Here is a 71538-nt window from a genome sequence, read left to right as displayed (position 1 = left end):
TGTCAAAACCGGCGGATCTCGGGTAGGGGGTCCCGAACTGTGCATCTAGGCCGGATGGTAACAGGAGGCAGCGGACACGATGTTTTACCCAGGTTCGGGCCCTCTTGATGGAGGTAAAACCCTACGTCCTGCTTGATTAATATTGATGATATGGGTAGTACAAGAGTAGATCTACCACGAGATCAGAGAGGCTAAACCCTAAAAGCTAGCCTATGGTATGATTGTATGTTATGGTTGTTGTCCTACGGACTAAAACCCTTCGGTTTATATAGACAATGGAGAGGGTTAGGGTTACACAAGGTCAGTTACAAAGGAGGAGATATCCATATCCGTATTGCCTAGCTTGCCTTCCACGCCAAGTAGAGTCCCATCCGGACACGAGACGAAGTCTTCAATCTTGTATCTTCATAGTCTAACAGTCCGTCCAATGGAGATAGTCTGGCTGTCCGGAGACCCCCTAATCCAGGACTCCCTTAGTAGCCCCTGAACCAGGCTTCCATGATGATGAGTACGGCGCACAATATTGTCTTCGGCATTGCAAGGCGGGTTCCTTCTCCGAATACATCACAGAAGAATTTGAATACGAGGATAGTGTCCGACCCTGCAAAATAAGTTCCACATTCCACCGTAGAGAGAATAATATTTTCGCAGATCTAATTTGCTGGCTTGTTTTGGCAGCATGACGTTATGTCATGGCCCGATGATTATTCGAACCGTTTCTTTTAACCAGCCCCGCACATAACGCGAGGCAGTTTTTCGAGACGTCTTGTCAAAGCAGAGATCGTGCCCCCTTATTACGGGATTCTCATCAATACGGGCGTAGGTAACCCAACCGCGCCATCAATTGCGGTGCTTAGGGGATAAGCGAGTTTTACCAGGCCAGTGGGGACGCTTAGCTTCGTCCGCCCATATAAAGGGATAAGGATTCACCTTTCTATCCATGCCTTCTTCCTCCTTTGCTCATCCGTCTTTGCACACTCGAGCTCTAGCGCCCAAGTCCGCACTTCCCACCTCGACCTTCTCCAATCATGTCCGGAGCGGGAGGCAAGTGGATGGTCTCCTCCATCACGGAGGGAGACATCAAAAAACTGAGGAGAGCCGGATACCTGCCCGACGACATCGCGCACCGGCTCCCAGATGAGGGGCAGCTCATCCCCACCCCCAGGCCCCATGAGAGGGTAGTATTCCTCACCCATTTCCTCCGTGGACTGGGATTCCCTCTCCATCCCTTCGTCCGGGGGATCATGTTTTATTACGGCCTGGATTTCCACGATCTGGCCCCGAACTTCATCCTCAACATCTCGGCGTTTATCATCGTGTGCGAGGCCTTCCTCTGTATCAAGCCCCACTTCGGCTTATGGCTGAAGACCTTCAATGTCAAGCCAAAGGTAGTAGGCCGCCGCCAGGCGGAGTGCGGAGGCGCCATGGTGGGCAAGATACCCAACGTAACATGGCTCGAGGGCTCCTTTGTGGAAACCATAAGGGGTGGCAATCGGGGTGGTTCTATATCACCGAGCCGCGCGACCCTGCATGGGCAGCGGCCCCCGAGTTCTGATCTGGCATCCCCATGCGGCTCACCTCCTGGAAAGAGAAGGGCCTGTCCTAGGGTAATTCGAAAGAGCTGACCGGACTCCAAACGTGTATTCAAAACATGCTGGACAAGAAGCTCAAGCTTGTCAACATAGTCCGAGTTATGCTCATCCGCCGGATCCTCCCGTGTCAACAATGGGAGTTCAACTTGTGGGAGTTCAATCCGGCGCAGCACCGAACTCTGAACAGGCTCTTCAACACGACTCATGAAGATGCCTAGAGGGTGCTGTTCAAAAGCGCCGAGGTCCCCCCCTATCACTGAGGATCGCGGATTCAGCGCGAAGCGCCAAGCCAGTGCGGTAAGCTGCTTTACCTTTCACAGGATACTTATTTTATATAGATTGACTCTGTGCGGGATTTAAACTCCCGTACCTTTGACAGGACTGGCAGAAAATGGCCGGACAGATCGACTGTCCGGCTCCTTTGCCCGAAGGCCCCGCAGACGATCTTCTGACGAAGATGTTGACTCCGGCCCCTTATACGGTGCCGGAGAAGACCAAGAAGGCCAAAGGGAGTCGAAAGAGTTCCCGACGCCAGGCGTTGTCGGACTCACCGTCCGATGACTCTGCGGCGCACTCTTCCCCCGAAGACGAGGAAGAGGAAGAAGAAGATGCTCCCCCACCGACTGGGGGAGACAAGAAAAGGAAGGCCACCCCAACCGGGGAGGCCAGAGGGTCCAAGAAGGGAAGGACTCTCCTTCCGGACGGTTCCACCGCCGCCGACGAAGGCGAAGACGAGTGGCTCCCTAGGGTCAAGCCCCCGGGGAGATCGTAAGTATCTGGATACCAGAGTAACTCGTAGGATTCCTTTGCCGCACTGCTCTCTCTAACGTCGAACGCAATTATGCAGGCCGCCACGAGCCAGCATCGATGTATCATCGGACGGCTCCATGGGCTTGTCGGACATGGATAGCGATCCAGTCCCGACCGCCACCTCCCCTCATCCTGCCGACGACGCCGAGGTGTTGTCTCAAGAGGCACCGGATCGAGGGGAGACAGCCCCGGAGGCGCCTCAAGGCGACCTTCCGGACTCCGGGAGCCGAGGGGACGGGGCCCCTGAGAGCTCCGAGTTCGGCCCTCAATCGAACACCGCGTCGGACCCTCCAGTGATTCCGGGCTCGAGAAGGCGGCCTCCTTCTAAGAGGGGCAAGACGCCTGTGCCGGTGACCTCTGTCCATCCAGAGGCGTCGGACAATCTGATGCTTTGTTCGGTGTTCACAAAGAAAAGCCGAACAGAGGATCAAATAATATCGCAGGAGTCTAATATAAGTATGTCAATATGCATATGCAGGCTTCGCTGCTGGCGTCTGCCGCACTGACTGCGGAGGTCGCCGTACTGAAGCAGGCCGTCGAGGGGTCCCGGAAGGAGCTCGGCCTTGCCAAGAGGCAGCTGGAGGAGAACAAGGGTAAGTAATACCCTGTCTATAGATGTATATATATAAAGGACGCGATTGCAAAATGATAGGGTCATTGTATGTTTGCCAGGGGCCACGACCGAGGTGGTGACCCTGAAGCAAGCGCTAGCCCAGGCCGAAGAGAAAGCGGCCCAGGAGCGCGCCGAGCGAGAGAAGCACGAGGCTCGGGTGGGCGAGGTGCAGCAAGAGCTCCAGGCTCTCGTGACGAAGCACGAGGTGTTGGAGCTGGACTCGAAGACACGAGAGTCTGAGCTTGCCGCGGCCCTTGAGAGCGCAAAGAGTGCCAAGGCCGAGGCCCAGAAGGCCCTCCAAGAGATCGACACAATGAATAAGATAGCGGCGGGTAAGGCTTTCTATATGCAAAGCAAGCATGTAAAAGTAAATTACCGATTACTTACCCGGATCCGGAGCTCTTTAGAAGCATTCGCAGATTTACCCCGTAGTGTGTCCGATGCCGCACAATTTTACCAGGCCGAGGACGGAAGCTCGACGGAGAAGCTGTTCTGGTCTCAGTATGCTGAGGCCGAACATCCAGTGCCAATGAGCGACTAGCTGAAGCAGATGGTCGAGCTACATAAGGCGGCCGATCAGGCCATGAAGAGCTTTATAGTTCGACTGTGGCCTGGCGACGCCCTTCTGAACAGCTTCTTTGGCCTGGTGAGGCAGCTTGTGGATGCCTGCCCGCGGCTGGAGGTCGTCAAGCGATCTGCCTGCATTGAAGGTGCACGCCGGGTTTTCGCCCGTGTGAAATTGCAATGGGTCAAGCTAGACGCCGTGAAGCTGATCAAGGATGGGCCGCCAGAGGGCAAGGAGCACCGCCACCCCGAGATGTACTATGAGGGTGTTCTGCCGGGTGCCCGTCTCATCGCGGACGAGTGTTCGAAAGATGTAATATTTGAGTAAACTTGCTCGTTTCATCCTGTATTTATGAAAACTTGTTTCATATGCGCTATGCAACGCTTGTTTGAATTTAAAATATTACCTTCTGTTTGGCTGTTTATCCAATCTAAGAGATGGCTAGTCCTCGGCTTCTGCCCCCATGCACGAGTGCTGGGGTGTTCGGGATAAACCTGAGCACTCTTGTTCCCATATTTGGGTCCTTCGAGGGAGGTGCGCAGCGCAACGAACAAGGCAACTGGACTAATAATGCTTTATCACTCTCACTTAGCCATAGAATTCTATAATTTTAAATTTTGGCGAAGCCCCTGGTATTCAGAAGGCCGAATACGGGGTGCGATACACGCCTGCAAGCCGGATAGGGCCAGCCCTTCGCCCTAAGCGGCATAAGTCTTTAGGGACTCGAAAAACCTCGCCGAACAGCGACCAATCTCTTGCCTTATCATGACAGTCAGTTTTAGCTTTCTCTACTGAGGTGCTTAGCCCGGCAGAACCGGGGCATAATCGCAGTAGTTCTCCTAGCGCTACCTTAGCCGATAGAGCGGAACGTAAGGTGCCAAAAGATAGGAGCCGGGCAAACCCAACATTTGACCAAAGACATGATTCGGAGCTGATGCATATAATGCTATAAGTTCGGGGTGCCGCACTTGTGAAAGTGTTCGGACTTTTCACACCGCATTGTGGGGTACGTAAGCCCTTGGTGTATTGGCCGTACCAGAGTGTACGGTTGCAAGGCGTCATTAATGAACACACACACACACACACACACACACACATATATATATAACAAGAATGCAATAATAGTCGTAATGCTATGCATTATTTATTTAAAAAATTGCGTTAAAGCAGAGTGATACAGATAGTGCGATAAGCAAAGAGTAGGACTATGTCCCTTCCAAGGGCAAGCTGAGGAATGATATTAAATTGAATATTTCACTCATTACTGTGATCAACCTGGGAATTCCGTGATATAACGTAGCTGTCTGCCTCCTTGGTTGCTGCATCATGTGTTCGGCAATAGTGCTGCCGGACAGTGTTTCCAGAGATTAAGGTCCTGAAAGAAAAAGAAAAATAACCTAACGGGTAGCCCCTAGTGCGGTTTAGGCCGCCTCTTGGGGCGTGCTGTAGTTGTGCCCCCCTCCCCACCTGTACCCATGGTACTTTTAATGCGTAATTATGTACGCGCGGCACGAATATCGCCGTTGGGCTGGGATTGGGGTGGCCGCCGGATTGCTACGCGAGCTCAGATCGCGCCAGGCGGTCTATTTGCCGATTGCCCCGAGCGCGCTTGAAGGTGTCCGGGTTTTGAAGCACCGAACTGGTTGACTGCCTTGAGAGGCTTCTTTGCGCTTCTGCTGCGAGGGCCGCGGTGTGCTCCTCTGTTTGGAGAGAGCGCTCTGTGTTTCCATTGACTGTAATAACTCCGCGAGGTCCTGGCATCTTGAGCTTGAGGTATGCATAATGCGGTACCGCATTGAATCTAGCAAATGCGGTTCGCCCGAGCAGCGCGTGATAACCACTGCGGAACAGGACTATATCGAAGATTAATTCTTCGCTTCGGAAGTTATCCAGGGATCCGAAGACCACTTCCAGTGTAATTGAGCCTGTGCAATGGGCCTCTACACCTGGAATGACGCCCTTGAAGGTCGTTTTTGTGGGTTTGATCCTTGAGGGGTCTATACCCATTTTGCGCATCGTGTCCTGATAAAGCAGGTTCAGGCTGCTGCCGCCGTCCATGAGGACTCGAGTGAGGTGAAATCTGTCGATGATTGGGTCTAGGACCAGTGCGGCGAATCCGCCATGACGGATACTAGTGGGGTGGTCCCTGCGATCGAAGGTGATCGGACAGGAGAACCAAGGGTTGAACTTTGGGGCGACTGGCTCCAACGCATATACGTCCCTGAGCGCACGCTTCCGCTCCCTCTTGGGGATGTGGGTTGCGTATATCATGTTCACCATCCGCACTTGCGGGGGAAACCTCTTCTGTCCTCCAGTGTGCGGCTGCCGGGGCTCCTCCTCGTCATCGCTATGCGGCCCCTTGTCCTTGTTTTCGGCAATTAACTTGCCGGCCTGCTTGAACACCCAACAATCCCTGTTGGTGTGATTGGCGGGCTTGTCTGGGGTGCCGTGTATTTGACACAAGCGATTGAGTATACGGTCCAAGCTGGATGGACCCGGCGTACTTTGTTTGAATGGCTTTTTCTGCTGACCGGGTTTAGAGCCTTTGAATCCGGCATTGACTACCATATCCTCAGTATTTTCGCTGTTAATGCGGCGCTTATGCTTGTTGCGACGTGACCTGCTATTGCCGTCCTTGGTATCTGAGGTACCATGGTTCTTTGATATGTTATTACTGCGAGCCAGCCAGCTGTCTTCTCCCGCACAAAAGCGGGTCATGAGCGTCGTGAGGGCTGCCATAGATTTCGGCTTTTCCTGACCAAGGTGCCGGGCTAACCACTCGTCTCGGATGTTGTGCTTGAAAGCCGCTAAGGCCTCCGCATCCGGACAGTCGACGATTTGATTTTTCTTTGTAAGGAACCGAGTCCAGAACTGCCTGGCCGACTCTTCTGGCTGCTGAATTATGTGGCTTAAATCATCGGCGTCTGGTGGTCGCACATAAGTGCCCTGAAAGTTGTCGAGGAATGCGGCTTCCAGATCTTCCCAACAGCTAATGGAGTCTGCTGGCAAGCTGTTAAGCCAATGCTGCGCTAGTCCTTTGAGCTTTAGTGGGAGGTATTTGATGGCGTGTAAGTCATCACCGCGGGCCATGTGGATGTGGAGGAGGAAGTCCTCAATCCATACTGCGGGATCTGTTGTGCTGTCATATGATTCAATATTTATAGGTTTGAAACCTTCTGGGAATTGATGTTCCATTACTTCGTCTGTGAAGCATAAGGGGTGTGCGGCGCCTCTGTATTGGGCTATATCTCGACGCAGCTCGAATGGGTCTTGCCCGCTGTGTTCGGCCCGGCCGGATTTGCTTTTACTGTATCCGGCGTGATGTTTGTCGTCTCGCAGAGTGGTGCGCCCTCGTGATCCGTAGATCGATCTTGAATGCTTTGCCTTGTCTTCCAATATGTCTCACAGGTCTGGCGTATCTCCCCATGCCTTTTTATTTGAATGGCGTTGGGGTGGAGGCTGAGCTTTTGGCTGGAATGCCTCTCTATCGCGGCCACGAGGTGGCCGATCAGCTGTATCATACGCTTCTTCCTCCAGTCGGGGTAGTAACATGCGCCTTGGGTAACTCTTGGAGGGGCGCTCGAGTTTATATTCCTCGGCCGCGAGGACTTTAGTCCATTTGTCAGCTAGCAGATCTTGATCAGCTTGAAGCTGCTGCTGCTTTTTCTTCAGGCTATTTGCCGTGGCCATGAGCCGGCGCTTGAAGCGCTCTTGTTCGACGGGATCCTCTGGGACGGAGAATTCATCGTCGCCGAGGCTTGGCTCGTCTTCGAAGGGGGGGATGTAATTGTCATCCTCCTCCTCTCCGTCTGCCGCTCTCTCAGGAGAGCTGGCTCCTTCATCCTACTGCTCTAAATCTTACTGGAGGGGTTTGTTGTTTTCTTCGGCACTATCCGGAGTGTTATTATCTCATGTGCTGGTATCACCACTTTTGCTTTGGCGGAACTTAGAACGGCGCCGCTGATGTCGGCATTTGGGTTGCTTCTTGGAGGGGTCATCCTCCGCTATCCCGTCGCCATTACCTTCTTTGGGTGTATCCACCATGTATATGTCGTATGACGAGGTGGCTTTCCAGTGCCCTATAGGTGCTGGTTCATGTTTGTCTCCAACATCGTCGTCCATACCGTCGATGTCTTCGGAGTCGAAGTCGAGCATGTCGGTTAAATCATCGACAGTGGCTACGAAGTGGGTGGTGGGTGGGCGTCGAATTTGTTCGTCGTCCGCATCCCAATCCTGTTGGCCATAATCCGGCCAGGGCTCTCCTGACAAAGAGAGAGACCTTAGTGAATTCAGAATGTCGGTGAAGGGCGAGTGCTGAAAGATATCCGCGGCGGTGAATTCCATGATCGGCGCCCAATCGGATTCGATTGTCAGGGGCTTGGACGGTTCGGAGTACGGAAAAGAGTCCGGCACCTTGGAGTCATGGGCTGTGCAGAGGTTTAGGCTGGTGTTCGGCTCGATCGCCATTGAGACTGCAGCCCCTGAGGCGGTGTCTAACCACCCGTCCTCAACTGACGCAGTTGGCTCCGAGCTGAGGGTCGAAGCTGATGCGGGCGCAGCCTCTGGGGTACTGTTCGGCGGCAGAGCTAGGTCATACCCATCGCGACAGTGCGGCGCGCCCGGCTGCGGCTCGAATTCGTCGAAGATCAAGTCTCTGCGGATGTCGGCCGTGTGATTCAAACTTCCAAATCTGACCTGATGGCCAGGGGCGTAGCTTTCGATCTGCTCCAGATAGCCAAGCGAATTAGCCCGCAGTGCAAAGCCGCCGAATACAAAGATCTGTCCGGGGAGAAAAGTCTCACCCTGGACCGCATCGCTATCGATGATAGTAGGAGCCATCAAGCCTAACGATGACGACACAGAGGAACTCTCAATGAAAGCACCAATGTCGGTGTCAAAACCGGCGGATCTCGGGTAGGGGGTCCCGAACTGTGCGTCTAGGCCAGATGGTAACAGGAGGCAGGGGACACGATGTTTTACCCAGGTTCGGGCCCTCTTGATGGAGGTAAAACCCTACGTCCTGCTTGATTAATATTGATGATAAGGGTAGTACAAGAGTAGATCTACCACGAGATCAGAGAGGCTAAACCCTAAAAGCTAGCCTATGGTATGATTGTATGTTATGGTTGTTGTCCTATGGACTAAAACCCTTCGGTTTATATAGACACCGGAGAGGGTTAGGGTTACACAAGGTCGGTTACAAAGGAGGAGATATCCATATCCTTATTGCCTAACTTGCCTTCCACGCCAAGTAGAGTCCCATCCGGACACGAGACGAAGTCTTCAATCTTGTATCTTCATAGTCTAACAGTCTGGCCAATGGAGATAGTTTTGCTGTCCGGAGACCCCCTAATCCAGGACTCCCTCAGTCGTCATCACGGAGGGCTTCTACATCATCCTAGCCCCTTCGATGAAGTGTGAGTAGTTTACCTCAGACCTTCGGGTCCATAGCTAGTAGCTAGATGGCTTCTTCTCTCTCTTTGAATCTCAATACAAAGTTCTCCCCCTCTCTTGTGGAGATCTATTCGATGTAATCTTCTTTTTGCGGTGTGTTTGTTGAGACCGATGAATTGTGGGTTTATGATCAAGTCTATCTATGAATAATATTTGAATCTTCTCTGAATTCTTTTATGTATGATTGGTTATCTTTGCAAGTCTCTTCGAATTATCCGTTTGGTTTGGCCAACTAGATTGGTAGTTCTTGCCATGGGAGAAGTGCTTAGCTTTGGGTTCGATCTTGCGGTGTCCTTACCCAGTGACAGAAGGGGCAGCAAGGCACGTATTGTATCGTTGCCATCGAGGATAACAAGATGGGGTTTATTTCATATTGCATGAATTTATCTCTCTACATCATGTCATCTTGCTTAAGGCGTTACTCTGTTTTTAACTTAATACTCTAGATGCATGCTGGATAGCGGTCGATGAGTGGAGTAATAGTAGTAGATGAAGAATCGTTTCGGTCTACTTGTCACGGACGTGATGCCTATATACATGATCATGCCTAGATATTCTCATAACTATGCTCAATTCTGTTAATTGCTCAACAGTAATTTGTTCACCCACCGTAGAATACTTATGCTCTTGAGAGAAGCCACTAGTGAAACCTATGGCCTCGGGTCTATTCTCATCATATTAATCTCCATCACTTTAATCTTGCTTTGCTTTTTATTTTGCTTTTACTTTTTACTTTGCATCTTTATACCAAAAATACCAAAAATATTATATCTATCAGATCTCACTCTCGTAAGTGACCGTGAAGGGATTGACAACCCCTAATCGCGTTGGTTGCGAGTAGCTATCGCTTTGTGCAGGTACGAGGGACTTGAGCGTGCGCTCCTACTGGATTGATACCTTGGTTCTCAAAAACTGAGGGAAATACTTACGCTACTCTGCTGCATCATCCCTTCCTCTTCGGGGAAAACCAATGCAAGCTCAAGACGTAGCAAGAAGTATTTCTGGCGCCGTTGCCGTGGAGTCTACGCAAAAAGTCAACATACCAAGTACCCATCACAATCCCTATCTCTCGCATTACATTATTTGCCATTTGCCTCTCGTTTTCCTCTCCCCCCAATTCACCCTTGTCGTTTTATTCGCCCTCTCTCTCCCTATCCCCCTCTCTATTTGCCTCTTTTTGCCCGTTTGCTTTTGTTTGCTCGTGTGCTAGATTGCTTGCTTGTCGCGATGGCTCAAGATACTACTAAATTGTGTGACTTCACCAATACCAATAATAATGATTTCCTTAGCACTCCGATTTCTCCTCTTACCGATGCTGAATCTTGTGAAATTAATACTGCTTTGTTGAATCTTGTTATGAAAGATCAATTCACCGGCCTTCCTAGTGAAGATGTCGCTACTCATCTGAATAGCTTCGTTGATTTATGTGATATGCAAAAGAAAAAAGATGTCAATAATGATGTCGTTAAATTGAAGCTATTTCCTTTTTCGCTTAGAGATCATGCTAAAGCTTGGTTTTCGTCTTTGCCTAAGAATAGTATTGATTCATGGAACAAGTGCAAAGATGCTTTTATCTCTAAGTATTTTCCTCCTGCTAAGATCATCTCTCTTAGAAACGATATTATGAACTTTAAACAACTTGATCACGAACATGTTGCACAAGCTTGGGAGAGAATGAAATTAACGATACGTAATTGCCCTACTCATGGTTTGAATTTGTGGATGATTATACAAAAATTTTATGCCGGATTGAATTTTGCTTCTAGAAATCTTTTAGATTCGGCCGCGGGAGGCACTTTTATGGAAATCACTTTAGGAGATGCTACTAAACTCCTAGATAATATTATGGTTAATTATTCTCAATGGCATACTGAAAGATCTTCTAATAAAAAAGTGCATGCGATAGAAGAAATTAATGTGTTGAGTGGAAAGATGGATGAACTTATGAAATTATTTGCTACTAAGAGTGTTTCTTCTGATCCTAATGATATGCCTTTGTCTACTTTGATTGAGAACAACAATGAATCTATGGATGTGAATTTTGTTGGTAGGAATAATTTTGGTAACAACGCTTATAGAGGGAATTTTAATCCTAGGCCATATCCTAGTAATCCTTCTAATAATTATGGTAATTCCTACAACAACTCTTATGGAAATTATAATAAGATGCCCTCTGAATTTGAGAATAGTGTTAAAGAGTTTATGAATTCACAAAAGAATTTTAATGCTTTGCTTGAGGAGAAATTGCTTAAAGTTGATGATTTGGCTAGAAACATTGATAGAATTTCTCTTGAGGTTGATTCTTTAAAGCTTAGATCTATTCCTCCTAAACATGATATCAATGAGTCTCTCAAAGCCATGAGAATTTCCATTGATGAGTGCAAGGAAAGAACCGCTAGGATGCGTGCTTCCAAAGATGCCTTTATTAAAGCGTGTTCTTCCAATACCTATGAAAATCAAGATGAAGATCTAAAAGTTATTGATGTGTCTCCTATTAAATCTTTATTTTGCAATATGAATCTTGATGAAACTGAATATGATCTTCCTTTACCTAGAAGGCGTTCTAAAAATTCGGAGTATTTAGATCTTAATTATGAAATTGACAAAAGTGGGATTGAAAGAAATAAAAATTTAGATGTTGCTAAACCCACTATATTGGATTTCAAGGAATTTAATTATGAAAGTTGCTCTTTAATTGATTGTATTTCCTTGTTGCAATCTGTGCTAAATTCTCCACATGCTTATAGTCAAAATAAAGCCTTCACCGAACATATTGTTGATGCCTTGATGCAATCTTATGAAGAAAAACTTGAGTTGAAAATTTCTATCCCTAGAAAACTCTATGATGAGTGGGAACCAACTATTAAAATTAAAATTAAAGATCATGCATTTTATGCTTTGTGTGATTTGGGTGCTAGTCTCTCTACTATTCCCAAGACTTTGTGTGATTTGCTAGATTTCCGTAATTTTGATGATTGCTCTCTAAACTTGCATCTTGCGGATTCCACTATTAAGAAACCTATGGGAAGGATTAATGATGTTCTTATTGTTGCAAATAGGAATTATGTGCCCGTATATTTCATTGTTCTTGATATAGATTGCAATCCTTCTTGCCCTATTATTCTTGGTAGACCTTTCCTTAGAACGGTTGGTGCGATTATTGATATGAAGGAAGGTAATATTAGATTTCAATTTCCATTAAAAAAAGGGCATGGGACACTTTCCTAGAAATAAAATAAAATTACCACATGAAACTATCATGAGAGCCACTTATGGATTGCCTACCAAAGATGGCAATACCTAGATCTATCCTCGCTTTTATGCCTAGCTAGGGGCGTTAAACGATAGCGCTTGTTGGGAGGCAACCCAATTTTATTTTTATTCCTTGCCTTTTTCTCCTTTTTAGTAATAAATAAATTATTTAGCCTCTGTTTTGGTTGTGTTTTTTGTGTTTAATTAGTGTTTGTGCCAAGTAGAACCGTTGGGAAGACTTGGGGAAAGTCTTGTTGAACTCGCTGTAAAAAACAGAAACTTTAGCGCTCACGAGAACTGCTGTAATTTTTATTTGAAGAGTGCTATTTAGTTAATTATTTTTGAAGATGATTAATAGATATATTCCTCACGTCCAGCAATTTATTTTATAATTTTTGAGGTTCCAGATCTTGCGCTAGCTACAGATTACTACAGACTGTTCTGTTTTTGACAGATTCTGTTTTTCGTGTGTTGTTTGCTTATTTTGATGAATCTATGGCTAGTAAAATAGTTTATAATCCATAGAGAAGTTGGAATAAAGTAGGTTTAACACCAATATAAATAAATAATGAGTTCATGTAACGCCCCGAGATCGATGTGCCAGGTGTCGTCCAGTTATTCGCTGTTGTTGCCTTGTCATTTGCTTGCGTGTTGCAATTCATCATGTCATCATGTGCATTGCATCATCATGTTTTTCAAAACTTGCATCTGTCCCGGCCTCCCCATTCCTTCCGTTGCCCGTTCTGAGCCCAGACACACTTGCACGCGCCCGCGGCATGTCCGAAATAGTATTTTATAAGTGGCCGGAAAATGTTCTCGGAATGGGATGAGAGTTGACGTGTGGTCTTATTATAGTGTAGATAGACCGCCTGTCAAGTTTCATCGCATTCGGAGATCGTTTGATGCCCCAACGGATAACTATAGCGGCAGTATAGCCGGTCTAACGTCGGACGTTTTCGGTCTCCGGAAACCGTGCCGGGCTGCATATCTCCCCTCTTCTCTCAGACCAACCCGCTCTTCACAATCCTCCAGACCCAACCTAACCTCTCTCGTCAGCCCGCGGCCCTCCTCGCGCACGTCCGAAAGTTGTCCCGAACCCGACCCGGACAGTCATCACCGTTGCGTTCAGATCATCCCCAAACATCTATAATACATCTCCGTTTTCGTAATTGGACTCCCCTAAGCCATTTATTCACAACCGCCCGATTTCGATCGGAGGATTCAGATTAGCCCCTAAGCCTAGTCCACCTGCTATATAAACAACCTATCCTAACCCTAGTCTACCCAGTCCCATCCGCGCCGCCGCCGCTCTCTTTCTCGGGATCCATCCCCACCTACCACAGCCTCCGACCAGATCCCTGGTTTTTTGTGCAGCCGCCCGAGCATCTCGATCCCGAGTGGATCGAGCGCTTCGCCTCCAAGCCCAGCCTTCCCTGCTCATGCCCCGAGCCTCGCGTCGCCAGGGAGCACGAGCTCCTTTGCCTCACTGCCACGCCAACCGGAGTAGCAGTCCAGCCGGTCATCCCCGTCGCTGCCGAACCTCGCCACAGCTGCTCCGCCCGCCGCCCGAACCGGCCAAGACGAGCACCAGCAGGGCCGCCTTCTCCTTCCCTGTCTCTCCTTTCTTCTTCCCTTCTCCCTCCCGTCTCATCTCCCTGCCTCTTCTCCACAGGAACCGGAGCGCCGCCTGACTCCCTCGATCTGCGATGGGAGACTCCTCAAGCCGCCACCACCTTCTTCCAGGAGCCCGCGGCCTTCTCTGCTTCCCCTCCTCGTGCCTCGCCGGCAGCAAGCTCGCTGTCGCCAAGTCCCTGACGGCCTCCTCTGCGTCTGCTGCGCGCAGCCGCGTTGACCGCCTGCCGCGGAACTGCTTCCAGCCGCGCCAGCACCCGTTCGTTCCTCCTCTGCTTCGAACCCCGCGGCGAGCTCCTCAAGCCCTGCGCCGCCCGCCAAGCCCGTTCCCGGCCAGATCCGCCGCCCTTCACCAGCGTGCCCTCGCCAGACCTCCTTCCTCCGCCAAGTTCTTCTGCCGCGGCCTCTGCTCCCCCTGCTTCGAGCAGCAGTTCGGGATCGAGCGCGCCCGCTCGCCCGATCATTGACCTCCGCGGCCTACTGCTACCTCTCCACGAGCTGGGCTTGGCCCATGGGTGAGGACGCGCCTAGCCCCTCTCCTGTGCACTGCTCGGCCAGCCAGAATCGGCCCACGCATATTTTTTCCGTGCCCTGTGAATTTGTCTATTTATCCAGGGAATTGCAGTTTTACAGAAAAACCCTCTTACTTCATGCATTTAATAACTCCTCAACCGTGCATCGGTTTAGAATAATTTATATATGAAACTTGCTTAAAATTATGTGTAGATTAATAATATGTCACTTTCATCCATGTTTAAAATGTCTAAAATGATGTTTGATTATTTTGCTCCTATGCCATGTTAAAATGATTTATTTCATAACTAAATAACCGTAACTCCGAATTTAATAAACTTTATATGTAATTGGGGTGGAATTTTGTCTAGTTTAACATGGTGGCTTTACTTTTCATGTTAAACAACTCTAAAATATGTTTTAGGACAGAACAGGACCTAACCTAATATATGCACATGAGGAGTTTCCGGATTTGTTGTTCGTTGCTTCCGGCCTCATTTAAACTTGACTAGATGGTATAGTTTTGTTATGCTTCACCTCTTGCCATGCTTAACAACATTTAATATTGTTGAGTACCTAACCGGGAGAGAACTAAATAATTGACGTGGTGTTCCGTCAATATGCATCCCGTTGCATATTGAGCTCCACTTAATTTGTAGGATTGTTTGTGCACTTTGCCATGCCATGTATCATTAAACCGGACATGCATCATACTTGATTGTGCATCATGCCATGTTGATGTGTTGGTTGTTTACTATGTTGTTTGCTTCTTTCCGGTGTTGCTTCTTCGGGTTGGTTCCGATAACGTCGTGATTGTGAGGAACCGTTCATCTACGTCCGTTTGTCATCTTCATGGACTCGTTCTTCTTCCTTGCGGGATTTCAGGAAAGATGACCATACCCTCGAAATTCTATCTTTGCTTGCTTAGTTGCTCGCTCTTTTGCTATGCCTATGCTGCGATACCTACCACTTGCTTATCATGCCTCCTACTTTGTTCAACCAAGCCCCTAACCCACCTTGTCCTAGGAAACCATTGTTTGGCTATGTTACCGCTTTGCTTAGCCCCTCTTATAGCGTTGTTAGTTGCAGGTGAAGATTGAAGTTTTGTTCCTTGTTGGAACATGGAGATGTTGTTCCTTGTTGGAACATGTTTACTTGTTGGGATATCACTATATATCTTATTTAATTAATGCATCTATATACTTGGTAAAGGGTGGAAGGCTCGGCCTTATGCCTGGTGTTTTGTTCCACTCTTGCCGCCCTAGTTTCCGTCATATCGGTGTTATGTTCCCGGATTTTGCGTTCCTTACGCGGTTGGTCTATAATGGGAACCCCTTGACATTTCGCCTTAAGTAAAGCTCTTCCAGCAATGCCCAACATTGGTTTTACCATTCGCCACCTAGCCTCTTTTTCCCTTGGGTTTCGCGGACTCAAGGGTCATCATTATTTTACCCCCCCCCCCCCCGGGCCAGTGCTCCTCTGAGTGTTGGTCCAACTGTCAGCTACCGGTGACCACCAGGGGCAACTCTGGGCTGGCCTACCCGTACCTAGGACAATCTGAGTGTGCCCTGAGAAAGAGATATGTGCAACTCCTATCGGGATTTGTCGGCACATTCGGGCGGTGTTGCTGGTTTAGTTTTACCCTGTCGAAATGTCTTGTTGTACCGGGATACCGAGTCTGATCGGAACGTCTCGGGAGGAGGTCTATTCCTTTGTTGACCGTGAGAGCTTGTGATGGGCTAAGTTGGGACACCCCTGCAGGGATTTGAACTTTCGAAAGTCGTGCCCGCGGTTATGGGCAGATGGGAATTTGTTAACGTCCAGTTGTAGAAAACCTAAAGTTGACCTTAATTAAAAAGCATCAACCGCGTGTGTAACCGTGATGGTCTCTTTCCGGCGGAGTCCGGGAAGCGAACACGGTGTTGGAGTTATGCTTGGCATAGGTTGCTATAGGATCACTTCTTGATCATAGATTTCTCGATCGTGCTTTGTCTTCTCTTCTCGCTCTCTTTTGCGTATGTTTAGCCACCATATATGCTAGTCGCTTGCTGCAGCTCCATCTCATACCTTTACCTTACCCATAAGCTTAAATAGTCTTGACCGCGAGGGTGCGAGATTGCTGAGTCCCCGTGGCTCATAGATACTTCCAAAACCAACTTGCAGGTGCCGATGAGACCGTGCAGATGACGCAACCAATCTCAGGAGGAGCTCGATGAAGATCTTGTCCTTTGTGTGGTTTCGTTCTAGTTGATCAGTAGTGGAGCCCAGTTGGGGTCGATCGGGGACCGTGTCGCATTTGGGGTTCTTCTTTTACTTTGGTTCCGTAGTCGGACCTTGTTTGTATCTGGATGATGTAATGCTTTATTCATGTAATTGTGTGAAGTGGCGATTGTAAGCCAACTATGTATTTTTTCCCCTTATATATTACATGGGTTGGTGAAGATTACCTCACTTGCGACATTGCTTTCAATGCGGTTATGCCTCTAAGTCGTGCTTCGACACGTGGGAGATATAGCCGCATCAAGGGCGTTACAAGTTGGTAATCAGAGCCTTCCCCGACCTTAGGAGCCCCATTGCTTGATCGTTTATTAGCGGCCGAGTTGTGTCTAGAAAAATGTTTTGAGTCATTTAGGAATTATATATCGGAGAGTTTAGGAATTCTTTTTACTTCCCAGTCTCCTCATCACTCTGGTAAGGCATCCTGACGTAGAGTTTTGACTCTTCTCTTCTCAAATTTCACTAAAAAAATTTTTACGATCACGCGGGTATCTTGGAATCGCTCCGATGGTTTTATGATGAGAACATTGTCTTGGTGCCTCCTCTCAGGGGTTTTGTGGAAGTGTCCCGGGGAGTTGAGCTCCGAGGTGTTGTCGTCATAATTTTATCGTTGCAGTTCTGGAATACCTGAGTTTAGTACGCCGACATCGAAAATCTCTTTTATGCAGTTCGTTGGTGAGATAACCTTGACGCCACCCAGTACTGGGGCGGGAGTTCGGGAGTATCGCCATAACTTGTATAACGGATGCTTTTCGAATGTTGAGGTAGATGATTTCCGAAGGTTTCTTGGTTATGTGTTGAAGGATGGATACAGCTGGATGTAGGATTTGCTAGTTTGGGTGAGATATTATGCTTCCCCTGTATCCCCAAACACCTGATTGCATAACCGGAAAGGTTCGGGAGTTTCATAGGTGGGAATTCAAGTAGCTCTTAGGATATCTTTCCGACAGATGTATGATATGAAATTGGGGTTCGACGTCTTGTGGTCCGCCTATTCACGGTCGATTTTACAGTGGTCTCGTTGTGTCTTAAAGAGTCCTTGGCTATGCCGACTCGGGGACGCTTCGTATGTCATGTGCACTGCCTTGTACATGATGGTGTTGTACGATCGAGCCCGTGTAGGCCCCACCACGAAAACTTCGGACGAAATCTCTATCATATGTTTGTTCCGGCTTATTCTGCAAGCCAACCCTTTGTTTTTGTTTTGAGTTGTGGTATTCGAGTTGCTTCGAAGTCAAGTGTTGATTCCATACCTTCCCCAAATGGTGTTCTCATACTCCGATGTGAATACTAATCCTTCTGGATAATCGGGATTGTCATGCCAATTTCTTTTAAACCGGCTTGTTTCTCTTCAAGTGGATCCGATCATTTCAACTCCCGCAAGATCAATTATCACTTCTTCTCAACGGTGTTTGTTTCATTCGTCCCAAGCTGCCTTTGTTTTTCCCTCCCTCCCACCCTTGTTTCTTCGAGGAACCATATTTCTTATTCAAGTATCCTTTATTCTTGTGAAGTCTTTCCATTCTTTTCTATCAATATTCTTATCCGGGGATTCTCATGAAGATTCTAACGAAGCTTCAAGTTCGTCTCTCATCACTCGTTTTCTTCTCGGGTGGAACCAATTCAAGCTTTTGGTGTTGGTCATATCCTTTCCTCGTTTCTATGCTCTCTCATGCCGGTGCAATTCATAATAATTCACTTCTCGCTATTCATTTGTTTCGGAGTGCCGAAGATATCTCAGAAGATTCTTGTTTCCACTCTGCTTTCGTTCAAGATATTTCGAGGATGTCACCTCATTCAAGCCATTTAATTCAACCGGTGCAACCTCTCTTTTAAATCATTTCAATGGTGTTTCTTTTGAGTGGGCCCTAACCCACAGGTCTTTTCCCAGGATCTAACCTGACTCTTCTCATTTTCCCGGCGTTAGTCTCAAATTCTTTTTCCAAGTTTGACGTAAGAATGAATTTTTCATCAGTCAAATGCTTTTCTCCAAGATCTTTCTAATTCTTTTCATCGTTGGCTCAACCTCTTCGTTTTGATTCTTCCGGTGTGCCTCAATAATTCTTGGTGGTGTTTCTCGTTGTCATTCTCATCATTTGAAGACCGAAGAAGAGTTTCTCTTTAATCTTGCTCCATTCTCTTCAAGATTCGTGATTCTAGCTTGTTGCCATCCTCTCGTAATTTGTTTTGATCATGAGAATTCTTTTCACCTATCCGGAGCAATTCAAGAGGTCTTCTCAGTTTGTTATCCGGAGTCCATCAATTCAGATTTATTCATTCTCAGCTTTCAGCTATGGTTCTCCAAATCTTACCGGTGCTTCGTTCAAGTGATCTCTAATCAGTTCGTGATCCCTTCGTTCTCATGTATCTAGATTCTCTCGAGCATCTTCATTCATTTGCAAATTCTTCCCGGTGTTTCTTTATCTTCTCTTCGTTCATTTTCAATTCTTATGGTGGTTTGACCAAGATTCTTCTTCCTTCAATATCATATCAATTCTTTTGTTCTTTCAAACTCTAACGGTGGTTCGTTGAAGACCTTCTCAAGTTTATGTTATATCTCTCTTAATCTTTCTACGAGAATAAGTAATATGTCAAATCCATTGTTTGTCATCAATTTAATTGATGAATGATAAGCATAATGTAATTCTTATTCTTGCCTCTTCCAAGTGATTTAATTCTTTATTCTGGAGGCTCATCAAATTCTTGATCTCTATTGTTCATCTTATCTTTTCTTCCCGGAGTTCCAAGCTCTAATTATCACGGAGATCCATCTAAATCATTACAAGGTTTCACCTTGTGTTTTCAACTTCTCTTTCTTTTCGTTATCTTTTGTACCGGAGTTCTTCATGAAGGTTCTACATGATGGTTCATCCAGGATTTTTTTCCCCTTCGCGAAGCGTTCATCAAGATTCTTTTCACAGAAGCTCAAGCATTCTTCATCTTGTAATCCGGAGTGCAATTCTTTCACGCATATCTTTTGAGTGTTATGCCATTCTTGATAATTTGAATTCATGTTTCATGATTCACATGTTGTTAAGTATGAGGTATTTTAAATCCATCAACCTCTTCGTTGGAGTTATCTTGGGTTATATTTCACCTAAAGCCTTCCCTAAGGTTTGTTGCTATCTATGGTTCTTATAAATGACCCAAGTTCTTCATTTATCCTCCCGGTGAAATAGTTTCTCGTCTTCTTGCTCATATCAATCCAATCTATTGTTTTCCGTTATTGGCAGAATTTCAGCTCATAATTTTGAGATGTATTCCATAAGCCCACATCAAGCTTATCCTTTCGTTGTTGATAATCCAACAACTCCATTCAAGAATATGTTGTAAGCGTGCTCTCTCAAGATTTTGTTTCCTCGTTCATTCCATTCCATTCTTACTTTTGTTCCGGAGGTATTGCAATGTTGCCCTCTTCAACCCATCTACTTGTTTTGTCAAGATCATTTTCCTTTCCTTTGCTTATCCATTTAACCGGAGTGCTGTCAAAAATTGTTCTTACCCCTTGTGCCATTATTTCAATAGTTCCAGAGGTAGTGTGTTGTGATTTCATCAAGTATCTTCTAATCTTATCAAGATCTTATTCAATTCTTTTTCTTTTCAATCGGAGTGCTGCCCGAAGTTGTTCTCCCTTGTTCCTCTTTTCTAACGGAGTGTTTTCAACTTCATTTATCTCCGTTGTATTCTTTTCTCGATATGGCTTAACCTTTGCAAGGTTCTTTGGTCTCACTCGTTTGTCAAAGAAGCAACTTAGTTTTACCTATTCTCTTTCTCTTCTGTTTTCCCTCCGGTGCCATTCTAGATCTTGGGACGAGATCCTCTCGTAGTGGTGGAGTGTTGTAACGCCCCGAGACCGATGTGCCAGGTGTCGTCCAGTTATTCGCTATTGTTGCCTTGTCATTTGCTTGCGTGTTGCAATTCATCATGTCATCATGTGCATTGCATCATCATGTTTTTCAAAACTTGCATCCGTCCCGGCCTCCCCGTTCCTTCCGTTGCCCGTTCTGAGCCCAGACACACTTGCACGCGCCCGCGGCATGTCCGAAATAGTATTTTATAAGTGGCCGGAAAATGTTCTCGGAATGGGATGAGAGTTGACGTGTGGTCTTATTATAGTGTAGATAGACCGCCTGTCAAGTTTCATCGCATTCGGAGATCGTTTGATGCCCCAACGGATAACTATAGAGGCAGTATAGCCGGTCTAACGTCGGACGTTTTCGGTCTCTGGAAACCGTGCCGGGCTGCATCTCTCCCCTCTTCTCTCAGACCAACCCGCTCTTCACAATCCTCCAGACCCAACCTAACCTCTCTCGTCAGCCCACGGCCCTCCTCGCGCATGTCCGAAAGTTGTCCCGAACCCGACCCGGACAGTCGTCACCGTTGCGTTCAGATCATCCCCAAACATCTATAATACATCTCCGTTTTCGTAATTGGACTCCCCTAAGCCATTTATTCACAACCGCCCGATTTCGAACGGAGGATTCAGATTAGCCACTAAGCCTAGTCCACCTACTATATAAACAACCTATCCTAACCCTAGTCTACCCAGTCCCATCCGCGCCGCCGCCGCTCTCTTTCTCGGGATCCATCCCCACCTACCACAGCCTCCGACCAGATCCCTGGTTTTTTGTGCAGCCGCCCGAGCATCTCGATCCCGAGTGGATCGAGCGCTTCGCCTCCAAGCCCAGCCTTCCCTGCTCATGCCCCGAGCCTCGCGTCGCCAGGGAGCAGAGCTCCTTTGCCTCGCTGCCACGCCAACCGGAGTAGCAGTCCAGCCGGTCATCCCCGTCGCTGCCGAACCTCGCCACAGCTGCTCCGCCCGCCGCCCGAACCGGCCAAGACGAGCACCAGCAGGGCCGCCTTCTCCTTGCCTGTCTCTCCTTTCTTCTTCCCTTCTCCCTCCCGTCTCATCTCCCTGCCTCTTCTCCACAGGAACCGGAGCGCCGCCTGACTCCCACGATCTGCGATGAGAGACTCCTCAAGCCGCCACCACCTTCTTCCAGGAGCCCGCGGCCTTCTCTGCTTCCCCTCCTCGTGCCTCGCCGGCAGCAAGCTCGCCGTCACCAAGTCCCTGACGGCCTCCTCTGCGTCTGCTGCGCGCAGCCGCGTTGACCGCCTGCCGCGGAACTGCTTCCAGCCGCGCCAGCACCCGTTCGTTCCTCCTCTGCTTCGAACCCCGCGGCGAGCTCCTCAAGCCCTGCGCCGCCCGCCAAGCCCGTTCCCGGCCAGATCCGCCGCCCTTCACCAGCGTGCCCTCGCCGGACCTCCTTCCTCCGCCAAGTTCTTCTGCCGTGGCCTCTGCTCCCCCTGCTTCGAGCAGCAGTTCGGGATCGAGCGCGCCCGCTCGCCCGATCGTTAACCTCCGCGGCCTACTGCTACCTCTCCACGAGCTGGGCTTGGCCCATGGGTGAGGACGCGCCCAGCCCCTCTCCTGTGCACTGCTCAGCCAGCCAGAATCAGCCTGCGCATATTTTTTCCGTGCCCTATGAATTTGTCTATTTATCCAGGGAATTGCAGTTTTACAGAAAAACCCTCTTACTTCATGCATTTAATAACTCCTCAACCGTGCATCGGTTTAGAATAATTTATATATGAAACTTGCTTAAAATTATGTGTAGATTAATAATATGTCACTTTCATCCATGTTTAAAATGTCTAAAATGATGTTTGATTATTTTGCGCCTATGCCATGTTAAAATGATTTATTTCATAACTAAATAACCGTAACTCCGAATTTAATAAACTTTATATGTAATTGGGGTGGAATTTTGTCTAGTTTAACATGGTGGCTTTACTTTGCATGTTAAACAACTCTAAAATATGTTTTAGGACAGAACAGGACCTAACCTAATATATGCACATGAGGAGTTTCCGGATTTGTTGTTCGTTGCTTCCGGCCTCATTTAAACTTGACTAGATGGTATAGTTTTGTTATGCTTCACCTCTTGCCATGCTTAACAACATTTAATATTGTTGAGTACCTAACCGGGAGAGAACTAAATAATTGACGTGGTGTTCCGTCAATATGCATCCCGTTGCATATTGAGCTCCACTTAATTTGTAGGATTGTTTGTGCACTTTGCCATGCCATGTATCATTAAACCGGACATGCATCATACTTGATTGTGCATCATGCCATGTTGATGTGTTGGTTGTTTACTATGTTGTTTGCTTCTTTCCGGTGTTGCTTCTTCGGGTTGGTTCCGATAACGTCGTGATTGTGAGGAACCGTTCATCTACGTCTGTTTGTCATCTTCATGGACTCGTTCTTCTTCCTTGCGGGATTTCAGGCAAGATGACCATACCCTCGAAATCACTTCTATCTTTGCTTGCTTAGTTGCTCGCTCTTTTGCTATGCCTATGCTGCGATACCTACCACTTGCTTATCATGCCTCCTACTTTGTTCAACCAAGCCCCTAACCCACCTTGTCCTAGCAAACCATTGTTTGGCTATGTTACCGCTTTGCTCAGCCCCTCTTATAGCGTTGTTAGTTGCAGGTGAAGATTGAAGTTTTGTTCCTTGTTGGAACATGGAGATGTTGTTCCTTGTTGGAACATGTTTACTTGTTGGGATATCACTATATATCTTATTTAATTAATGCATCTATATACTTGGTAAAGGGTGGAAGGCTCGGCCTTATGCCTGGTGTTTTGTTCCACTCTTGCCGCCCTAGTTTCCCTCATATCGGTGTTATGTTCCCGGATTTTGCGTTCCTTACGCGGTTGGGTTATAATGGGAACCCCTTGATAGTTCGCCTTGATTAAAGCTTTTCCAGCAATGCCCAACATTGGTTTTACCATTTGCCACCTAGCCTTTGCTTTCCCTTGGGTTCTGCAGACTCAAGGGTCATCATTATTTTAACCCCCCCGGGCCAGTGCTCCTCTGAGTGTTGGTCCACTTGTCAGCTACCGGTGGCCACCAGGGACAACTCTGGGCTGGCCTACCCGTACCTAGGACAATCTGAGTGTGCCCTGAGAAAGAGATATGTGCAGCTCCTATCGGGATTTGTCGGCACATTCGGGCGGTGTTTCTGGTCTTGTTTTAACCTGTCGAAGTGTCTTGAATTACCGAGATACCGAGTCTGATCGGAACGTCTTGGGAGGAGGTCTATTCCTTCATTGACCGTGAGAGCTTGTCATGGGCTAAGTTGGGACTCCCCTGCAGGGATTTGAACTTTCGAAAGCCGTGCCCGCAGTTATGGGCAGATGGGAATTTGTTAATGTCCGGTTGTAGATAACTTGAACCTTAACTTAATTAAAATGAATCAACTGAGTGTGTTACCATGATGGCCTCTTCTCAGCGAAGTCCGGGAAGTGGACACGGTGTTGGAGTAATGTTTGCGCAGGTTGCTTTCTAGTTTCTCGCTCGTGCTTTGCCTCCTCTTCTCGCTCTCTTTTGCGAATAAGTTAGCCTCTATACTTGCTAGTCGCTTGCTGCAGCTCCACACATATTTACCTTGCCTTACCTATAAGCTTAAATAGTCTTGATCGCGAGGGTGCGAGATTGCTGAGTCCCTGTGGCTCGGAGATTACTATTACACCAGATGCAGGGCCTGATGATTCCGCTCCAGGAGACGCGTATGAGCTCAAGTGGGAGTTCGACGAAGACTCTCAACGATACTATGTTTCCTTTCCCGATGATCAGTAGTGGTGCCCAGTTGGGGGTGATTGGGACCGTGTCGCATGTTGGGTTCTCTTTTATTTTGGCGTCGTAGTCGGGCCATGAGTGTTTGGATGATGTAATGTTATTTATGTACTTGATTGACGTGGCGAGTGTAAGCCAACTATGTTATCTCCCCTTTATTATTCATATTACATGGGATGTTGTGAAGATTGCCTAACTTGCGACATATGCCTTCAATGCAATTATGCCTCTAAGTCGTGCCTCGACACGTGGGAGATATAGTCGCATCGAGGGTGTTACAACGTCGATGCAAGTTTTGACACTGATCTAGATGACTCTAAGTCTCAATCTGGATACATATTGAAAGTGAGAGCAATTACCTAGAGTAGCTCCGTGCAGAGCATTGTTGACATAGAAATTAGCAAAATACATACGGATCTGAATGTGGCAGACCCGTTGACTTAACTTCTCTCACAAACAAAACATGATCACACCTTAGTACTCTTTGGGTGTTAATCACATAGCGATGTGAACTAGATTATTGACTCTAGTAAACCCTTTGGGTGTTGGTCACATGTCGATGTGAACTATGGGTGTTAATCACATGGTGATGTGAACTATTGGTATTAAATCACATGGCGATGTGAACTAGATTATTGACTCTAGTGCAAGTGGGAGACTGAAGGAAATATGCCCTAGAGGCAATAATAAAGTTATTATTTATTTCCTTATATCATGATAAATGTTTATTATTCATGCTAGAATTGTATTAACCGGAAACATAATACATGTGTGAATACATAGACAAACAGAGTGTCACTAGTATGCCTCTACTTGACTAGCTCGTTGATCAAAGATGGTTATGTTTCCTAATCATAGACATGAGTTGTCATTTGATTAACGAGATCACATCATTAGGAGAATGATGTGATTGACTTGACCCATTCCGTTAGCTTAGCACTTGATCGTTTAGTTTGTTGCTATTGCTTTCTTCATGACTTATACATGTTCCTATGACTATGAGATTATGCAACTCCCGTTTACCGGAGGAACACTTTGTGTGCTACCAAATGTCACAACGTAACTGGGTGATTATAAAGGTGCTCTGCAGGTGTCTCTGAAGGTACTTGTTGGGTTGGCGTATTTCGAGATTAGGATTTGTCACTCCGATTGTCGGAGAGGTATCTCTGGGCCCTCTCGGTAATGCACATCACCTAAACCTTGCAAGCATTGCAACTAATGAGTTAGTTGCAGGATGATGTATTACGGAATGAGTAAAGAGACTTGCCGGTAACGAGATTGAACTAGGTATTGAGATACCGACGATCGAATCTCGGGCAAGTAACATACCGATGACAAAGGGAACAATGTATGTTGTTATGCGGTCTGACCGATAAAGATCTTCGTAGAATATGTAGGAGCCGATATGGGCATCCAGGTCCCGCTATTGGTTATTGACCAGAGAGGTGTCTCGGTCATGTCTACATAATTCTCGAACCTGTAGGGTCCGCACGCTTAACGTTCGTTGACTATATAGTACTATATGGGTTATGTATGTTGATGACCGAATGTTGTTCGGAGTCCGGGATGAGATCACGGACATGACGAGGAACTCCGGAATGGTCCGGAGAAAAGTTTGATATATGGGATAATAGTGTTTGGTCACCGGAAGGGTTCCGGAAATCACTGGAAGGGGTTCCGGATGTTTCCCGAAATGTTTGGGTATGAGAACAGTTTATTTGGGACAAAGGGGAAAGCCCACAAGGTTTTTGGAAAGCGCAAAAGGAAGTTTTGCGGAGTCCAGGGGCCAGACGCCAGGGTCCCTGGCGTCTGGGTCCAGACGCCGGGAACCCTGGCATCTGGCCCTGGAGTTCGAGAAGGACTCTTGCCTTTCGGGTGAAACCGACTTTGTGGAGGCTTTTACTCCAAATTTCGACCCCAAGGCTCAACATATAAATAGAGGGGTAGGGCTAGCACCCAAGACACATCAAGAAACACCAAGCCGTGTGTCGGCAACCCCGTCCCCTCTAGTTTATCCTCCATCCTAGTTTTCGTAGTGCTTAGGCGAAGCCCTGCGGAGATTGTTCTTCACCAACACCGTCACCACGCCGTCGTGCTGCCGGAACTCATCTACTACTTCGTCCCTCTTGCTAGATCGAGAAGGCGAGGACGTCACTGAGCCGAACGTGTGCAGAACTCGGAGGTGCCGTGCTTTCGGTACTTGGATCGGTCGGATCGTGAAGACGTACGACTACATCAACCGCGTTGATATAACGCTTCCGCGAACGGTCTACGAGGGTGCGTAGACAGCACTCTCCCCTCTCGTTGCTATGCATCACCATGATCTTGCATGTGCGTAGGAAATTTTTGAAATTACTACGTTCCCCAACATGCAGCTCCTATCGGGATTTGTCGGCACATTCGGGTGGCTTTGCTGATCTTGTTTTACCATTGTCGAGATGTCTTGTAATCGGGATTCCGAGTCTGATCGGGTCTTCCTGGGAGAAGGAATATCCTTTGTTGACCGTGAGAGCTTGTGATGGGCTAAGTTGGGACACCCCTGCAGGGTTTTGAACTTTCGAAAGTCGTGCCTGCGGTTATGGGCAGATGGGAATTTGTTAATGTCCGGTTGTAGAGAACTTGACAGTTAACTTAATTGAAATGCATCAACCGCATGTGTAGCCGTGATGGTCTCTTTCCGGCGGAGTCCGGGAAGTGAACACGGTTCTTGTGTTATGCTTGAACGTAAGTAGTTTCAGGATCACTTCTTGATCACCTCTAGTTCACGACCGTGCTTTGCCTCTCTTCTCGCTCTCTTTTGCGTAAGTTAGCCACGATATATGCTAGTGCTTGCTGCAGCTCCACCTCACTACCTTTTCTTACCCATAAGCTTAAATAGTCTTGATCTCGCGGGTGTGAGACTGCTGAGTCCTTGTGGCTCACAGATACTTCCAAAACCAGTTGCAGGTGTCGTTGATACCAGTGCAGATGACGCAACTGAGCTCAAGTGGGAGCTCGATGAAGATCGTGTTCGTTGTGTTGTTCCGTTTCAGTTGATCAGTAGTGGAGCCCAGTTGGGGCGATCGGGGATCTATTGCATTAGGGGTTGTCTTTCTTTATTTGGTTCCGTAATCGGACCTTGATTGTATCTGGATGATGTAATGCTATATTTATGTATTGTCTGAAGTGGCGATTGTAAGCCAACTCTTTATCTCTATCTTATTCAGTACATGGGATGTGTAAAGATTACCCCTCTTATGACATGCCTACTATGCGGTTATGCCTCTAAGTCGTGATCCGACACGTGGGAGATATAGCCGCATCGTGGGTGTTACACTGCGTTAGTTTTTTAAAACATATAAGAAAGGCCTACCCCTCCAATTTCCATTAGAGAAACCATGCGGTTCACCTAGTTACAAACCACTACCAGCATAAAAAAAGCAAACACTACAACTAAACAAGTACAATAGGCGATCAGCCCACAACATCCAGGTAATACTCCAGGCGACAGCAAGCCCAGGAGCAGCAAAATAGTCAAGAGAGCCATCAGACACCACATCTCGAGGTTTACTCCACATTACAGATACCAAAAGCACAAGACAAAGACAAAGACAAAGCAACAAATGTGCGTTAATTGAACCTCTTGGTGTTGACACCTGTCGTGTTCTTCAGAGATGGGCTTCAGATGTGCTGGGAACAGGGTCTTGACATTACACGAGGTACAAATGCTTCGGTGGATCATCTATTGGCCAAACTTGGCGGCCAAAGTTGGACATCACGGATCGTCTTGATGCGTCTCACAAGTTGTCTTCACGCCCTCATGCCCAAAAGACCGCTTTCTTGCAGGGTATTTTCGTGTTCTCTTTCTTCCTCAAATTATCACACATCACGGATCGCCTTGATGCATCTCACAATTCGTCTCTGTGCCCTCATGCCCAAAAGACCGCTTTCTCGAAGTTTTTTTTGCATTCCCTTTCTTCCTCAATTATCACACATCACGGGTCACCTTGAGGCGTCTCACAATTCGTCTCCATGCCCTCATGCCCAAAAGACCTCTTCCTTGAATGGTTTTTTTGCGCTTCCTTTCTTCCTCAATTATCACACATCATGGATCACCTTCATGCGTCTTGCAGTTCATTTAAATTTCCTCATGCCCAAAAGATGCTTCCTAGAAGGGTTTTTTGTGTGCTCCCTTTCTTCCTCAATTATCACAAGTTGGCTCCAGTCGACTGAGATTTGGTTGATTCTCAATTGACTCCCCCCTCCAAACCTTGAACTTTAGTGTAGCGAATGATACAGAGTAAATCCACTGAAGGATAGGTATATGGGTTTGGCACTGGCGTGGCCCATGGTTCGTGTTATCTTCATTATTAATTTCGTCTGTTTTTCCTATTGTTGTTTTTTCAAATTTTCTTGTCATTTCCTTTTTTATTTTTTCACCTTTTTCTTTCTTATTTATTTTTTTCTAGAAAAAAGATGAATCTCTTTCAGAAGTATATGAATATTTTGAAGTATGTGAACATTCGTTGTTGAAGTCGTGAACATTTATTTTTATACAAATGAACCTTTTGTCTTTGAATACATAAGCATTTCTTTCGACATACATAAATACTTTTTAAGTATGTAAACATTTGATGTACCTGGAAAGTAAAAGAAATTACATCCTTCATGCAGCTGCTGTTGGGGAACGTTGCAGAAAACAAAAATTTTCCTACTCGTTTCACCAAGATCATCTAGGAGTTCATCTAGCAACGAGTCATTGGATGCATCTACATACCTTTCTAGATCGCGCACGGAAGCGTTCAAAAGAACGGTGATGATGTAGTCGAACACGACGTGATCCAAATCACCGATGACCAAGCGCCGAATGGACGGCACCTCCGCGTTCAACACACGTACGGGACGGGAGACGTCTCCTCCTTCTTGATCCAGCAAGGGGAAGGAGAGGTTGACGAAGATCCAGCAGCACGACGGCGTGGTGGTGGATGCAGGGCGTCACAGTAGCAGGGCTTCGCCTATACTACGAGGGGGAGACGTAACGGGGAGAGAGGGAGGCGCCAAAGCTGAGGTATGAAGTCCTCCCCTCTCCTCAACTATATATAGGGGTGCCAAGGGGGGGGGCGCCGACCCTAGTAGATGGATCTACTAGGGGGGGCGGCCAAGGGTGGGGGGCTTGCCCCCCAAGCAAGGGGGCGCCCCCTCTAGGGTTTCCCCCCCAACCCTAGGCACATGGGCCCTTGGGGGGTGGCGCCCCAGCCCACTATGGGCTGGGTTCCCTCCCACTTCAGCCCATGGGGCCCTCCGGGATAGGTGGCCCCACCCGGTGGACCCCCGGGACCCTTCCGGTGGTCCCGGTACAATACCGGTGACCCCGAAACTTGTCCCGATGGCCGAAACAGCACTTCCTATATATAATTCTTTACCTCCGGACCATTCCGGAACTCCTCTGACGTCCGAGATCTCATCCGGGACCCCGAACAGTATTCGGGTTACTGCATATACATATCTTCACAACCCTAGCGTCACCGAACCTTAAGTGTGTAGACCCTACGGGTTCGGGAGACAAGCAGACATGACCGAGACGACTCTCCGGCCAATAACCAACAGCGGGATCTGGATACTCATGTTGGCTCCCACATGCTCCACGATGATCTCATCGGATGAACCACGATGTCGAGGATTCAATCGACCCCGTATGCAATTCCCTTTGTCAATCGATATGTTACTTGCCCGAGATTCGATCGTCGGTATCCCAATACCTCGTTCAATCTCGTTACCGGCAAGTCACTTTACTCGTACCATAATGCATGATCCCGTGACCAGACACTTGGTCACTTTGAGCTCATTATGATGATGCATTACCGAGTGGGCCCAGTGATACCTCTCCGTTATACGGAGTGACAAATCCCAGTCTTGATCCATGTCAACCCAACAGATACTTTCGGAGATACCCGTAGTCTACCTTTATAGTCACCTAGTTACGTTGTGACGTTTGGTATACCCAAAGCACTCCTACGGTATCCGGGAGTTACACGATCTCATGGTCTAAGGAAAAGATACTTGACATTGGAAAACTCTAGCAAACGAACTATACGATCTTGTGCTATGTTTAGGATTGGGTCTTGTCCATCACATCATTCTCCTAATGATGTGATCTCGTTATCAATGACATCCAATGTCCATAGTCAGGAAACCATGACTATCTATTGATCAACGAGCTAGTCAACTAGAGGCTTACTAGGGACATGTTGGTGTCTGTTATTCACACATGCATTACGATTTCCGGATAACACAATTATAGCATGAATAAAGACAATTATCATGAACAAAGAAATATAATAATAAAGCTTTTATTATTGCCTCTAGGGAATATTTCCAACAGTCTCCCACTTGCACTAGAGTCAAAAAATCTAGTTACATCGTGATGAATCGAACACCCATGGAATTCTGGTGTTGATCATGTTTTGCCCTAGGGAGAGGTTTAGTCAACGGATCTGCTACATTCAGGTCCATGTGCACTTTACAAATCTCTATGTCTCCATCTTGAACATTTTCACGAATGGAGTTGAAGCGACGCTTGATGTGCCTTGTCTTCTTGTGAAACCTGGGCTCCTTGGCAAGAGCAATAGCTCTAGTGTTGTCACAGAAGAGCTTGATCGGCCCCGACGCATTGGGTATGACGCCTAGGTCGGTGATGAACTCCTTCACCCATATTGCTTCATGTGCTGCCTCCGAGGCTGCCATGTACTCCGCTTCACATGTAGATCCCGCCACGACGCTTTGCTTGCAACTGCACCAGCTTACTGCCCCACCATTCAAAATATACACGTATCCGGTTTGTGACTTAGAGTCATCCAGATCTGTGTCGAAGCTAGCGTCGACGTAACCCTTTACGACGAGCTCTTCGTCACCTCCATAAACAAGAAACATTTCCTTAGTCCTTTTCGGGTACTTCAGGATATTCTTGACCGCTGTCCAGTGTTCCTTGCCGGGATTACTTTGGTACCTTCCTACCAAACTTACGGCAAGGTTTACATCAGGTCTGGTACACAGCATGGCATACATAATAGAACCTATGGCTGAGGCATAGGGGATGACACTCATCTCTTCTATTTCTTCTGCCGTGGTCGGACATTGAGCTGAGCTCAATTTCACACCTTGTAATACAGGTAAGAACCCCTTCTTAGAATGATCCATATTGAACTTCTTCAATATCTTATCAAGGTATATGCTTTGTGAAAGACCTATGAGGCGTCTCGATCTATATCTATAGATTTTGATGCCTAATATATAAGTAGCTTCTCCAAGGTCCTTCATTGAAAAACTCTTATTCAAGTAGGCCTTGATGCTGTCCAAGAGTTCTATATCATTTCCCATCAAAAGTATGTCATCTACATATAATATGAGAAATGCTACAGAGCTCCCACTCACTTTCTTGTAAACGCAGGCTTCTCCATAAGTCTGTGTAAACCCAAACGCTTTGATCATCTCATCAAAGCGAATGTTCCAACTCCGAGATGCTTGCACCAGCCCATAAATCGAGCGTTGGAGCTTGCACACTTTGTCAGCATTCTTAGGATCGAAAAAACCTTCCGGCTGCATCATATACAATTCTTCCTTAAGGAAACCATTAAGGAATGCCGTTTTGACGTCCATTTGCCATATCTCATAATCGTAGAATGTGGCAATTGCTAACATGATTCGGACGGACTTTAGCTTCGCTACCGGTGAGAAAGTCTCATCGTAGTCAACCCCTTGAACTTGTCGATAACCCTTAGCGACAAGCCGAGCTTTATAGATGGTCACATTACCATCTGCGTCTGTCTTCTTCTTAAAGATCCATTTATTCTCTATGGCTCGCCGTTCAATGGGCAAGTCAGTCAAAGTCCATACTTCGTTTTCATACATGGATCCTATCTCGGATTTCATGGCTTCTAGCCATTTGTCGGAATCCGGGCCCGCCATCGCTTCTTCATAGTTCGAAGGTTCACCGTTGTCTAACAACATGATTTCCAAGACAGGGTTGCCGTACCACTCTGGTGCGGAACGTGTCCTTGTGGACCTTCGAATTTCAGTAGGAGCTTGATCAGAAGTATCTTGATCATTATCATTAACTTCCTCTCTAGTCGGTGCAGGCACCTCAGGAACATTTTCTTGAGTTGCGCCATTTACCGGTTCAAGAGGTAATACTTCATCAAGCTCGACTTTCCTCCCACTTACTTCTTTCGAGAGAAACTCTTTCTCTAGAAAGGACCCATTCTTGGCAACAAAGATCTTGCCTTCGGATCTGAGGTAGAAGGTGTACCCAACAGTTTCTTTTGGGTATCCTATGAAGACGCATTTTTCCGACTTGGGTTCGAGTTTTTCAGGTTGAAGTTTCCTGACATAAGCATCGCATCCCCAAACTTTCAGAAACGACAACTTAGGTTTCTTACCAAACCATAATTCAAACGGTGTCGTCTCAACGGATTTCGACGGAGCCCTATTTAAAGTGAATGCGGCAGTCTCTAAAGCATAGCCCCAAAAAGATAGCGGTAAATCAGTAAGAGACATCATAGACCGCACCATATCCAATAGAGTGCGATTACGACGTTCGGACACACCGTTACGCTGAGGTGTTCCAGGCGGCGTGAGTTGTGAAACTATTCCACATTTTCTTAAGTGTGTGCCAAATTCGTGACTCAAGTATTCTCCTCCACGATCTGATCGTAGAAACTTGATTTTCTTGTCACGTTGATTCTCAACCTCACTCTGAAATTCCTTGAACTTTTCAAAGGTTTCAGACTTGTGTTTCATTAAGTAGACATACCCATATCTACTCAAGTCATCAGTGAGGGTGAGAACATAACGATAGCCACCGCGAGCCTCAACACTCATTGGACCGCACACATCAGTATGTATGATTTCCAATAAGTTGGTTGCTCGCTCCATTGTTCCTGAGAACGGAGTCTTGGTCATTTTACCCATAAGGCATGGTTCGCATGTGTCAAATGATTCATAATCAAGAGACTCCAAAAGTCCATCTGTATGGAGCTTCTTCATGCGTTTGACACCTATGTGAGCAAGGCGGCAGTGCCACAAGTATGTGGTACTATCATTATCAACTTTACATCTTTTGGTACTCACACTATGAATATGTGTAGCAATACGCTCGAGATTCATTAAGAATAAACCATTCACCATAGGAGCATGACCATAAAACATATCTCTCATATAAATGGAACAACCATTATTCACAGATTTAAATGAGTAGCCATCTCGAATTAAACGAGATCCCGATACAATGTTCATGCTCAAAGCTGGCACTAAATAACAGTTATTGAGGTTTAAAACTAATCCCGTAGGTAAATGTAGAGGCAGCGTGCCGACGGCGATCACATCAACCTTGGAACCATTCCCGACGCGCATCGTCACCTCGTCCTTCGCCAGTCTCCGTTTATTCCGCAGCTCCTGCTGTGAGTTACAAATATGAGCAACGGCACCGGTATCAAATACCCAGGAGTCACTATGAGTACTGGTAAGGTACACATCAATTACATGTATATCAAATATACCTTTGGTGTTGCCGGCCTTCTTGTCCGCTAAGTATTTGGGGCAGTTCCGTTTCCAGTGACCCTTCCCTTTGCAATAAAAGCACTCCGTCTCAGGCTTGGGTCCATTCTTTGGCTTCTTCCCGGCAGCTTGCTTGCCGGGCGCAGCAACCTCCTTGCCGTCCTTCTTGAAGTTCTTTTTACCCTTGCCTTTCTTGAACTTAGTGGTTTTATTGACCATCAACACTTGATGTTCCTTCTTGACTTCTACCTCCGCTGATTTCAGCATTGAGAACAACTCAGGAATGGTCTTTTGCATCCCCTGCATGTTGAAGTTCATCACAAAGCTCTTGTAGCTTGGTGGAAGCGACTGGAGGATTCTGTCAATGACCGCATCATCCGGAAGATTAACTCCCAGCTGAGACAAGCGGTTATGCAACCCAGACATAGTGAGTATGTGCTCACTGACAGAACTATTTTCCTCCATCTTACGGCTGAAGAACTTATCGGAGACTTCATATCTCTCGATCCGGGCATGAGCTTGAAAAACCATTTTCAGCTCTTCGAACATCTCATATGCTCCATGTCTCTCAAAACGCTTTTGGAGCCCCGGCTCTAAGCTGTAAAGCATGCCGCACTGAACGAGGGAGTAGTCGTCAACACGTGTCTGCCAAGCGTTCATAACGTCTTGGTTCTGTGGGACGGGTGGATCACCTAGCGGTGCTTGTAGGACATAATCTTTCTTGGCAGCTATGAGGATAATCCTCAGGTTCCGGACCCAGTCCGTATAGTTGCTGCCATCATCTTTCAGCTTGGTTTTCTCTAGGAACGCGTTGAAGTTGAGGACTACGTTGGCCATTTGATCTACAAGACATATTGCAAAGATTTTAGACTAAGTTCATGATAATTAAGTTCATCTAATCAAATTATTAATGAACTCCCACTTAGATTAGACATCCCTCTAGTCATCTAAGTATTACATGATCCGAGTTAACTAGACCGTGTCCGATCATCACGTGAGACGGACTAGTCAACGTCGGTGAACATCTTCATGTTGATCGTATCTTCTATACGACTCATGCTCGACCTTTCGGTCTTCTGTGTTCCGAGGCCATGTCTATACACATGCTAGGCTCGTCAAGTTAACCCTAAGTGTTTTGCATGTGTAAAACTGTCTTACACCCGTTGCATGTGAACGTAAGGATCCATCACACCCGATCATCACGGCGTGCTTAGAAACGACGAACTGTAGCAACGGTGCACAGTTAGGGGAGAACACTTCTTGAAATTGTTATGAGGGATCATCTTATTTACTACCGTCGTTCTAAGTAAACAAGATGCAAAACATGATAAACATCACATGCAATCAAATAATAAACGTGACATGATATGGCCAATATCACATAGCTCCTTTGATCTCCATCTTGGGGCTCCATGATCATCTTGTCACCGGCTTGACACCATGATCTCCATCATCATGATCTCCATCATTGTGTCTCCATGAAGTTGCTCGCCAACTGTTATTTCTACTACTATGGCTAACGCGTTTAGCAATAAAGTAAATTAATTTACATGGCATTACTCAATGACACGCAGGTCATATAAAAGAATAAAGACAACTCCTATGGCTCCTGCCGGTTGTCATACTCATCGACATGCAAGTCGTGAATCCTATTACAATAGCATGAACATCTCATACATCACATATAGATCATTCATCATTCATCACAACTCTGGCCATATCATATCACAAACCACTTGCTGCAAAAACAAGTTAGACGTCCTCTAATTGTTGTTGCAAGTTTTACGTGGCTGAATTAGGGTTCTAGCAAGAACGTCTTCTTACCTACGTTAAAGCCACAACGTGATTTGTCAACTTCTATTTACCCTTCATAAGGACCCTGTTCATCGAATCCGCTCCAACTAAAGTGGGAGAGACAGACACCCGCCAGCCACCTTATGCAACTAGTGCATGTTAGTCGGTGGAACCGGTCTCACGTAAGCGTACGTGTAAGGTTGGTCCGGGCCGCTTCATCCCACAATACCGCTGAAGCAAGAAAATACTAGTAACGGCAAGAAGGTTGACAAATCTACGCCCATAACTAATTGTGTTCTACTCGCGCAAGAAGAACTACGCATAGACCTAGCTCATGATGCCACTGTTGGGGAACATTGCAGAAAACAAAAAATTTCCTACTCGTTTCACCAAGATCATCTAGGAGTTCATCTAGCAACGAGTCATTGGATGCATCTACATACCTTTGTAGATCGCGCACGGAAGCGTTCAAAAGAACGTTGATGATGTAGTCGAACACGACGTGATCCAAATCACCGATGACCAAGCGCCGAACGGATGGCACCTCCGCGTTCAACACACGTACGGGACGGGAGACGTCTCCTCCTTCTTGATCCAGCAAGGGGAAGGAGAGGTTGACGAAGATCCAGCAGCACGACGGCGTGGTGGTGGATGCAGGGCGTCACAGTAGCAGGGCTTCGCCTATACTACGAGGGGGAGACGTAACGGGGAGAGAGGGAGGCGCCAAAGCTGAGGTATGAAGTCCTCCCCTCTCCTCAACTATATATAGGGGTGCCAAGGGGGGGCGCCGGCCCTAGTAGATGGATCTACTAGGGGGGGCGGCGGCCAAGGGTGGGGGGCTTGCCCCCCAAGCAAGGGGGCGCCCCCTCTAGGGTTTCCCCCCCAACCCTAGGCGCATGGGCCCTTGGGGGGTGGCGCCCCAGCCCACTATGGGCTGGGTTCCCTCCCACTTCAGCCCATGGGGCCCTCCGGGATAGGTGGCCCCACCCGGTGGACCCCCGGGACCCTTCCGGTGGTCCCGGTACAATACTGGTGACCCCGAAACTTGTCCCGATGGCCGAAACAGCACTTCCTATATATAATTCTTTACCTCCGGACCATTCCGGAACTCCTTGTGACGTCCGAGATCTCATCCGGGACCCCGAACAATATTCGGGTTACTGCATATACATATCTTCACAACCCTAGCGTCACTGAACCTTAAGTGTGTAGACCCTACGGGTTCGGGAGACAAGCAGACATGACCGAGACGACTCTCCGGCCAATAACCAACAGCGGGATCTGGATACCCATGTTGGATCCCACATGCTCCACGATGATCTCATCGGATGAACCACGATGTCGAGGATTCAATCGACCCCGTATGCAATTCCCTTTGTCAATCGATATGTTACTTGCCCGAGATTCGATCGTCGGTATCCCAATACCTCGTTCAATCTCGTTACCGGCAAGTCACTTTACTCGTACCGTAATGCATGATCCCGTGACCAGACACTTGGTCACTTTGAGCTCATTATGATGATGCATTACCGAGTGGGCTCAGTGATACCTCTCCGTTATACGGAGTGACAAATCCCAGTCTTGATCCATGTCAACCCAACAGATACTTTCGGAGATACCCGTAGTCTACCTTTATAGTCACCCAGTTACGTTGTGACGTTTGGTATACCCAAAGCACTCCTACGGTATCCGGGAGTTACACGATCTCATGGTCTAAGGAAAAGATACTTGACATTGGAAAACTCTAGCAAACGAACTATACGATCTTGTGCTATGTTTAGGATTGGGTCTTGTCCATCACATCATTCTCCTAATGATGTGATCTCGTTATCAATGACATCCAATGTCCATAGTCAGGAAACCATGACTATCTGTTGATCAACGAGCTAGTCAACTAGAGGCTTACTAGGGACATGTTGGTGTCTGTTATTCACACATGCATTACGATTTCCGGATAACACAATTATAGCATGAATAAAGACAATTATCATGAACAAAGAAATATAATAATAAAGCTTTTATGATTGCCTCTAGGGCATATTTCCAACAGCTGCCTCCTCCCCTAAGAAAAGCCCAGGGTTCTTCTGCCTCCCATTGGCGACACTGTTGGTCCGCCTCGTCTCTGGTGGCCTTAGGGCCATGGCGGTGCGGTGGATCCCGGCCCTTGCTGGCAAGAGAGGACTCTATTTTTATATGTTACTTCGAGTTTTAGCAGGGTTTGTGTCCTGCTCAGGAAGACGAGATGCCGGCGGCTCCTGAAGATGGAATAAAGTTCTCCCCGTCTAGCCCCCGTCCCAGAGGGTTTTAGATGCTTCTTCGAGTTTTAGCAGGATTTGTGTCCTTCTCAAGAAGACGAGACGGCGGTGGCTCCCTGAAGATGGAATAAGGTTCTCTCTGCCTAGCCGAGTGAATTGCATAAAACCACCACATTACAACGTAAGTTTGCCGAAAAGACTCTTCTATGAAATTGCTGCAGAAAACACTGATTCTCGGCCTAATGTTTTGCAGAAAGCACTGATCCGTCTGTTTGGGCATTTTAACCTTGTTTATGACAAGTGGGGCCCAGCTTTGGTGAGGTGGCGTAACTGTTGGTCCCAGGCGGCGTTAGACATGGTGTGATGTGAATTTACAAAATAGTCCCTGGTATTTTTATAGAGGCACCCTTCTATCAGAAAATAGAAATGCAATCAGGCCCTTGCCATGCCAAACTCGACTGTACTTTGCCGCCGGCCATCTCGCCCTCGTGCGCTGCCGCCCACGCCGGTGCCCCGGCAGCGGCGGAGCTCACCGATGAGGGTCGTTGCTTGGTTGCGCACGTTCTGCGCGCCGCCGGGCCGCCGCTGCTGCTTGCGCGCGGCCGCTGTTTACTCCCGAGTTGGGCGCCGCCGCACCGTTGCAGCTGCTTGCGCGCTGACACTACTTGCTCCGGGGTTGCGCGACGCGCCGTTGCTGCTGCTTGCGTGCTGATGCTGCTGCTTTGTGCTCGTGTTGTGCGCCGCCGCCGAGGCTCGTGCCCGTGCTGCTCAAGGCCGCGTCGCTGCTTGCTCCAGGGCCGAGGTTGAGGAGGCCGCCGGGAGGTGCGCCGCCTACTCAGGAAACAGAGGAGGGAGGATGGTGAAGGGGAGGCACGGCCGCTGCTGCTTGCGCCAGGGCCGAGGTCGGGGAGGCCGTCGGGCTCGTCGTCGCTGCTGTCGCGCGAGTCCCCGACGCCCAGGCCCATCAGCCCTTCCCCGCATCCGCAGCCTGCGGCCGTCGACTGTAGAGCCGCCCCTCAGCTACCCCCTAGCCGTCGACGGCGGCGCCCATTGCCGCTGCGCCACCACTGCCCCCGGCGGAGACAGAGCAATCAGGCCGCGCGCATCGCGGCTCCGACGGACGAGCGCTCCCCGCGATCTGGATTTATCTTTGGGAGGGAGGGTTTTTTCAGAAAAAGACCAGCCTAACATCGTCTACCACAAAACATTACGCCACGTCATCAAATACGGGACCCATATGTCATACTCGTGATTAAAATGGTCTAAGCGATCGATCAGTGTATTTTGCAAAAGATTAGGCCGAGAATCAGTGTTTTCTGCAATAATTTCATAGAAGAGTCTTTTCTGCAAATCTAAGTTGTAATGTGGTGGTTTTTTTGCAATTCACTCCTGCCTAGCCCCTATCCCAGTGGTGTGTCTAGCATCGTTGGCGGGCGTGTGGAGGTGTGTTTCCGGCGGATCTGCCCTTGGTGGATTTCTTGGATTTGTTGTTTTTCAGCTGGACTAGTCCTATGGGGTCTTTTACGATGATTTCCCTTTTGTGTACTACAAGTTTGCCCGGCTCCGGCGAAGAAGGGGCGATGACGGTAGCATGCCTCCGGCTCGCTTCAGTGCTTGTAGTCTCGCCAGGTGGTCTACGGATGTAGATGTAACTTTTATTATTTCTGGTGATTGTTGTACTGTCGTGATTGAAAATGAATAGATCGTAAGTGTTCTTGCAAAAAAATATTAACATTTATTTCCAAAACCATGAACGTTTATTTTTAAGTATAAAAAATAGTGATCAATTTCTTTATAATAATATTTAGAACTTGTGCAAAACCTACATATTATTTATTATTATAGAAAGTAAAAAATATATAGTTTATTTATTTTTATTTCTATTTTTTAAGGTATATTTTTATTTCTATTTTTGAGGGTCTTATGGGTTAAGGCCGAGAATAGGAGCGCTCGTGTGTGTGTACTGTGAGGGTTTTTTTTTTAGAAAAGTGTGTACTGTGAGGTTAGGCCACAAGAATAGTCTCCGCCATAAAAAGGCCAGAACAATAGCGGACTGTACTCGGCCCATCGGAGACTTGGATCCCAAGTTGCCGACCACGACACGAACCGACGATCAACACCAACACGACGAACCCGTGGCCGCCAAGGAAGGGGAGGCCAACCCGCCCCGCCCGTGCCGTATAAATCTGCCACCGGCGGCTCCGGCCCCGGCACACAGAACCGCAGAGGCAGACCAAGGAGACGAGCCAAGATGCGGCGCGAGGGGAGGCAGCGAGGGTGAGTGCGCGTGTACGACCGCGACCTGGTCGACCCGGACGGCAAGCGCCGCGCCGCGCACGTCGTGGACGCCGACGGGGAGGCCGTGGTGGTGGCCAACGGCGGGTACGTCAGGGCGTCGCGGAGGCCGACCAACCACTCCAAGCCCGGCGGCGGCCGCGCGCTCGACGCGCGCTGCAGGAAGGCCCTCCGCGCGCTCGAGGAGGAGGAGGAGGAGGCGCCCCCGCCGCAGCCGGCCGCGCGGTACGGGTACTCGCCGGGATGGTGGCCGCCGTCGTCGCCGTCCGGGTACGGGGCCGTCGCGCAGGCTCAGCCGGCGCCGGCGCGTTCGGGGGGAAAGGCGTCGTCCAAGGCGGGCCGCAACTTCAAGCACGGCAAGATCAGCAAGACGTACTACCTCGACGAGGACGAGATCGATTACCTCTACAACTACGATTCGTGAGCGGACGGAAGCGGGGAGCTGCATTGTGGCTTTTTGTTTCTGTTTCTTTTTTTTGTGTTTGTTGATCTCGAATTAAAGGGGTTTATTTTGAGCAGTGGCATCTCGAGGCTTTATTTTAATTCTCTCTCTCTGCAAGAAATAAGCTTTATTTTCAGCGGGAAAGTTTATTTCTTGATGCAAGGTAGATTGTTCGCATGAATTAATATCGTGTAGCTAGTAGTACTCCTTCCGTTTTTATTTAGTTCGCATATTAGTTTTGGTCAAAGTCAAACTTTATAAACTTTGACTAAGTTTATAAACAAAAATATTAATATATACAATAACAAATCAATATTATTAGATTCATTGTTGAATGCACTAACACATCATATAGATTTGTTATGGTCAATGCTTATAATTTTTTCTATAAAGTTGGTCAAATTTTATGAAGTTTGACTTCAGTCAAACCTAATATGCAGACTAAATAAAAACGGAGGGAGTACTAGATAATCAACACGCCCACACTCACTTGTCGTTCGATCCATTTGCACGAATTTTAAAGTGGTTGTCATCGCCACATAAGCACCCAACATTGTGTGGGCGTTATCATTTAGTGTCACACGTATGGGCATTCAGAGCAACTCCAAAGGACCGATCCATTTTGTCCGCCTGCATTCGTTTGGATCGGCGCCGACAAAAGTGACGGCCCAACGCACCGACACAAACCCAAATCACGTCTGCGTCGCGTCCACGCCGACGCATTTGCGGCCCAAATTTGCGCCCCAAATGCGTCGGCGCGGATGCCGAATGGACGCTTCGCGCGCCTTCTCGCTATCCGCCCCGTCACCACATGACAGCCGTCCAACTACCCGCTACCCACGCGGTCAGCTTAATTTATAATGACGTGCTCACGCGTCAGCGACGCCGCTCGTCCTTTTTTAAGCCGACCCTGCGGCAGGGCCCTCATCCATACTCGTCGTCCACATCTGCTCACCTTTGCTCCCTCGTCGCCGCCAAACCCTAGCCATCACAACCACAGCGAGATGGGCCTCTTCTCCGGCGCCAGCGGCAGCAAGGCCAAGGGAAAGTCCCCCGCCACCCCTTTCCCCTCCGAGTTCCTCTCACCTCCGCCGGCGCCTCGCCGGCAGAGGCAGCGGGTCAACGTGCCAGTGCACCAGGCGGAGTGGCACTGGCAGAACCGCTAGCCTCTGCCGTATCTGGACGTGACGCTGCCGCACGACTGGCATCTGGATCCAGATAGGATCTCAGTGCCGGCGGCGCCGCGGACGACTCGTGCTCACGCGGAGGAGGTGCGGCGCCGGCGGGCGCTGCTGACGCCGGAGCAGCGCGTTGACAAGGCCTACGCAATCGACTCGCCCAACTGGGCGAGGTGGTTCGCCTTCGAGCACGAGGAGGCGAGGCGACGGGGCGTGCGCGAGGTCGACCGGAGACCAACGTCGCTCGTCGTCCGCGAGGAGGACCAGGCGGCGGAGGACGCCTACCAGGCGGCCCTTGCGGCCGTCTACAGGGAGAGCGAGGAGGACGAGCGGCGCAGAGCGGAGGCGGCGGAGGCGGAAGAGGAGGCCCGCTACGAGGCGGCAATGACGCAGGCCCTTGCCTTCTCCGCGACGGGCGACAGCATGGTGCCGCCGGTGGCCCCGCCGTCCCCCATCAAGCCGGAGCCGCAGCCGCAGCCCGAGCCCGAGCCTATCGCGCGCTTCTCCTGGAATGGAGTGGTGCGCGAGTGGGTGTCCACACCACCAGTTTGGCTGGGGGCGACGTCGGCGCAGGAGCAGGCGTACCTCGAGATGTGGCGCCAGCGCCGGCTGGCAGAGGAGCACCGTCGCGGCGAGTATGAGGAGATGCTCGAGCTCGACTTCGAGGAGGAGCAGCGCGAGGCCGAGGAGGAGGCGCGTCAGGCTGCGGCTGCACAGGCGGACGCACCCCCGCCCCGGCACTGCCTGCGCCGGCACAAACCGACATGGCGGCGCTCTGGAACATGGCGTTCGCCTGGGCTTGGCCGGCGCCGACGTTCATCGACCTCACGGACCCCGAGGACGACGACAACGATGCCTAGGGCAGTGCGCCGCCTCGTAGTTTAGACTGTTTTTTTAAATGCAAATGTTTGGACGCGTGAACTCTCGCCGGCCTTCGTGGCCGGCTTTAATGTTTAATTAATGATGTTTCTCCTTTTTTAATATGCATGCATTCATTTTTTGACGTCGTCAAAATGGGTATTGGCCAGCGTTGGGCGCAGGGGCCGACCCAAATGCCAAAGTGGACATCCGTGTCCGTCTGGCCGACCCAAACGGACAAAAAGCGGACGAAATCGCTGTCCGTTTGGATCGGCCCGTTAGAGTTACTCTTACCGCCTGAACGACACATAGGACGCGCGTCCAGCGTGTGGGCGAAACTGCTCTTCGCTCACACGACGCTCACATGGTAATACACTGCAACTACTGATGCACACAGGATACTAGTTAATCACACGACAACTATGTTTGGCCATACATGACAATTATGGCTTGACTACACGTGGCAACTAGTTAATCGCACACGACAACTACGATTTGATCACTCGTGGCTACTAGCGTTAATTAGACATGGCAACTATAGTTAATCTAAACAAGACCCAAAAACTATAGTTAACCTCAATGAAACCCCAAAAAACGAAACAGAGAAGTTGTCATGCTTTATTACAACTAAAGTTGCTATTCTAAGGTAACTAAAGTTGCATTGAAAAAATGCAGGGCAGATTTGCTTCGTGACATACATACGGGATAGGGATGAGTAGTTGTTATTGGTTCGATGTGTGCACGAAGTTGTTGCGGCCGGACGTGTGGGCGGTTTTAATTTTCGCCCACACAAGGATCACGTGGGCTGCCTGTTGGGCATGCCACACAAGATCGTGTGGTCGAATGTTTATTGTGCCACATGATGTCCGGGTTCATATTTTTTTACCATGTAAAAATTAGCTGTTTTTCAAAACCCATCCAAACCAATTGAAATAGGCGTCAATTTTCTTAGTGTACACACCCTCCATTTTAAAAGTCCGCCACTTTCTTCGATCCATATTAGGAGTAGTAATAAGGAGTAGTTATAAAAAGAAAAACAAAGATCCGCAACTCTCTTCTCCCTCGGGCCCGTACTCGTTTAGGTGCTACTTGGACGATGATCGAGTTATCCAACGATGCCACTTCCGTATGTTGTGCAGCGTGTTGCTTTTTGACTTGTCGTCAGTTTCATTTTGATCTAAGGGCATCTACAACGCTAGGCGCTAGCTTAGGCGCCAGAATCGAATTCCCGGTCGATGGGGCAGTTGGGCCTTCCAATCCTGGCGCTACCTAAGGCATCGATGCTAGAAAAGAAACCGAGCGCTTGAGCTATTTTCTCGTACGAGATAGAAGGCTGCGTGTAGCGATGGATTTCCTTAGCGCCCCCGTAATTAGCGCTCAGCGTTGTAACAAACAGCGCTTAGATGGGCTTTTAATTTTTCAAGATTTTTTTATTTCCCTAAGCGCCCATATAGGCATCTTGCATTGAAGATGCCCCAAGTGTTTCGGGTTTTTTTCTGGACGAAATTCTTTCATCTTAGCATAGACCGACGGCTTCCAAAAAACACGTACCCGTGATACCAATTTTCTTTAAAGATGAAAAACAGTTTATTACTCAAATGATGGGATCTCGTCAAGATTTAAAGGTTGGCCCTCTTTCCAAAAGATTTAAAGGTTGGGGCCTGCATCCTTTTTCATTCCCTCTCCTTCCCAAGATCAAGCCTCTTTCTCGCACTCTTGCCTGCAGGAGTATTAGTTTTCAAAAATATATAACAATACGCATGAACTAGATGATACTAAACAATGTCCAATTATATTCATGGATGAGTAGCCTGTAAGTGAACTTTTTAGAGAAACATTCACATCTATTCTTTTTTTTTCAATTACGACACAAACAAGAGGGGCACAATTTTCTCTATTTTTCTTTTATTTAAGATATACTTCTGCAGCCCGTATTTAAAAATGATCAAATGAAGGAGACTATATAATAAGATAAACAAAATCAAAGACAAAATCATGAGTTCACAAAACAAGATCATGCACATGGGTAAAGGTAGGGGATTTTGGGTCGAGTCTAGCGGTTGCGTTAGCCTATGGTAAATTGGCCAAGGTTCTTTTTTCCTTTGGCGAACGACACATAGGACCTACATGTTAGAAGGAATTAGTATATGAGTATGCGAGTACGCGGGTTTGGGTATTTCCTTCTTGTACCGTACCCGACTTACCTGATGGGTATATTTTTCCCATTCATAAACCCATGGGTATTTATTTTTCCCAAACCCTTACCTCAATAGGGTTTTTATCCGTCGGGTTTACGGGTACCCATTGCCATGTTATACCCATCTGGTAGTTTGTGGATTTGAGCCCGTATCGCAATTCAACCCAGTTTAATTGAATTGGGCAACACGAGGCCATCATATGGTTCTATGATCACCGCAAACCCTCAGAAGTGCCATGGCCTTGCCTTCATCACCCTAAGCCAATCTCCCAGGCAAGAACACTGGATCATGAAAAGGTTCTCCTCCATCGTCCTGAACTTAACTTGCTCAGTCGTACCCCACGACGTTCACATATATTCGAGTAAAAGGTTGGAGGATCAAATTCGTTCGTGGTATGAACCCTAGTCAGAGCCATGCTACGTCCTACATTTCCTCAAAGACCACATCATCGTACTATCCCTCTTCAATCCCCATCATCCACATCATCTCACCAAGATCATCCTCTGATCCGCTCAGCCCGCCATTGACCTTGCTTCCTTCGCTTGTTGTTATGTCCGCCACCATGGATGCTACACCCCTAGCAAAAACCGACTTGACTCCAAGAAAGGTGAACTGTGCCATGGTCGGGAAGACAGTCCAGGTGTCCCCTTGATCAACCCAAACAGGAGAAAACAAAGTGGAGGAGAGATTGATGGTTGTTCTGAGGGGGTAGACCGACGACGGCGTGAAACCGGCGGAGGAACGGAAACGCTAGTCGCCAGGCTTACGCGGAAAAAGTGTCGTCCTGCTGTGTCCTCCACCTCCGAATCGGCTGCTCTTCTTTAGGCCATGTTTGGTTGTAGGGGATACAATCCTCTCGTAAACAAATACATCCAGGGATTGGGTTAATCCCTCTACTTGACACCCATCACCTCAACTTTGGAGCAGGATTCGTTCCACTGCTCAGAGCGGATTCTTTTCTCCCCCATGGAACATCGCCGCATGGGGCGGGCCAGGCCGGGATTTTCCCCGTCCCGGCCTCAACCAAACACATACCCCATTCCAATCCGGGAATTATTCCCCATCGGAGTGTTCCACGTGGATTGAGCTGTGATCCCGGCCGGAATCACCCTAACCAAACAAGTCCTTGCGCAATTTGTTTCCCCAATCGGACAATCTATTTTCTAGAGGTAGTCAGAGGGGGGCAGCCAAGATCAAAATCTTCTGTAGCGACTCGATCGGATCTCCAGCCGACGCCGGCGACCATGGCTCGCCGTCACCACCTCGTCGTCCTCCTCCCTCTCCTCGCGCTTGCCGTCTCCTTCGTGGCCGCCGCCCCTGAGGTACCCAGCTCTCCCTCTCTCAGCAATCCCTTATCTCTGTCGCGCCCCCTTACGATGGCTCCATCCGTATGCGGCCACAGGGACATGGAGATGCCGCCGCCGCCTTCATCGACGGCGCGCCGCACCGCTACCTGCGGGATCAGCAGGACGACCAGGTTCGGCCACCGATTATCCCCTCTCTCTCTCTCTACGGACCAACCCGTTGCTGCTTCTCACGCGCTCGAACGACTCTTCCAGCAAATCCATGCCGGATTCCGGTTTTTAGCTCGTAGGTTATGAACGAATACCAGACAAGGATTCAATTCAAAACACAAATACCATCTGACAGCACCAAATACTCCTAGATCGTCAACTGGCCAGCCATATATGTTGTCATATACTCGTTCTCAAAAAGAAAGTTAAGCACCTATACTCTCCATGGGTACTTATTCAGATAGTTGTATTATCTTTTAGCTACAGGTAGTTACATGCATAGCAACGTGTTAATCAGAGTTACCTATAAATTAGCATCTTAGCCGACCTGCATGACAAGAAACAGTTCTTTTGTTTTGTTTGCTAAGCACCTCTTCATGCACCTGCGTTTATACATGCCCGAATAGCACTTTGCCCTTGCCTTGACTAATTGCCTCCCCTTACTGCTTCAAGTGTGAAGATGATACTGGTTACCATGACAGATCAACCTTAGCTTTCGTTTTTATTTCATTCGTACCCCATGCATGGGCTAGTATGATCTCATGATATATGCCTTGTCATGCTACAACAGGCCACGTCGATGTCACTTGATGAAGTTTCTGCAGCTGTTTCCGTCTTGCTTGGTTTTGCACCACCTGCCATGCTTCCCGCGCCTTCTTCTGCAAAGGTTATTTAGCTTTCAGGATTCAGCTAGTCTTTGCACGCATCGTGCTACTCTATCTAAGCCATTCAACCTTTGTCTATCTTGATTTTCAGTTAAACAAGCTGCTACTCCCAAAGCCATTTGACAGGCCTCGTGCTGTTTTCTTGATGCAAATTGATGGATCCCATGGTATGTTAATTTGTTGGGGATGATTTTATCTGAATCATTCATGCATTTTGATGTAGCGACTAATGTTGTCTCTCTTGATCATATATCAGACTCTGTCGATAGCTTCGTATCTGATGCCGGTAGTATTTACAAAACCAAGATTGAGGGTGCACAAAATGCTGCTACAGGGCTTACAGGTCTGACTAATTACTGAGCATCTCCCTTTTTTTGGAACTTGGATGCCCCTACTTCTGTATCTGCCCTGTCAACACATAAGTATCATTGATCATGTACCTTGCAGATAAGGATGAATTGATTGTCATTCGTTCAGATGAATCTTCTGGATCAGATGTTCTTGATAATGAACTCACCGACTTGGTAAGTATACTATTTCTTTAGGAGAAAACTAGTACTCCCTCCTAGTGAACTAAAACCACGACACTTATTTTGGATCTGAGGGGATACAAGTTAGAAACTATAAGTAGAATTTTGTGTGTGCAGGCAACCTGGTTGGAGGGATCCTACCAGAAGGCTGATGGCAAATTAAACATCCCCTTGAAGAGTGGAAACAGTTTTACTTTGCTCCTCAATAAGGTTAGCATCGCTTCGTCATCCATTTGCATACTAACCTGAACTTGGCTTCAAAAGAACATAACTCGTCTCTGAGGATTCATTGCTTTTTCTGTTAAAATTGGATGAGGTCACTTCCTACTTTGTACAAAATTGGCCACTAAATTGTAGAAATTATTTAACTTCATTTGCATGTCTACACAGGAAGTAGACGTTGAATTTGCATCCAGCTTGATCTCCCTTCTCAAAACCATCAAAAGGGGTATTCAGGTTCATGAAGATTTCTCAGGAGGCATCGTGAGCCCTGCAGAGTTATTAGTATGCCGCTTCACGGGCATTAAGGTAATTATAAACATAAATCTTCAGCTGTAATTTGAATATTCTTATAAATTGTGCACAGCAAAATATTCGCAAGACCCTGTAACTATTCATTCCCCAGACCACACAGCAACAGTATCTTTATGCAATTTGAATATTCTTATGAAGCACATGACCCCCCCTCCCCCACTATGTTAGTGTTATAAAGTTACTTATTTGATGGGTTTATTATTTAGGCTCTGGAAGATGAATATGGTTCTGCAGAAATTGTTAAGCAGGGAGCTGAAGTAGTTCAGACAGCTCTCACCAAAGCATTTGATCAATTGCAGGGAGCATATAACGGTAAGTTGATTATTGACTTGAAGCATAACCTTTTCAATCGGTAAACTTGTTATATTTGCAGAACACTACTGACAGTTTTTTTTTCTGTTTCAACATTTATCATATATTAATATAGGGAAAATTGTTGGGCTGGTAATATCCACTAAGGAGGCTTCAACATCCTTGGCATCCATCATCGATGGACCATCTTCATTGCATATCTCAAGACGGCTTGCAGAAGCATCGAAAACTAATGCTACAGCTTCTATAGCTGCTATATATCTTGTTAGATTGAGTCTTGCATGGATTACAGGGATCATCCTCCTTGTCTCAACTCTCATTGGGGTGAGCATGCTTTCTCCTGGTCTTGTCTATTATTGATTAACTTCGTTGAAACGCATCTCTGACGACACTATGTGCTGATTGTGCAGATCTGCCTGCTCATGAACATGCCGCTTACCAGGGACACGCTCCTATATTCAAATGTCAAGATGGATTAGTTTTACATATGAATTTTCGCACGATGGCATGGAAGTTTTCAATAGTCATGCTTGGTTTTTTCCTTTGGACCTTGGGTTTACAGTAGGGACGCTGAGTGTGGGCTTGCTGTTCACCCACCACCCAGTGTAGCATAAAAATACTGTTGCTATGTGAACCGTTCATCTAGAATTGTACTGCCATTGCCTGCATGGGCTTCTCTCATTTTCCCGTAAATAAATAAAAAACAATCGAGAGGAGTGTATTTTGTTAATATCAGCGAAGATTGTACTATATTGTTGTAAAAACCCAGTATCTGAATAAATTCGCCACTTGGATATTCATTGGGATAGCTGTTGTCTTCATATATCATGTTGGATGTTTGATTTGTTGAGTTGATTTTTCACATACATTTATTGATCATATGTGCTGCCAGAATAGGGAACATACTGCCATGCGTCGGCAAAAATCCAAAACATAATATTGCCATGATTGATGCGATACATGCAATATTTTGAATAGCGCGCTACAAAATATAGCGAGGCCCTTCTCTAAATGCTACACAAGTTATAGCGCGCTAATAGCGTGCTATATTTCAAAATAGCGTTTGAAAAAAAATCAAATATATCTAGAAATAAAGTATTTAAGCAACTAAATTTTTCATAGGAGCAAGCAATATATGCATAAGGGCCAAATCCAGTACATAAAAATAGTAAGTCTCAAACATCAACACTCAACAGCCATAGTTTAAGAGTCTCTAACATGAACAGCCACCAGGGCAGCAACAATACAACACAAAATAACACACGAGTTTTAAGATAGTCCACATCAATAGCCACCGAAGGGGACAACATTACAACATAGCACGATCAAATTATTCAGAATCACTCACTGGTAAATGCATTTCATCATCTTCCGATTCAGAAGAAGACTCAGCTGATTGCAACTCATCATCACGATAAATAGGAAGCAACTTCTTCTTCTTCCTAGGACGAGATTGAGACACTATCTTTCTTTTTGATGGAGCAACTTCTCCTCCTGATGTTGATTGTGCAACTTGTACATCTTCAGGTTCAACTCCTGTTTGCACTCCTTCAACAGACACAACACCAGTAATCCACTCATTACCTTCATCTTCTACAACATCTACAAATGTGTGGTCCTCAATTGGGTCCCTGTTTTTCATTCCTCTCTTTTCCTTTAGTTTGGAGTTGAACTTGATGAACACAAGGTCTCTCATTTTGTCATGAAGTAGCCTACTGCGTCTTTTTGTGTGAATCTGTAGGTGATGGGATTAGAGCATTGATTTCTTAGTATGAAAAAACAAGTAAACAAATGCAAGAAAAGTATGGCAAAGATACTGGGTTGTCCTTCTAATGTGACAATAAACAAGTTGACATATGGCATGCATCTTTCTGACCTGCTGAAAAACACTGAAATTCCTCTCACAAGCCGAGGAGCTGCATGTCAAACTCAAAATCCGCATCGCCAATACCCTGAGATTTGGTGCACTTGACCCATGATTGGACCACCAATCAGCTTCATTAAGAGTAAAAATCGGAGTTAAGAAACCATTGCAAGTTCTGATATGAGAATGGAGAAAAAGTTAAAATGTAAATATGCACCTGGATCAAAGTTTTTGTTTTTCCGCTGCCTTTTAGCAATGTCTCTTCCAAATGACCCCTCTTCACCTTGATATGCCTTAAGTTCATCTGTGATTTTGTCTTGAAGGCGAACATCTTCCACCATTTTTCCCATGCAACTGACAACCCCATCTTTAAATGTTGGATCCAACAAAATTTGTAGCTTGTTTTCGTAAAAGTAGTATGGATTTAAGAAGTATCCAGCCCTATGTAGTGGCCTCTTCAATTTGTTGTCCCATCTTTTATCCACTATATCCAACACTTCTTGAAAACAAGATTCTTGTTGTTCATTTTCAAACTTGGCTGAGATCTCTTTCTTTGCATCCAAAAAGACGCCGTACATGAATCCCATAGTAATGTATTTTACTGTATATGAATCCAAAAAGTAATGTGTTTTACTGTATTTCCGATACATGCCATTGAACTAACAAAATTAGACCTGTTCTGCTAGTTCAAATCAGGCTATAGAGGAAGTTCACCCACTGCCTCCTTTGCCATTACCCTTGTCCATCGGACTACTAAAATTAGGCATGTTCTATCAGGAGGGCACAGAGAAACTTCACCCACTGCCGCGGGGGGGGGGGGGGGGGGGGGGGGGCATGGCGGCGAGGGCATAAACGCCCCATTTTTGCTCTGTAACTCGCCCTCTGCGACGCTTGGGTATCCTTTGGCTATATCCTCCTTAGCCTGGTTATCCCTCATTTGTCTGTGGCCACAGCTCAAATCCACACAATATCATGCAACATAGATCAAACGACGTACTTCATAGTTCATATAACACATAGCACATAGTTCATACATGACATAGCATATGGTACCTTATCATGCATGCCATCGGACTGCTAGTTCAAGTCGGTGGATGGCATCGCGGAGAGCCTCCTCGTCCTCGCTGGCCGGGGGAGTGGCTCCAGAGCGAATCGGCTTCCCCGCAAAGAAGATGTTGATGTAACTACGTACTCCCTCCGTCTCAAAATAAGTGTCACTTATTTTAGATGGAGGGAGCACTTAAGAAAGTTTTACAATGTCACTTGCTCACTTTAACAAACAACGAAGGAACACAATGAAAATGATGACCATCAGCCATGAGGTACACCACGCTGATTGCCCATGTCTAGAAACATTTCAAGAAAACAGTTTTCTTGAAATAAACTTTTGGATAGGTAGAATACCACTAACTGATGTAACAAGAACTTCCGTCCGGTTATTGCTGTGCCCTTGGCTTTTCAGTGTCACCCTATTACCATGTTCACCCATCTTGTTGCTCATGCTAACTGTGAGCAGCTGCAGCTTCTACCAGCCTGCTTGAATTTTGCCCTGAAAGAGGTAGAAAAGTAACATATGGAAAGAGATATTGTGAGAAGGATAGATAGAAGAAAAAAATACAGTAAAATACATTACTTTTAAGTGGCAAATCTTTGGAAGAGGGAACCAGTGTCTTACAAATATTCATTTCATCCATATCAACGTGGGACGGTTGGGATGGTCGTAGATGCATCTCTCCATGGCAGCCTCCAGCGTGGGACGAATGGATTCGTCGTAAGTAGAGCGGACCGTTGTGCTTGTGAGGCAGGAGAGATGCTTGATGCCAAAATCAAAACCACCATCAGTCACAGAACTAGTTTCCTCCACGTCGAACTCGAGCTCAAGATGTTGTAGCTTTGGCATGGAACCAGCTTCAAAAACCAACCCAAGCGCACACTCTTCTCCGCCGATCTGGAAATTGATCAATGAAGGGAACCCATGGCTTTGGGTGACCCTAAGCCGCCCTTCTTTTGACCCAGCTGCCAGTGCAGTGAGGCTAAGATGGCGCAGATCAGGTAGGCTTCCCAGGATCACCAGGTCCTCCTCCCCAACTTCCCACATAGGTACCACCAATTTCTGGAGGTTGACAAGTGAGCCAATCCATCTTGGAACACTCGAGACAATGCCCACCTCGACGACAAGTTCCCGGAGACTAAGTGGAGCAGGGCTCCATGACTCCTCGAAGATCTCATCTGCTCCCTCGTTGATAGTAATGTGTAGAACATGAAGGTTTGCTCCGCCTAGCCGACATATCGAATTGACCATCTCTTCCTGGTTCTCCTTCCAGTTATCACCAGCATAATAGTTGATAAAACTTATGCTTAGCTCCATCAGGTTTGATAGTAGACAGAGTTGCCGAACAAAGTTGGTGGACTGGGTGTTGACATTGATACCTCTCAACACTTGCAATGCTTTGAGGCCACCAATTTCATCCGGTAATACAGTTTCATCGTTAACAACTAGACGTACCAATTGTGTGAGTTGATTGATGGCTGATGGAATTTCGGTTGTCGCATTGCTTTCGCATATCTCAAGTGACTCCAAGTACTGTAACTCTGCTATTTGTTGGGGAAGCTTCCCAATTTTTGACTTGAGCCTCAGGTACTTAAGATGGACCAGACCACCTATTTCTGCAAGATGTTGATCTTCTACTTCCCCAGAACCTTCCATGTCGAAAATATGCAAGTGTCTGAACTTCGAGAGGGATGGCATTTTAACACAACCACCAAAAACAGAAAGTGACCGGGCATTACACAAAATAAGATATGCTGGAATTTCACTGTCACCCTGTAGGGACAATCGACGGGCTTTGTTTTGTGGCTCAGGATTTGCACCAGGTACACCAATGAAAGTAACAAAATTGTCTTGGTTTGCCATGGATACGAGGAAATCAAGAATTATGCCATGGACTCGACAGGTTTCCACCTCACCAAACTTATTTATCTCCCCTGATTGGATCAGGTTCCGGTTGATGAGCTCGTTAAAACACCTCTCTCCTGACTCATATAGGGTGTGCCCATGCTCTTCAGGAATGAACCCCTCGGCAATCCATCTCAATACCAGACGTTCCTTCTTGATAGCATAACCTTCCGGGAATACACTGAGATAAAGCAGGCAAGATTTTAGGCAAGGGGTAAGATCAAAGTAGCCAAGCAACAAAATCCTCATGGTTCTTTCAACAGCAGGGTTGCTTCCGAGTCCATGCCTGATAGAGCTGTACACTTGCTCCCATTGATCTTCATGCGTGTTGGCAACCAGCAAGCCGGATATAGCAATAATTGCCAGGGGCAGACCACCACATTTCTGCAAGATTTTGTCAGAAACTCTTTTGAGGTGGGACGGGCAGTGCTCACCGGAATTAAACACCATCTTGAAAAACAACCTTTCCGAGTCCACGGTACTGAGAAGGCTTAACGTATAAACTCGACCACCACATGAAGCACTGCATGATTTGGCTACTTCATGTATACGCGTTGTTGTGATTATTCTGCTGCCAGAATTGCTGTTTGGAAAGGCACCCTTAATAATATCCCATGTTTGAACATCCCATACATCATCTACTATGATCAAGTACCTGGCACATGATTTTGCAATGTCAAGAGCAAGCTACAATCGTTGACAACAAAAATAAAGAAACACACTCCTAAGCACTATCATAAGTTCTACTATTATCTGAAAATGTAAGCAATAATATTAATTGTAGGCAAAATGTGATCATGTAGGTAAAATTCCCCAAAACAAGGGGAAAAATCTGGTAGTCTGTAGAACATTTCACGGATTCAGCAGCATAGGCCAGTTTGTCTCCTTAATGCTAGCTTCAAAATTTATATCGTGTTCTCGAAAAGGAAGCAGTTTTTTTTACACAATACTTGCTGAAACAGGAGCCAATTTAATGTGCAGTTCAGTGAAAAGTGTGTCACAAAGTCATCAAAATTAACATTGGTATGAATGTGCACTATTCAAAAACATGGTAGTGCAGAATGAGTTACACTTGGATACAAACTGAAAGAACTTAGACTGGCCCACCTTTCTCCACCTATATCTCTAGCTAGTAAATGTATATTCTGTCACATGGATCTCGTGTCGCTGGAACATATATCACGAAGATAAAAATAGCCACATGCTATAGCTGATAAATATAAGAAATTCATGCCTAATGAGTAATGAACACACGGAAGGTGAAATGCTGTGGGGAAGAACACAACTTGTAAAAGTGTAAATTTCCTATTGTCTGAATTCTGAACTGAAGTACAGTACCTTTTATCCTTAAGGAAATTAGAGACGCTGTCGACGAGCGATTGCGCATCCCCAGTTAAGGTTTGATCATACTCACACCCCAGTTGGCTGAGAATATCCCTCAAAATTGCCACCACATGAGGTTTCCGGGAGACGGAGACGAAAGCCCGGCACTCAAACTGCTCACCCAGTGTGTCGTAGACACGACGAGCAAGAGTGGTCTTGCCCAGCCCGCCACACCCGACGATGGAAACCACCTCCAACTGCTTCCCTCCCCCGTCCACCATTCTGACGAGTTCAGCAGCGGGCCCGTCGAGGCCCACGGGCTCACGCATCTCCTTGTAGAGAGAGCAGTCCCGGGGATCCTCCGCCTCGACGCCGCCGGCCCTGGAGATGCTGTCGGTGATCTCTTGGCCTGTCCGACGGCGAGCCGCCGCCTCCCTCAACCAGGCGCCGATCTTTTCAGAGAAGCCGTCTGAGGTAGTATCACCAGTACCAGATCCGTCGCGGGGAGGGAGCATGAACTCGTCTAGGGCGTCCTCCACGTCGTACGAGAGCTCCCGCGCCTCCTTCATCCAGCGCCTGCCTCGCTCGCCGGGATCCTCCGCCCGGGATGTTGCCTTGAGGGAGGCGTGCACCCCCTGGAGCTCCGCCATGAGGGACTCGACGTCGTCGCCATTGGGAACCGCGTGGTCGCCGGCCAGCAGAGCGCCCAGCTTCCTGAGGACGGAGCCCGTGGCCCCCGTGGCCGCGCTCACGGGCTCCGTCTCCATCTGCCGCCCGTAATGAGGTTCAGAAGCCGGGGCTTCGGTTAGCTGGACTGGAATGAATTTGCACGAGATTGGAGAGTACTCTTCGTGCTACCTTGATTCTTCCGATGAACCTGAAGAGGAGCAAGGATGATTCTGCAGATGAACAGCTCAAGGAGTGTAGGGATTTGGAGACGAGGAGCTCCGCCGTGTTCCCCCAAACGATTGCGCCAAGATTTCTTGGCTGCTGCTACGATGCTGGGGTAGGGATGGGGAGAGGAGGTCTGGTCCGGGCATTAATGTCTTGGTTTAGTTAGCTGGTGGGGGAACCAAGCAAACACGGCCACGAACAGCAAGGTGGCGGCATCTCTTCAAAAAATACGGATTTGCGCGGACACTTCACCCCGTGCTCACGGCCACGCGTCCGTTGCGCACTGATATATATATACACGTATTCTCGCTCCTCATATACCATATAGATAAATTTTTTATAGCTTATTATTATTTTTAATATACTTCATTAATAATTACTAGATATCCTAAAATGGATTTCATGAAAAAAATCATGTGTGCCTCATATTTTCAAAGGTTTACGTATATACTGATTTGTTTGTACGTGAAAAAGGTATACTGCAAAAAGTAGGTCGTAAATGATATTTTTTTCAACAAAACTTGTATTGAGGTATCTTAGAATATTTAATGAAGTATATTGAGAATGATAAGGGGTATAATCAATGCATATACGAAATATATTGAAGATGGTAGTACATACTCCCAAGAGTACAGAAAATGAGTCCTATATATATATATATTGGTGTATATGATCTATCTAAAGTACAAGGCAAGTAAGAATATTGGTGTATATGATCTATCTGAAGTACAAGGCAAGCAAGAATATTCCTAGTCCAACCTATGTTTCCTAATACAATCACGTTACTCAACATCCCCCGCAGTTACAACGGTAACGACGCAGACGGTGAGACTGGAGAAGAATCCGAAGGCAAGCCGACGGACACCCGCCACAGTCGTAACGGTCGATGCACCGCGGAGTCGTGGCTAGAGTGGAAACCGACGAGGTTGCTCAAGCAAGGCGGTAGCCCTTTGTACCGTTTGTCGAGGTAGCCGAGAGCGTGGGTGGTGAAGTCGTGGTCGAGGTAGCCGTACGAAGAATGCCGTGGTCGATGTCGAGTCGGGGTAGCTGTTGGGTAACGTAGCAATAATTCAAAATTTTCCTACGTGTCATCAAGATCAATCTAGGAGATGCTAGCAATGAGAGAGAGGGAGTGCATCTTCATACCCTTGAAGATCGCTAAGCGAAAGCGTTGCAAGAACGCGGTCGGTGGAGTCGTACACGCAGCGATTCAGATCGCGGTCGACTTCGATCTAAGCGCCGGACAACGGCACTTCCGTGTTCAACACACGTACAGCCCGGGGACGTCTCCTCCTTCTTGATCCAGCAAGGGGAGAGGAGAAGTTGAGGGAGAACTCCGACAGCACGACGGTGTGGTGGTGATGGAGCTGTTGGTTCTCCGGCAGGGTTTCGCTAAGCACTACGGAGGAGGAGGAGGAGGTGTTGGAGAAGGGGGATGTGCCAGGGGAAGGGTGTGGCAGCCCTCCCACCCCCCACTATTTATAGGGGAAGGGAAGAGGGGGCCGGACCCCTCAGATCCCATCTACAAGGGGGCGGCGACCAAGGGGGGGTAACTTGCCCCCAAGCATGTGGGAGGCGTCCCCACCCCTAGGTTTTCCAACCCTAGGCGCCTTGGGCCCCTGGGGGGGCGCACCAGCCCACCAGGGGCTGGTTCCCTTCCTTGTTTAGCCCACTAGGCCCACCGGGGCAGGTGGCCTCACCTGGTGGATCCCCGGACACCTTCCGATGGTCCCGGTATAATATCGATAACCCCAAAACCATTCTGGTGACTGAAACTGGACTTTTCATATATAAATCTTCACCTTTGGACCATTCCTGAACTCCTCGTGATGTCCGGGATCTCATCCGGGACTCCTAACAACCTTCGGTAACCACATACTATTTCCCATAACAACTCTAGCGTCACCGAATCTTAAGTGTATAGACCCTACGGGTTCGGGAACCATGCAGACATGACCGAGACATCTCTCCGGCCAATAACCAATAGCGGGATCTGGATACCCATGTTGGCTCCCACATGTTCCACGATGATCTCATGGGATGAACCACGATGTCGAGGATTCAATCAATCCCGTATACAATTCCCTTTGTCTATCAGCATGTTACTTGCCCGAGATTCGATCATCGGTATCTCTATATCTCGTTCAATCTCGTTACCGGCAAGTCTCTTTACTTGTTCTGTAACGCATGATCCTGTGGCTAACTCCTTAGTCACATTGAGCTCGTTATGACGATGCATTACCGAGTGGGCCTAGAGATACCTCTCCGTAATACGGAGTGACAAATCCCAGTCTCGATTCGTGCCAACCCAACAGATACTTACGGAGATACCTATAGTGCACCTTTATAGCCATCCAGTTACGTTGTGATGTTTGGTACACCCAAAGCATTCCTACGGTATCCGGGAGTTGCACAATCTCATGGTCTAAGGAAATGATACTTGACATTAGAAAAGCTTTAGCAAACGAACTACGCGGTCTTGTGCTACGCTTAGGATTGGGTCTTGTCAATCACATCATTCTCCTAATGATGTGATCCCATTATCAATGACATCTAATGTCCATGGTCAGGAAACCATGACCATCTATTGATCAACGAGCTAGTCAACTAGAGGCATATTACGATCTATGTATTCACACATGTATTACAGTTTCCGGTTAATACAATTATAGCATGAACAATAGACAATTATCATGAACACGGAAATATAATAATAACCACTTTATTGTTGCCTCTAGGGCATATTTCCAACAGTCTCCCACTTGCACTAGAGTCAATAATCTATTTACATTTTGATGAATCGAACACCCATAGAGTTCTAGTGTTGATCATGTTTTGCTCGCGGAAGAGGTTTAGTCAACGCATCTGCGACATTTAGATCCATATGCACCTTACAAATATCTATGTCTCCATCCTGAATATATTCACGAATGGATTTGAAGCGACACTTGATATGCCTGGTCTTCTTGTGAAACCTGGGCTCCTTGGCAAGGGCAATAGCTCCAGTGTTGTCACTGAAGAGAGTCATCGGGCCCGACGCATTGGGAATAACTCCTAGATCGGTGATGAACTCCTTCATCCAGACTGCTTCCTGTGCTGTCTCCGAGGCTGCTATGTACTCCGCTTCACATGTAGATCCTGCCACGACGCTTTGCTTGCAACTGCACCAGCTGACTGCCCCACCATTCAAAATGTACACGTATCTGGTTTGTGACTTGGAGTCATTCAGATCTGTGTCGAAGCTAGCATCGACGTAACCCTTTACGACGAGTTCTTCGTCACGTGCATAAACGAGAAACATATCCTTAGTCCTTTTCAGGTACTTTAGGATATTCTTGACCGCTGTCCAGTGTTTCATGCCGGGATTACTTTGGTACCTCCCTACCAAACTTACGGCAAGGTTCACATCAGGTCTGGTACACAGCATGGCATACATAATAGACCCTATGGCTGAGGCATAGGGGATGGCACTCATATTTTCTCTATCTTCTGCCGAGGTCAGGCATTGAGCCGTGCTCAATTTCACACCTTGCAATACAGACAAGAACCCCTTCTTGGACTGATCCATATTGAACTTCTTCAATATATTTTCAAGGTATGTGCTTTGTGAAAGACCAATGAGGCGTCTCGATCTATCTCTATAGATCTTGATGCCTAATATGTAAGCAGCTTCTCCAAGGTCCTCCATTGAAAAACACTTATTCAAGTAGGCCTTTATGCTTTCCAAAAGTTCTATATCATTTCTCATCAATAGTATGTCATCCACATATAATATGAGAAATTCTACAGAGCTCCCACTCACTTTCTTGTAAACACAAGCTTCTCCATAAGTCTGCGTAAACCCAAATGCTTTGATCATCTCATCAAAGCGAATGTTCCAACTCCGAGATGCTTGCACCAGCTCATAGATTGAGCGCTGGAGCTTGCATACCTTGTCAGCATTCTTAGGATCGACAAAACCTTTTGGTTGCATCATATACAATTCTTACTTAAGGAAACCATTAAGGAATGCCGTTTTGACGTCCATTTGCCATATCTCATAATCATAGAATGCGGCAATTGCTAACATGATTCAGACGGACTTCAGCTTCGCTATGAGTGAGAAGGTCTCATCGTAGTCAATCCCTTGAACTTGTCGATAACCCTTAGCGACAAGCCGAGCCTTATAGATGGTCACGTTACCATCTGATAACCCACAAGTATAGGGGATCACAACAGTTTTCGAGGGTAGAGTATTCAACCCAAATTTATTGATTCGACACAAGGGGAGCCAAAGAATATTCTCAAGTATTAGCAACTGAGTTGTCAATTCAACAACACCTGAAAACTTAATATCTGCAGCAAAGTATTTAGTAGCAAAGCAATATGACAGTAGCGGTAACGGTAGCAAAAGCAATAGTTTTGGTTTTATAGTGATTGTAACAATAGCAATGGAAACTATGATCATCACCGGTAAGCTGAATCAAATGGATCGAAATTGCAACATATAGTCTTAACATCCGAACAAGAATGAACGAATGAATTTGAAATTAAATGGTCACACTTCCATAAATTGAGAAGCCACTTAGATAGAGGTAGATGAATAAAACAACAAGGTACGGATATGAACAAATACTTGGTAAGGATTACCCAATCACAAACCAAATATCTGCAGAAGAAATACTAGAGCTACAAGAATTCCCACCTATGAAACGCCCAAAATTTTCCCGGTTATGCAATCAGGTGTTGGGGATACAGGGGAAGCATAATATCTCACCCAAATCTAGCAAATCCTACATCCAGCTGTATCCATCCTTCAACACATAACCAAGAAACCTTCGGAAATCATTTACCTCAACCTTCAAAAAGCATCCGTTATACGAGTTATGGCAATACTCCCGAACTCCCGCCCCAGTACTGGGTGGCGTCGAGGTTATCTCACCAACAACTGCATAAAAGAGATTTTCGATGTCGGCGAACTCAGGTATTCCAGAATTGCAACGATAAAATTGTGAAGACAACACCTCGGAGCTCAACTCCCCGGGACACTGCCACAACCCCTAAATGTCAGGAGGCACCAAGAACAATGTTCTCGTCACAAAACCATCGAAACGATTCCAAGATACCCGCGTGATCCTAAATTTTTTTAGTGAAATTTGAGAAGATAAGAGTCAAAACTCTATGTCAGGATGCCTCACCAGAGCGACGAAGGGACTGAGGAGTAAAAAGAATCCTACTCTCCGATATATATAATCCTAAAAGACTCAAAACATTTTTCTAGACTCAACAACGCCTGCGATTCGATCAAGCAGGGGGGTTCCTAAGTCGGGGAAGGCTCTGATACCAACTTGTAACGCCCACGATGCGGCTATATCTCCCACGTGTCGAAGCACGACTTAGAGGCATAAGCGCATTGTAAGCAATGTCGCAAGAGGGGTAATATTTACACATCCCATGTACTGAATAAGAAAAGAGGTACATAGTTGGCTTACAATCGCCACGTCACACAATAACATAAATATATCATTACAATCATCCAGATACAAACAAGGTCCGACTACGGAACCAAAATAAAGACAACCCCAAATGCATAATGTCCCCGATCGCCCCGACTGGGCTCCACTACTGATCGTCTGGAAAGGAAACGTAGTATCGTCTTGAGTCCTCATCGAACTCCCACTTGAGCTAAGTCGTATCTCCTGGAATGGTATCATCAGTCCCTGCATCTGGTTTTGAAGTAATCTGTGAGTCACGGGGACTCAGCAATCTCACACCCTCGCGATCAAGACTATTTAAGCTTATAGGTAGGGAAAAGGTATGAGGTGGAGCTGTAGCAAGCACTAGCATATATGGTGGCTAACATACGCAAATGAGAGCGAGAAGAGAAGGCAAGGCACGGTCGAGAAACTATGATCAAGAAGTGATCCTAGAACAACCTACGTTCCAGCATAACACGAGACCGTGTTCTCTTCCCGGACTCCGCCGAAAAGAGACCATCACGGCTACACACGCTGTTGATCCTTTTTAATTAAGTTAAGTTTCAGGTTTTCTACAACCGGACATTAACAAATTTCCATCTGCCCATAACCGCGAGCACGACTTCGAAAGTTCAAATCCCTGCAGGGGTGTCCCAACTTAGCCCATCACAAGCTCTCACGGTCAACGAAGGATATTCCTTCTCCCAAGACAACCCGATCAAACTCGGAATCCCGGTTACAAGACATCTCGACAATGGTAAAACAAGTCCAGCAAGACCACCCGCTGTGTCGACAAATCCCGATAGGAGCTGCACATATCTCGTTCTCAGGGCACACCAGATGAACACTATGTACAACTAAAACCAACCCTCAAGTTTCCCCGAGGTGGCGCTGCAAGTGGCTCTATTTTGGACCAACACTCAGAGGAGCACTGGCCCGGGGGTTTAAAATAAAGATGACCCTTGAGTCTGCGGAACCCAAGGGAAAAGGCTAGGTGGCGAATGGTAAAACCAAGGTTGGGCCTTGCTGGAGGAGTTTTATTCAAGGCGAACTGTCAAGGGGTTCCCACTATAACCCAACCGTGTAAGGAACGCAAAAATCAAGGAACATAACACCGGTATGACGGAAACTAGGGCGGCAAGAGTGGAACAAAATACCAGGCATAAGGCCGAGCCTTCCACCCTTTACCAAGTATATAGGTGCATTAAAGTAGACAAGATAGAATAATGATATCCCAACAATAAACATGTTCCAACAAGGAACACACTCCAATCTTCACCTGCAACTAACAACGCTATAAGAGGGGCTGAGCAAAGCGGTAACATAGCCAAAAAACGGTTTGCTAGGACAAGGTGGGTTAGAGGTTTGACATGGCAATATGGGAGGCATAAATAGCATGTGGTAGGTATCGTAGCATAGGCATAGCAAAAGAGCGAGCAACTAGCAAGCAAAGATAGAAGTGATTTCGAGGGTATGATCATCTTGCCTGCAAAGTTCTCCGAGTGGACGTTAGCTTGATCCTCGTAAGCGTACTCGACGGGTTCTTCGATCACGTACTCGTCTCCCGTCTCTACCCAAAGCAAGAACACAAGCAAAGGGAGACATAATCAACCACGGTGCAATGCGCAAGCAACATGATGCAAAACATGGCATGATATGCGGGATGTGATATGCAATGCATATGCATGCTTCGGAAAGGAAAGATTGGACCTGGCCTCAACTTGGAAAACCGAGAGTGCCGCTGGAAAGATGAGTTGATTTCGGTCGAAAATGATATAAAGATCACCGAAAATGGATGCACGGTTTGCAAATGGCAAGCAAAACAAATATGGCACCGATCTGCGATTAACAGCACGAGGCCACCTAAATGCATCAAGAACAACAAGCTACTGCACTCTAACATAACAACAAAGCACATGGCAGTGATCCACTCAAGATGCTTGACAAAAGGTGAACGCTGAGCTACGGCTAATTCACTCAATAGCAGATTCAAACAAGCATGGCAAAAGTGCAAAAGATATCAGGTTCACAGACTTAGAGAAAATAACAACATGCCAGGATTTAACATCAGGAAGCAATGTTTAGAGCAAGATAACTACATGCTACAGGAACATATCATGGCAAAGCAAGGCATGGCATGAAACTACACAAAGCATATAACAAAAGTCCCTTATTGACCATAAGCCAAAAGTGATCATAAAATACAATGGCAACCATGTGAACATAGCAAGTTTCGTTAACAGATTCAGACTTAGCAGAAAACTGGAACATGGCAAAACAGATTTACATAGGCATGTTTACGAGCTCGATGCCCTCACCACAAGGCATTGCATGACAAGCTAAGCATACACCTAGCAAGTAGACATGATAAATAAGCTAACCATGGCAAGAACACTCTCATAGCATGCATGGATCAACTACAACAACCTCGGCCAAATTGCTTAATGCGTAAACAATCCGCCAGGAACATTTTATAGTAAAAGTAGAGCAAGATTGAGTCATGCTACGATGCTCCATAATTGCAAACAAAGACATGGATGGATAGAGCATGGCAATATCTCAAAATCACCCTTACTGAACATGCCCAAAAGAGGCATGGATCACTCTGTAGCAACATGAATACATGGCATAAAAATATCATCAGGAAAATGACTTGGAAGAATTCTAAGTCCCTGAAATCAGCAACATCACGAGAGCTACTTTGCATGCTTGTTCTAGTCACCACAAATATCACAAAAATACATGGCATACACCCCTGTAAAGATGGCATGGCATACTTCAAAACACATGTAGGGATCAAGTTCATAGGAGGCACACATTAAACATGGCAAAAATGACAAATGACCATAATCTGATAAGAATCTGAAACTAACATTGCATAGCACTCTTGCAACAGCATTTAGGGCATCAAGATGAACTCAAATGAACATGGTGCAGTGGAATGAAATGAAGTGCACATCCAGACGAACAATTTGATATGCTACACGCCCAAAACAGAGCCACGGATGCAAAGTTATGATGTGAAGAAAAATGCTAAAAATACTGGAAACTGGGACAAAAGTCAACCCTAGGGTTCGTCCAGATCTGGATCCGAGCCACGCAAAACGAGGTCCACCGGAATCTCGCCGGAATAGTACTCGAGGTCGCCGGAGTAGAGGCAGGAGGCGGTGGAGGCCGGAGTAGAGGAAGGAGGACGGCGCGGCGAACTCCGGGTGGCGCGGGGCGGCGCTCCACGGCGGCAGCCGCGGCGGACGGCAAGCGGCGACCCGGCGATGGCGGCGGCGGCCGGCAGCGAAGAAGGTGGCGAGGCGGAGGGAGTCAGGCAGCGGCTCGGGGCGCGGGTCTCCCGCGGGTGAGCGACGGCGGATGGGCCTCGGGGGCCCGCCCTGGGCTCGGCGGGCCGACGGCGATGTGGGGCGGCGCGGGACACGTGGCGGCGTGGGAGTGGCGGCGGCGATTTTTGTCCGGCGCAGACCGGACGTGTCCGGCGCGCGGAGGGGAACGGGGCTAGGGTTTGGGTTGGAGTTGATCCAGGATTTTCGGGGGAGATGCCTTTTTATAGGTAGAGGGAGGTAGGAGGCTCCAAATTGAGCACGGTTTTCGGCCACGTGATCGTGATCGAACGACCGAGAGGATGGAGGGGGTTTTGCTGGGTTTTGGGCCACTTTGGAGAGGTGTTGGGCTGCAACACACACGAGGCCTTTTCGGTTCCTCGGTTAACCGTTGGAGTATCAAACGAAGTCCAAATGGCACGAAACTTGACAGGCGGTCTACCGGTAGTATACCATGGACGCTTGGCAAGTCTCGGTCCAATCCGAGAATGTTTAACACCCGCACACAAAAAGAAACAAAAGGGGACACTGGAGGACATAGGAGCACCGGAATGCAAAACGGACAACTGGGAAAATGCTCGGATGCATGAGATGAACATGTATGCAAATGCGATGCAAATGATGACATGATATGAGATGCATGACAAAGACAAAAGCAACACGAAGACAAAACCCAACAACGAGGAATATCATAACTTAGTGCCGGAAATGGCAAGAGTTGGAATACAAATATGGCAGGTTACATACGGGCGTTACAACACTCCACCACTACGAAAGGATCTCGTCCCGAGATCTAGGACTGGAAAAACTCCGGGTATTCGGAACGGAGGTGGTCCTCGCGTTCTTAGGTGGCTTCACGGTCGGAATGATGTGACCACTTCACTTTCAGGAATTTGATAGACTTGTTGCGAGTCTTGCGCTCAGTTTCTTCAAGAATAGCAACGAGATGCTCATGATAAGACAGGTCTTCTTGGAGATCAATCTCTTCGAAGTTGATGGTGCGGTCAGGAGTCTTGAAACACTTGCGGAGCTGAGACACGTGAAACACGTCGTGCACGTTTGCAAAGTTGGATGGAAGCTCAAGTTGATAGGCGAGATCGCCTCTTTTGCCAATGATCTTGAAAGGACCCACGTATCTAGGGGCAAGCTTCCCTTTGATACCAAAGTGACGAGTACCTTTCATTGGAGAGACGCGGAGGTATACATGGTCTCCGATCTTGAAAGCCAAGTCACGATGCTTGCTATCATAGTAACTTTTCTGGCGTGATTGCGCGGCTTTGAGATTTTCACGAATGACTTTGCACATTTCTTCAGCCTCTGTGATCAAGTCATTGCCAAGAAGTTGGCATTCACCTGACTCTGACCAGTTAAGAGGAGTACGACACTTCCTGCCATAGAGAATCTCAAATGGGGCCTTGCCCGAACTCGCTTGGAAGCTGTTGTTGTAGGAGAACTCAGCATATGGAAGACAATCTTCCCACTTCATACCGAAAGAAATGACGCATGCCCTGAGCATATCTTCAAGAATTTGATTGACTCGCTCGACTTGGCCACTAGTTTGAGGATGAAAAGCTGTGCTGAAGCGAATGTTGGTGCCCATGGCCTTCTGGAAGGAATCCCAGAACTTAGAGGTGAAGATGCTTCCACGATCTGAAGATATCAACTGCGGAATGCCGTGTAGAGAGACAATCCTAGAGGTATATAGCTCTGCCAACTTAGCTGTTGTGATAGATTCTTTGATAGGAAGAAAATGAGCCACTTTAGTGAGCTTCTCGATGACAACGAAGGTAGCATCACTGCCACGCTTGGACTTTGGAAATCCAGTCACGAAGTCCATCTCAATATGGTCAAACTTCCATTCTGGAATGGCAAGAGGTTGGAGGAGACCAGCTGGCCGTTGGTGTTCTGCTTTCACTCTTCTGCAGACATCACATTCATCCACGAACTGAGCAATCTTGCGCTTCATTTGAGTCCACCAATACGACTGCTTGAGGTCATGGTACATCTTTGTACTTCCAGGGTGAATAGAGAGGAGTGAATTGTGAGCCTTGTTCATAATGACTTTACGAAGGTCACCCTTAGGAACAACAATGCGATCCTCGAAGAATAGAGTATCCTTGTCATCAAGGCGATAGCACTTGTACTTGGGTTGACTCTTGGCAATCCCAATCTTCACCTTCTTCACCATAGCATCAAGAAGTTGAGCCTCACGAATCTGATCTTCCAAAGTATGAGAGACTTGGAGGTTGGCAAGGAATCCTTGAGGAACAACTTGGAGATTAAGTTTGCGGTAAGCTTCACAAAGCTCTGGTTGTTAGGGCTTGAGAATCAAACTGTTGCAGTAAGCCTTCCTGCTCAATGCGTCAGCAATGACATTGGCCTTGCCTGGAGTATATTCAATACTCGGATTGTACTCTTGAATCATTTCGACCCAACGAGTCTGCCTGAGGTTGAGGTTGGGCTGAGTGAAGATGTACTTGAGACTCTTATGATCAGTGAAGATGTCCACTTTTCTTCCCAACAAGAGATGTATCCATGTTAAAAGAGCATGGACAACTGCCGCCAACTCGAGGTCATGAGTGGGGTAGTTCTTTTCATTGGGCTTCAACTGGCGAGAGGTATAGGCCACAACTTTCTTCTCTTGCATCAATACTGCACCGAGACCTTGAAGGGAAGCATCACCGAAAACTTCAAACGGTTTGGATTCATCAGGAGGAGTCAGAACTGGAGCTGTGACTAACTTCTCTTTGAGGGTGTTGAAAGCGATGTCACATTCAGGCGACTAGACATACTTCACATGCTTCTGGAGAAGGTTGGAAAGAGGCTTCACGATCTTAGAGAAGTTCTCAACGAACCTTCGACAATAGCTTGCAAGCCCAAGGAAGCTACGGAGTTGCTTCACATTCCGAGGCGGTTCCCAATTCACAATTGCAGACACCTTCTCAAGATTAACAGCTATGCCCTTGGCGGGGATGATATGCCCAAGGTAGAGAACCTCATTGAGCCAAAACTCGCACTTTGAAAACTTCGCATAGAACTGATGTTCTCTGAGTTTATCCAGCACCAAACGCAAGTGCTTGGCATGATCCTCCTTGTTCTTGGAAAAGACCAAAATGTCATCGAGATAGACCAAGACGAAGTCATTTGTGTAGGCGTTGAAGATGAAGTTCATCATGCGAGAGAATGTTGGAGGAGCGTTGACAAGTCCGAAAGACATGACAGTGTATTCATATGAACCATAGCTTGTTCTGAATGCTGTCTTGGGGATATCTTCTTCACGAATGAGAATCTGATGATAGCCCATATGGAGGTCAAGCTTGGAGAATACTTGAGCACCTTTGAGTTGTTCGAAAAGCTCATTGATGTTGGGAAGTGGGTACTTGTTCTTTATGGTCTTCTTGTTCAATGGACGGTAGTCGACACAAAGTCGGTCCGTTCCATCCTTCTTCTTGACAAAAAGAACACCACAACCCCATGGAGAAGAACTAGGTTGGATGAGACCCATACGCTCTTGAATATCGAGTTATTTCTTCAGTTCCTTCAACTCTTCTGGTCCAAGCTTGTAAGGATGTTTGCAAACAGGTTCCGTGCCAGGCTCAAGATCGATGACGAATTCAACTGGCCGGTGAGGAGGCATTCCTGGAAGCTCTTCTGGAAAGACGTCTTGATATTCAAAAACGACTAGAATATGAGAGATGGCATCCAACTCGCCATTCTTGTTTAGAGAAAACAGTCGAATGGTATCATCACGAGCGGCAAATACGATTACATCCTCAAACGAATGTGTCAATTGAATCTGCCTAGCAGCACAATCAAGCTGAGCCTTGTGCTTAGAAAGCCAGTCCATTCCGAGAATAAGATCAATATCCGAGTTACCAAGAACTATTGGAGAGGACAAAAACTTATAGTCGCCCAATGTGATAGTAACATCCGGGACGCAATTGGTAGATGTCATTTGTTTGCCTGGGGACACAATCTTCAACGGGAAAGGAATCTTTTTGGTCACAAATTCATGCTTGGCAACAAAAGGTCTTGAAATGAAAGAAAGTGATGCACCCGTATCAAAAAGAACTTTTGCAGGAATATCGTTAACAGGAAGGTTACCCATGATCACTTCTGACGAGTCCTCTGCCTGAGCTGCGTTCATCATGTTGACCTTTGCAAACTTGGGATTATGCTTGACCACTGCGGTGCTGGCAGATCTCACAGGAGGAGGAGGAAGACGCCTCTAATTGAAGCATTTATTTGCATAGTGACCCTTCTGCTGGCACTTGTTGCACGTGACCTCTGAGAGCGGACGGTGATTCGGAGCACTTGACCTTGGAGCATGTAACGCGCCGGACACACCCGCCGGTGGTCGTTACTCCTGGCGGGATCTAGACTGGCCCCACAAATCAATACTAGTCTTTTCTGCGCACTTTGTCCTCACTCATGCGCACCCGAGAGCAACTTCCCGGTCGGTCACCCATCCTGACACTACTCCAAGCTGAGCACGCTTAACTTTGGAGTTCTGTCCGAATGGGCTCCCGGAAAAGAAGGAATTCCTTATTGATATGAGTAGTCTATCATCCCTAATAAGCCAGGCCATCACATACACCCCCACTCAGAGGAACCGACGTCCTCGCCGGGCCACAGGAACGTTCCCTCTTGGCACATACGTCTGTGCATCCAGTCCGGTACATGTGCCATGCCGGGTGCCACGACGGGTCACAAACTTATTGATATGAGTAGTCTATCATCCCTAATAAGCCAGGCCATCACATACACCCCCACTCAGAGGAACCAACGTCCTCGCCGGGCCACAGGAACGTTCCCTCTTGGCACATACGTCTGTGCATCCAGTCCGGTACATGTGCCATGCCGGTGGTCGTTACTCCTGGCGGGATCTAGACTGGCCCCACAAATCAATACTAGTCTTTTCTGCGCACTTTGTCCTCACTCATGCGCACCCGAGAGCAACTTCCCGGTCGGTCACCCATCCTGACACTACTCCAAGCTGAGCACGCTTAACTTTGGAGTTCTGTCCGAATGGGCTCCCGGAAAAGAAGGAATTCCTTATTGATATGAGTAGTCTATCATCCCTAATAAGCCAGGCCATCACATACACCCCCACTCAGAGGAACCGACGTCCTCGCCGGGCCACAGGAACGTTCCCTCTTGGCACATACGTCTGTGCATCCAGTCCGGTACATGTGCCAATCCGGGTGCCACGACGGGTCACAAACATCATGAACAACATGACCGCGCACCTGTCCGCAAACATCCATGTAACCGCGAGGGTCGGCTCTGATACCAACTTGTAACGCCCCGGACACACCCGCCAGTGGTCCTTACTCCTGGCGGGATCTAGACTGGCCCCACAGATCAATACTAGTCTTTTCTGCGCACTTTGTCCTCACTCGTGCGCACCCGGGAGCAACTTCCCGGTCGATCACCCATCCTGACACTACTCCAAGCTGAGCACGCTTAACTTTAGAGTTCTGTCCGAATGGGCTCCCAGAAAAGAAGGAATTCCTTATTGATACGAGTAGTATATCATCCCTAATAAGCCAGGCCATCACAGAGCATGAGACGAAGTCTTGTTCTGAAAGCCTGGGTTGGGTGGGTGGGAAGATCCATTGCCACCTTTGCTCTTCTGCTGATAAGGCTGATGGAACGGAGGAGGAGGAGGCAACCAATACTTTTGCTGCTTAGCTACCACTTGAGTTGAAGAAGAAGGAGTTGCATCCCTGACTCGTTTCTTGGAAGCATCGCACTTGAGCTAAGCAGTCTCTTGCTTTAGTGCCATATTGTAGAATTCATCGTACTTTTTGGGCTCAAAAAGCACGAGAGCAAGTTGCAGATCTTTTCTGAGGCCACCTCTGAACTGATAAATCATGCTCTTCTCATCAGGGACGTCTTGCTTAGCGAAACGAGCGAGCTTCTGGAACATGATGTTGTACTGGTAAACAGACAAGCTGCCTTGCTTCAGATTGCGGAACTCCTCACGCTTGCTCTCAACAACACTCTGAGGAATGTGGTGAGCTTTGAAGGCTTGGCGGAATTCATCCCAGGTAATCACACGACCTCCTCTGGAATCTTTGTATTGCTGATACCACTCTGCAGCTTGGTCTTTGAGTTGGAACGAAGCAAACCTGACAAAGTCCTCAGGCCTGACGTTTCTGCACTCGAAATGCTTGCAGATATCCACGAGCCAATCATCAGCGTCTGTTGCCTCGACACAGTTACTGAAGGTCTTTGGCTGGTTTGCGAGGAACTGGTTGAGTGTAGCAAACTGATTCTGATTGTTGCCATGGCCTTGATTTCCTTGGTTACGCTCTTGCAAGAGTTGCATAAGCATCTGCGTGTTGGCGTTGGTAGCGGCCATCACAGCTTGCCATGCCTCCGGAGGTGGAGGTGGTGGAGGTGGTTCAGGATTCTGACGCATTGGAGGAGCCATCCTGAAGAGGGTGACATCCGTTAGCATCTTGACAGACATATATTCAAGCTGAATCAAATTGATCAAAATTGCAACATATAGTCTTAACATCCGAACAAGAATGAACGAATGAATTCCAAATTAAATGGTCACACTTCCATAAATTGAGAAGCCACTTAGATAGAGGTAGATGAATAAAACAACAAGGTACGGATATGAACAAATACTTGGTAAGGATTAACCAATCACAAACCAAATATCTGCGGAAGAAATACTAGAGCTACAAGAATTCTCACCTATGAAACTCCCAAAATTTTCCCGGTTATGCAATCAGGTGTTGGGGATACAGGGGAAGCATAATATCTCACCCAAATCTAGCAAATCCTACATCCAGCTGTATCCATCCTTCAACACATAACCAAGAAACCTTCGGAAATCATTTACCTCAACCTTCGAAAAGCATCCGTTATACGAGTTATGGCAATACTCCTGAACTCCCGCCCCAGTACTGGGTGGCGTCGAGGTTATCTCACCAACAACTGCATAAAAGAGATTTTCGATGTCGGCGAACTCAGGTATTCCAGAATTGCAATGATAAAATTGTGACGACAACACCTCGGAGCTCAACTCCCCGGGACACTGCCACAACCCCTAAATGTCAGGAGGCACCAATAACAATGTTCTCATCACAAAACCATCAAAACGATTCCAAGATACCCGAGTGATCCTAAATTTTTTAGTGAAATTTGAGAAGAGAAGAGTCAAAACTCTACGTCAGGATGCCTCATCAGAGCGACGAAGGGACTGAGGAGTAAAAAGAATCCTACTCTCCGATA

The 71538-nt window shown here is 47.2% G+C and overlaps 3 protein-coding genes and 1 pseudogene across 5 annotated transcripts; 2 read left to right on the top strand and 2 right to left on the bottom strand.

The window, feature by feature from the left end:
- The first annotated feature begins 39992 nt into the window (after nt 1–39992).
- Nucleotides 39993–40752, top strand: LOC125522714 (uncharacterized; annotated as a pseudogene).
- A 5290-nt stretch (nt 40753–46042) lies between these two features.
- LOC125517961 (uncharacterized) lies at nt 46043–49280 on the top strand. The gene is made up of 11 exons (XM_048682921.2): nt 46043–46226; nt 46307–46381; nt 46990–47085; nt 47175–47250; nt 47340–47426; nt 47531–47607; nt 47731–47823; nt 48004–48141; nt 48354–48459; nt 48575–48783; nt 48870–49280. The coding sequence occupies exons 1-11, from the start codon at nt 46149–46151 to the stop codon at nt 48936–48938; spliced, it is 1104 nt and encodes a 367-aa protein (XP_048538878.1). The 5' UTR covers nt 46043–46148; the 3' UTR covers nt 48939–49280.
- Nucleotides 49281–49544: 264 nt separating this feature from the next.
- Nucleotides 49545–51485, bottom strand: LOC125517962 (uncharacterized). Of its 2 annotated transcripts, XM_087538004.1 has the most exons (4): nt 51377–51485; nt 50541–50677; nt 50336–50454; nt 49545–50194 (listed from the first exon to the last, which is right to left on the bottom strand). In XM_087538004.1, exons 1-4 carry the CDS (start codon nt 51391–51393, stop codon nt 49790–49792), a joined length of 678 nt encoding a protein of 225 aa, XP_087394130.1. In that variant the 5' UTR covers nt 51394–51485; the 3' UTR covers nt 49545–49789. The 2 variants fall into 2 exon arrangements, with proteins under 2 accessions (XP_087394130.1, XP_048538880.1); XM_048682923.2 differs by lacking the exon at nt 51377–51485 and having other exon boundaries at nt 50541–51149.
- LOC125517960 (disease resistance protein RGA5) lies at nt 51304–55756 on the bottom strand. 2 transcript variants are annotated; one of them, XM_048682920.2, is made up of 4 exons: nt 55461–55756; nt 54618–55369; nt 51999–53934; nt 51304–51872 (listed from the first exon to the last, which is right to left on the bottom strand). In XM_048682920.2, the coding sequence occupies exons 2-3, from the start codon at nt 55367–55369 to the stop codon at nt 52005–52007; spliced, it is 2682 nt and encodes an 893-aa protein (XP_048538877.1). In that variant the 5' UTR covers nt 55461–55756; the 3' UTR covers nt 51304–51872; nt 51999–52004. The 2 variants fall into 2 exon arrangements, with proteins under 2 accessions (XP_048538877.1, XP_048538876.1); XM_048682919.2 differs by having other exon boundaries at nt 54618–55756.
- Nucleotides 55757–71538: the final 15782 nt, after the last annotated feature.

The sequence above is a fragment of the Triticum urartu genome, chromosome 7A (genome assembly GCF_056163025.1).
Source record: "Triticum urartu cultivar PI428250 chromosome 7A, HENAU_Tu73, whole genome shotgun sequence".
NCBI classification, from domain to species: domain Eukaryota; kingdom Viridiplantae; phylum Streptophyta; class Magnoliopsida; order Poales; family Poaceae; genus Triticum; species Triticum urartu.
Note: the sequence above shows the minus strand (reverse complement) of the source record. Positions and strands in the feature narration are given on the sequence as shown.

Coding starts and splice junctions, on each gene's coding strand:
- LOC125517961 (XM_048682921.2), top strand. CDS start 46,149: ATGGCTCGCCGTCACCACCTCGTCGTCCTCCTCCCTCTCCTCGCGCTT. Junction 47,086..47,174: donor CCGCGCCTTCTTCTGCAAAG/GTTATTTAGCTT, acceptor CTTGATTTTCAG/TTAAACAAGCTGCTACTCCC. Junction 47,824..48,003: donor TTACTTTGCTCCTCAATAAG/GTTAGCATCGCT, acceptor ATGTCTACACAG/GAAGTAGACGTTGAATTTGC.
- LOC125517962 (XM_048682923.2), bottom strand. CDS start 50,973: ATGTATCGGAAATACAGTAAAACACATTACTTTTTGGATTCATATACA. Junction 50,455..50,540: donor AAACAAAAACTTTGATCCAG/GTGCATATTTAC, acceptor CTCTTAATGAAG/CTGATTGGTGGTCCAATCAT. Junction 50,195..50,335: donor ATTTCAGTGTTTTTCAGCAG/GTCAGAAAGATG, acceptor CATCACCTACAG/ATTCACACAAAAAGACGCAG.
- LOC125517960 (XM_048682919.2), bottom strand. CDS start 55,369: ATGGAGACGGAGCCCGTGAGCGCGGCCACGGGGGCCACGGGCTCCGTC. Junction 53,935..54,617: donor AATTTCCTTAAGGATAAAAG/GTACTGTACTTC, acceptor ATCATGTGCCAG/GTACTTGATCATAGTAGATG.